This window comes from Pleurodeles waltl, chromosome 12, assembly GCF_031143425.1.
Source record: "Pleurodeles waltl isolate 20211129_DDA chromosome 12, aPleWal1.hap1.20221129, whole genome shotgun sequence".
Classification (NCBI taxonomy): Eukaryota; Metazoa; Chordata; class Amphibia; order Caudata; family Salamandridae; genus Pleurodeles; species Pleurodeles waltl.
Genome location: NC_090451.1, coordinates 111,627,879 through 111,699,967, shown reverse-complemented (window position 1 = coordinate 111,699,967; position 72,089 = coordinate 111,627,879).

Genomic DNA, 72,089 nt, shown 5'->3' with positions numbered 1-72,089 from the left:
AATGTTCTGCCCTTGATTGCCACATAGACCTTGTTGAACACCTTCCTTCCAAAACACATGACAAAGTCCTCAAAGTACCCTACCATATCGATGTTCTGATCTACATATCCTTTTGGGTGAACGTCAGTTTTAAAAAAAAACTACAGATGCTCTCCAGTGTGCATTAAACAGCACATCCGAAATAATGTTTTTTTGGCGTTCCAGAGTTGCACATCATATCAATTGTAAGCATGTGCCCTAAAGTTACTTGGAACATATGGTCCTTAACCTTCTCTGATACCAGCAAACTAACTTCAACATTCAATACCAAGTTACTAAAATAAACAGTTATTTCCCCATCCAAAACCTCAACACAGCTCACATTTGTTGCAGCTACACAGTTTGCTCTCATTGCATTTTCCCAATTTTGCATACTATGTGAAAATGCCCTTGTTTTTAGGGGAAATGTAAACGTACAACCTCTTGTATAGTTTTAAGTATACCTCTTCTGTAAGCTTCCAGCTATTTCATTTGTTAGTTTCAGTGTCATTTAAAAATCCTTCCTTGCTAGTGCTCAGTCATGCCTCTTTGTCCCTCCTTCTGTGTGGGAGAAGGGACAACTACTGTATATTTATGCTTGGCCCTGTTTATCTGGTCTGCAGGGTGCATTTTTTTTACTTTGTTTTCTGCTCCTGTCCAGGGAAGCTTCCCTTTTCATATGCTGAGCATTCTTGCTCTGAGATTAGCTGTAAACAAGGCTTGAATAAGGCTGATGTCTTGGTCACTTTTGGTCTTTGTGGGCTCTCTGCACCCTCTCTCAGCTGCCTCTCAGCTCTCTCAGCTGCCGCATAATTTGCCTTTTCTTCTCGCATGATTTATTGAACCCTGTCGCATAATTTGGCCCTCTCCTGCTGCATAACTCCAGTGGCCCAGCATATGATACAGATATAACACTGCCTAGCAAGTAACAGTAACTAAATTGGTCTACTTGCAGAGAGTGTAGATTAAGCAAAAATGAAAACAAACAAAAAGTAAACGAAACATGTTATGGTGATGCGGATGTATGAAACTCATGACCTTGAACCTACCAGCCCTGCCTGCCACCCAACTGAGCTAACCTGCACCTCCTGGCTGGAACGCTTTTTGTCTGATTCTTTTCGCCAGTTATCTACCTGTTTTGGCTTGAAGCAGGAAGGGTAGTCGCAAGCTGCAGGCACAGTCATTTAAAATAAGACATTTTAGAGGGAGGGCATAGAGAGGTATTTTCACCACTGCGGGATCAAACTATGGGTCATAAATACCAGACCCATGTCACTGGTATCCGTCATACTCCCGGCCCAGTAGTAACACAACAAATGCACAGATGGCGAGAGAATACGAAAGGACGAGATGGCCGAGTGGTTCAGGCGATTGACTACTAATCCATTGCGCTCTGCACGCGTGTGTTTGAATCCTATCTTCTTTGGATCTTTTGCTTTAGTTTACATTAATTATGAATAACAACTTTCCATGTACCTGAAAAAAGACTAAAAGTCATTCTTCTGACTCCTCAAAGCCAACAATCAGGGCTTCTCTAATCTAACCCCCAGCCCCTCTTTAAAGTGGTGCAAACACCTTCTTGCTATATGCTGTGATCCTGCCCTAATCACTCAAACTGTGCCTAAAACAACAACAGTAAAACCCTGTAGTGTCATCTGATGCTCCTGTAAAAAGAACCGATGTCCTTGGACTGAGTTTGCGCGGGACATGATCTTGCAGTTTTAGTTCGAGCTTTGTATAAAAAACTACACACAGCGCGAACCGTGGCCGAAGGTATTGGAGCGTTTTATATGAGCACCAGTTCCATCACCATAGGAAGATTCATTTGAGCAACAGGGAGATTACGTGATTTGAGTCCACGCCGGGACACCAACCTGTTTTCGCTTCCTGTAGAAAAGTCAATCCATTCACCGCACTTTAACTCTCTGCTCCATTCACTGTTGTACCGAGGATCAGCTTTATTACTCCTCATATATTTTACTGATTTTCTACTTGTCCATCGTATTCTTACTGTGCTTTGTGACTATGCACTCATGAGTCCTTCTAACCTGTGGTAATTCCATAAATGGCCTGGAGATGTCGCTATCTACACCCAGTATCCAATCTCCTAAAAGCCCCCGCCCTGGGCGGCAGATGAAGTGCACGCAACATGCAGCTCGAAGAAACAGCAGCAGAGAAACATACAGTTACAGGCTAGCTGAATTTACTGGGTGGTGTCACCATATGATTCATGATGCAAATAGGAGCTGTGACCCTGCATCAAAAGTCTGAGACTTCTTCCTTTGCATTAGAATGTGATCACATGAAATCTTACTGTAAGCAGGGGAGTCTTGGAATACATTTGCATCTGAAGCTGGGTAATCGTAAAAAACTCCGTCCCTGGGTGGGCTCGAACCACCAACCTTTCGGTTAACAGCTGAACGCGCTAACCGATTGCACCACAGAGACGGCGTACTGCATGCTGCCTGGTCATGTTATATGTAGGGCACAGCAGTGTGTAGTGACGTGACCGTATTCAGCCTTGCAGTGGTTATCTAAGCTACACCACAAATGATATGTATATCGCCTACTCTTCAACTTCAGCTCTGGAGCTCTTCACAAGGGGAATATCAAAGTGTTTTTCAGTGGCTGCTGTGGAGCGTTTTGGATTTAACTGACTTATTGTTAAACTAGGTTATTTGCCAGTGACACAGGGTTGGCACCGTTTGGTGGCTTTGTCATTGCAGGTTTCAATTCCAGGGGTAGTTGGACTTCATTGAATTTTATGAAGGTGGCTCAACCTCTCCCAGGTGGCCTCTACTGAATGTCAGATGCTGAGAGCTTAGGCCGAAGCCCGCCTCTTTTATCTCAGAGATATCATGCAGTCTTCGCATAATCATTACAAATGGCCGCAGTGGATGAGCTTGGAGTGAAGGTAGCTTGTTGGTGGTCCCTTGACTAGTCCTTGGGCGAGGAAGACTGATTATACAGGACAAGTTGGAAAGGGACTGATGGAAGGACACTCCTGCCTTCTAATCGTAAATCTAGCAAGTGGTGAGGTCAAGGGGAGGTTTGATGTCCTTAAGCACCGGGGCTCTTCTACATCCCAGGAGAAGTTTATCCGTGCAAGGGTTATTGTTCACCAATCTAGACTAGTGTATAGTTAGTTGGTTTTTATGAGACCAAGGCATCAGAAGTTGTACAGACTGCACAGAAGTGCCAGAGCATAGATGGCAGCACCAGCCTTGGACAGGTTGAGGTCCGCACACCGACTAGTTTCTTAGCCAGTGGATTCAATTCCAGGGGTGTGTGAAGCTCGTTTACATGTCTTTAACACAAATAATGCGAAAATTAGGAAGTATGGAAAATTATGGGCAATAAAAAGCTGCATTTGTAGCAATATATAAGTGCAGGATGCATCCTAGCTTCCTTTTGGATACAAGTATACATCTCACTCTATAAAATAGTGCAAAAAAACTCAAGAGCAGCAAACATCAGTCACTTACATTCTGTTCTTTGAGGTTGTTCCCTTGCTCTAGTGATAGGGTTATTAACCGGACAGGCTGGACATTACACACAGTGGCCTAATGGCATAGTTTCAGACATTACATGCAGTAAGCATAACGTGAAATGGTGGAAATGATGTGAGATCATGCTGCTGTAATAGGAACTTTCCACAAGGCACTTCAAGTCACTGCTAAATATATTGAGGATGGTGACGTTTTGGTGGGTTTGATGCAACCAGGAGACAGACAGTTAATTGGAGGTGTGAAAGTCCAGAACCTGAAGAAATTAAAATCCAAGCCTGTGTCCAGCACATGGATGATGCTGACGTGTCATTTGAGCGAATCCAAGGTTATCCATGGTATCTATTTCTTGGGCATTTATGGTGCAGGATCGATCTTCCCAGATGTGCAGGTGGCTCAGGAAGGATAAACACTTAGAGATGGGCACTAAGCATTGCTACAAGCCCATAAGATTGTCAAGAAGTGATGAGTCCATCTTTTTGGTAGAACAAACAAGAGTGTATGGCCAGTAAATTTGCATTTCTCAACGGTTCTCGTCGTTCTGGCTCTCACAGGAAACTATCTTTCTTTTTCCTGTCTCTGGAACAAAACAAAGCTTTTAATGAATGAAGCTTTTTCTTCTTGTAAACAGAATTTATTGAAAACAAAATGCTGAATAAAATAAGTCTTAGTCATGCATACAGAAATGGGAAGGTTAGCACCAGCAGGTCTATGTTACATAGCATGAAGTACAACAGCCAGTTATGCCACAATTCCACATCAGTTCCCGCTTGCTATTGTGCATACAGTCAATATTGCTATCCCTTCCGTTGGTGTTTATTCTGAAACAACCTCTCCCCTCCCCACAGTGTTAGTAGATATGTACATGTAGTATGGGGTAGAGATCTTAATATGGCTAATCATGATCACTGTGCCCTTCTAATTTAAGAGTCGTAAAACTTGACTTATGTGTAACTACTACTCCCCTCCCCCTTCAAACTTGCCTCTTGTAGGAGTGATATGTAATGTCCGTGTGTATGAGGTTGCGCAAGCCATGTAAGGTTTCCAAGTCTTGTGTCTCAGGGTTCCGCTCTGTTTGTTCCGACTGCAATTCTGCAGCTGTGTGGATGTCAGCCATTAGATGTGTCGATCTGTCCAACTCCCCTCCCGCTAGGGGCTAGCTGTTCCCTTTGCAGCGCTATAGTGATCTGTTCCCAGGCCTCCTTCAACTCGAGGGATCCTCCTTACCTTTTTCAGTTCAGTATGTAGTGTCGATCCTCTCTATTAGCCCATTTCTTGAGTTCCTTTCTCCAGTCCTGGGGGTTGGGGCCTCCCGGGCTTTTTCAATTCCTCGTCAGCTCTCTCTTAGCTATAGTACATGCAAGGTCTTGGAACCTGCTAGTGGCCCTATTTTTGGGGGTGAGGGGAAACCAATGTAGCAACCATCTAGCTAGTGTGCATGCAATCTCAATTTCCGTCTTGTTCGCCACCTTCGCCACCACAGTGTCCCAATAGGACTCCAGTCGGGGGCAGGACCACAGCATGTGGAGAAAGTCCGCTGCCTCTGTACCGCATCGGGGGCAGCTCACTCCCTTACCCCGAAATGGTCCCACAGTCTCTGATGGGTAAGGTAGGCCCTATGGGGCACGTAGAAATTGGATGAGCTGGAATGTAGTGTTCCTAGATATTTTGGGCATTCTCTCTAGGATACGATCCCAGCCTGAATCCCCTATCTGATTCCCCAGATCCAGTTTCCACCTTCGCTTCAGGTCATCTAAGGGGGTCACTACTCCGACTCTAATGGTCTTGCAGAGTATGGTGACTGCTTTGTGTGTGCTCCCTGTAGATAGCAAGTAGGTGCTGAGACTGTGAGGGGGGGGCTCAACCGTCCCCGACCCCGACCCCGACCCCGAGAGCTTCCCAATGGAGCAGGTGAGTGCGCGGTGCAGTAAGAAGTGGCCCTGTAGAAGATCATATTCCTGTCAATAGTCCTCGAATGGTAATAAGCTGCCCTCCTTATACAGGTCCCCCATCCGTGTGGCCCTAGCGTCGATCCATGTAAGCAGCCCGCTCCACTCTCCCGCTCTAGGCAACCAGCGGAGCCAGGACATTGGAACATCAGGGGAGTATGGCACAGCAAGGCCCGCCTTTCGGAGGTGCCTCCAGCACCGACAAATAACAGCAGCCTCAGTGGCTCGGGCCGGTCCCACTCCTGTTGTATTAAAGAAAATTCCTGCCAGTAAAGTTATGGGGGGAACTGCCAGGCCCTCATTGTTCTCCCCCGTGCCACTATCCGCCATCCAGCGCACCAGCCCTTGCAGCTGTGCAGCAAGGTAATAGGCCTCAAAGTCAGGTACGGCCAGCCCCCCTCCATCCGAGGTCTCTTCACGGTAGTCAGCGCAACCCTGCGTCTATCCCCTCCCCATATGAACGTGATGATCGCCGTATCCAGTTCTCTGAACAGTGCGTACAGCACCCAAAGCGGCAGCGCCACGAAATAGTACAACAGCCGGGGCAGCGTCATCATTTTGAGAAGCGCAACCCGCCCAGCCACTGAGAGCGGAAGTAAGCCCCAGAATCTGAAGCTTGACCTCAGAGTCCTGACTGCCCTTCCGATGTTACCGTTCAGAATATCTGAATGAGAGTGGTACACTCGCACACCTAGATACAAAATGCAACAGGGCTCCCACGTCACTCCACCCAGCTCCGTCGGCGGTTCACATCCCGCCGTCAATGGAAACAAGAATGATTTTTGCCAATTGACTCGCAATCCCGACAGCTGACCGAACATTGCCAGCAAGGTCTGTGCCCCCTCCCTCTCCGGGCCAGTGTCCCGTAAGAATAAGAGTACATAGTCTGCGTATAGTGCAATCGCATGGTGCTGGTCGCCTCGGGTCAAGCCCCGATACCAGGTGGCAGCCCTAGCCTCGGCTGCCAAGGGTTCCATTGCCAAGGTAAACAGCAGTGGTGACAGGGGGCAACATTTGCTTTGGGGCTGTATAGAGCAGCATTGTCCATTTGATAAAACCCTCCCAAAAACCCATATGTGCAAGGACCGCATACAGATAATCCCACTCCAAGCTGTTGAATGCCTTCTCTATGTCTATTGCAAGGACTGCTGACCCAGGTTCCAAAGAGGCCGCGGTATCCTTAAGGTAAAGCAGCCGACGTATATTCTGGGCAGTGCTCCTAGTAGGAATGAATCCCGCCTGATCGGGGTGTACTAACTTTGTCATATATGGCAGCAATCTCATCGCTAGCACTCAGCTCAGTATTTTATAGTCTGAGTTAAGCATAGAGAGGGGCCTGTAAGCCCTGCTATCATCAGCTGGTTTGCCCGGCTTGAGCAGCGGCACTATTAGAGCCTCTCCCGTCGAGCCTGGGAGGTGTTCCGCCACGCGTGCCTCATTATACAATTGCATTAGCTTGGGGGCAAGCACCCGTGCATAAGTGGCATAGAACTTGATGGGTAGGCCATCCGTGCCTGAGGGTTTTCCCACGAGCCAGCCCTGAAATGGCAGATCCAATCTCTGACAACTCAATGTCCCCTCCCAGAGCGCTTCACGCTCCATCAGTTAGGGTCTGGGGTGGCCGTGCCAACAGGAGATCCTGTAGCTCAGACCTCGTCCCGCAGGATGAGCTGGTGTAGAGGGTAGTGCAATACTCGCGAAAGTAAGAGTTTATATCGGTTTGGTGGTAAAGCTAATTTCCCAAAGGGGTAGTGATCTCCATGAGAGGAGTTCCTTGTTTATCGGGATTGGCCAACCATGCCAATAGTGCCCCTGATTTATCTCTTTCGGAATGAGACCTCGCCACATATTGTTTATATTCAAAGCACCTTAGCGTCTCAGTGTGATTGGCAACTCTGTCCCTGGCCTTCCGCTCCTCTCCTTGCAGCTCCAGATGGTCTGGAGACAGTTTCTCCAGTGACCTATTTTCCCTCTCGGCTACAACAATGTCCCGCAATAAGGACCCTTGATCCCCATGGAAGTTGCTATGCAGCGGCTGCGCACTACCACTTTGAATGCTTTCCATAGTGTCTGGAGTGAAGGGGCAGTGGGTTTGTGGTCTTCAAAGTAGTGAGCGATGTGCTCCTGAATCTGTTCTTGGAATGCAGGGTCCTCTAGTGAATCCGGTTTGAGTTGCCAAGTGGGTATTCGTGTAATGACTCGTTCCATGATAAGTGCAACAGGATCGGATTGTGATCAGAAATCGTTTTCCCCAAGTACTCCACCCCTGCGACTGCACATGCACTTCCGGGGAACATAGAAAGGTATTGAGCCGCACATGCAGGTCATGGGCTGCAGAATAGTGAGAGTATTCTCTGGCCATTGGATTAAGAGTTCTCCAAGTATCTATCCATTGCCACTCTGTCTGCCACCCTGGGAATTTTTTAGCTAGCGCGTTCACAGGGGAGTCCTGCAGTGGTGGGTGGGACCTATCTATACCAGGGTTGGCCACACAGTTGAAATCTTCCCCAAATTATACCGTGTGTAGCATGTGAGGTGCTAAAGTATTTGATAGTTGACCAAGGAACGCATCTTGCTCTATGTTAGTAGCATACAAATTTATCAGCGCTATATCACGTCCTCCCAAGCAGCTGGAGGCCATGACAAAGCGCCCACCAGGGTCTGTCAGTGTACTAGTAACCTGGAATGGGGCTCCTGCCCTAACCCATATCAAGGCACCTCTTGCGTATGCTGAGTAAGTTGTGTAAAGTAATTGGTCCCTCCATCTCCTCTGCAGGGCTGCGCCCTCCACCGCCGTCAGGTGAGTCTCCTGTAACATTGCTACATGTACCCCTCTTCTGCACAGATAGGAATATACCTTGTACCATATGGTCCTATTGTGCATTCCCCTTATATTCCAAGAAATCACTTTGTACCCCTGCGGATCACCCATTAGAAATATCCACCAGCCGCTCCTCTCCGCACAGCTGCCATCTGATTAGATGACCCAGACCGTCACATCCTGCGGACACAGTTCTTTTACAGAAAAGGCATTTAACAGTACCCTCTTTAAACAAACAGAACTCCTTTAACTCCCCTTCCCCAGGACAGAAGACAGAACGATTCCCCATCCAAACCTTTACAAACTTAAGTCAATTCTAGGTGAGCGGGCAAAAAGAGACGCTCAAGCCAGATAAGGTGCAGAGCTCACGGCCGGGGGTTAACTTCCATATCTTGCTGCGGGCCTCATAACTTGCGTATCCTAGATGCCTTGAGTCCGGTAAAAGTTCCGATACTGGGGCAGCCCAACAGATGATGCTCTCTGAAGTCCCCGGCGTCACCACCGGCAGTTCCAGGCTCGTAGTCACCGAACTTGCAGACTCTGCCTCTGAGTCGGAGCCCTCCATCTCCCTCGTCGTGCCCGCCGAGCGTGGGCTGCTGTTTCTCTGACTGAGGGAGGCCACCACCGCTACGGCTCGTTGCCTCTCTGCATGTGCCTCCTCTGATGTGGGCGCTGCGGTCTTCCGCCTAGATCCCTTCGTGCCCCGGCGTCTGCTGCGGGGTCTGGGGTCTCGGGGCATCCCCATCACCGCTGGACCTCCCCGTGCCTCCAGCCAGTTTCTCACCTCCTGAGGTGTGCAAAAGAATCGTGCTCCCCGACCATCTGCCACTCTCAGTGTGGAAGGGAATAGCATAGCGTATGGGATTTTTAATTGCCATAGGTGTTTCTTGATTTCTAAGTACGTTGTTCTCTGTCCCTGCACCTCCCGTGAGAAATCCGGGAAGATACGAATCAAAGTATTTTCTATCCTTATTTCTCCAGCCTTTCTGGCCTGCGCCAGAATCTGGTCCCGATCTCTGTAATGCAGTAGGCGGGCTATCACCGGTCGTGGCATGGCTACCGGAGAGGGGGCCCGCGTGGAAACCCTAGGTGCCCTTTCGAGGGCAAAGGAGCGCGAGAGGCCCTCCGGTGCAACGCTCACCGCGATCCATCACTCCAGGTATTCAGGTAGGTTGTGCTGCTCAATTTGGTCGGGGAGACCTATTATTTGATATTGTTCCTTCTGGATCTGTTTTCAGCATCTTCAGCGTGGGCCATTAAGATCCCTGTTTGCTTCGCTAATTTAGTGATCCATTCCTCGGCTGCTGTCAGCCCAGGGTTAAGGGCTTCCAGCGTTCGCTCCATCGTCGTCACCCGCTCCGCAAGGTGACATTGATCCTCTCGGAGCAGCTCCAAGTCTACCGCTAGCGAGTCAATCTTTGTTTCAAGGCTTTCCCTGGAGAACCTAATTGCTTGCATTATGTCTCCCAGCGAGGGTCCTTCAGACAAGTCCTCATCCTCCCCTGTTCGTGGGGCCATGGTAGGGAGGGACGCGGGGCAGCCCCGCTGCGCACCGGCATCACCCATCAAGTCCTTTTTCTTCCACGGTTTGCCCAGCCTGTGGGAAAGGGGGTCCACAGCCCCGGCTCAGCACTGCCGACTGCCCCAGCCGATATCCGCCAGGTATAGCTGCTCAGCTCACCTCCTTATGCTGTTGTCCGGCATCGCAGTCTGAAGCTCAGAGCCCAGTCAGGTGTCCTCCAGCTGTTATCTCTCCCGGCTCCGCGCGGCCCAAGGCAGCAGGAGGGAGCCCAGAGCAATCCAAACCACTGGGCCCCCTCTCTGTTGGCAATGGAGAAGAGGTATGTCTTGCAGGGATGCACGCCCGTCCAGGCAACGCAGTGCGCTCCTCCCGCACCCCGATGTCCCTCTCGCCTCGAGCATTAATGAATGAAGCTCTATAGTAGGTTTTCCAGGTGTGCTGAGCCCAAATCATCTCCATACACTAATAGCTGACTGGTTAAATGGCCAGTACCATTACTATTGCATGCTATTGCCTAGATCCAAGCACAGGATGCAGCACCGTAGCTAATACTGCTAACACTCAGAGGCAACAATGATGTCAGATAATAACAAAGAAGAATACAAAATGATGACTGGTATGGTTGAATTGATGTCAGCCTCTAGTATTTGCTTCGAGTCTCTTCAGTTCCAGTTTCTCGCTCATGGTGTCCCTCCAAAGCTAGAACCAGCCATTCGTAAACCAGTTTTGGTCCAGCTCCATTACGAATAATCCAGACCAAAGGACCAAGGCCCTCATTTTCACCCTGGCGGTTGGTGACCACCAGGGTTAAACTGTCAGAAGTACCGCCAACAGGCTGGCGGTGCTTCCAACATTATTTTGAACGTGTCTTACCGCCGGGACCGGCGGTTTTCCGCCATGGTTGTCTCAGCGGTTTTAATCCACCAGGGCAGCGCTGCACAGCATATACAAGTGCTCCCATTAATATCCTTGAAGACCTAGATCACACTGTTTTTAAATAAAGAATAATTGTGTGTTTTAGTAAACACAGTAAAACCACCTGCATTGCTCTAGATGACACCTGGGGTGGAAAAAACACACCACGGAGAGAGTGGCGGTCCACGCCCTGTGATTGGGGAGAAAGACATTGTCAATTTTCATTTGTATTTTATAGAATTCCTTCTCTTCTTAGAAACACATTTTCCTCAGTTACAGCAAACCACATCATGCAGAGTATCTGACAACCACTGTGGTACAAAACAGCATCCTGCAGCTTCACAGCGCTGTAAACGGGCTTACAGTTTACTACAAACAACCTTCATGATAAAAATGTTATCAAATTCTGACAAAGGAGAGCTGCCCTCTCAGAACTATCACCAGATGGCTAACTGCAAATACCTGCAGCAGGCGCACAGACCCTCTAAGCTTTCTTGCTTTCTTTCTCGATGGCAATAAAGGCTGTTCCAACTACAGAATAAACATTTGGATTCTCTGTGGATTGTGAAGCAATTGGAACCGGCGTGGTTGGCTCGACTGCCACCGTGAGTACCGGTACTCAGGAGGGGAAAAACATGCTAGCACCCAGTACTCGGCCGCAACACAGGAGCCGGCTCCAAATGGAGCCGGCGGTGTTGCGGCCGTGCGACAGGTGCAGTTGCACCCATCGCGCTTTTCACTGTCATGCATAGCAGACAGTGAAAAGCTGCACAGGCCCTGTCAGGGGGCCCCTGCACTGCCCATGCCAAGGACCCCGCGACTCCCCGTTATGCCAGCCTTTTCCTGGCGGTGAATAGGCTGGCAGTAGGGGGACTCGTAATCCCCTGGGCAGCGCTGCAAGCAGCGATGCCCTGGCGGATTACAACCGCTGGGGCCATTGTAGTGGGAAACCGCCTGCCCCGGCGGTGCGATTGCGGCGCTTCTGCCGTGGTCGTTATGCCCTGGGAAGCACCACCAGCCTGTTGGCGGTGCTTCCTCCAGAACAGCCCTGGCGGTCTTGGACCGCCAGGGTTGGAATGAGGGCCATCATTTTTATATCTATTTTGTTTGTGATATTATTATGCACAACTTGCAAGCAGTTCTTGTCAGTGTGAACTAGTGAGTTACAAAGTGCACAGTGGTTAAGTGCCTCCTTACCACACCTTCAGTCAGCCTTAGTTTTTTTTATCCATATGCATCTTACGAACTGACATGTTTTTAGAACATTCATACACTTTTAACCCCTCCCATGCTCGGGACGAGCTGGTCTCGTCCAGGCACATGGTTGCCGTATGCCTGGGACGAGACCAGCTCGTCCTGCACCGGGCTCACGGGGAAGCGCTAGCGCTACCCCCATGGGCCCCCACCCACATCCCTCCGTCAGGGATGAAAGGGGAATCGCTTCCCCTTTCACAACTGACCCCCCACCCCTCCAATGACGTCTGATGACCTCATCAGAGGTCAGCGCAATCCCGGAAGATAAATGCTTTTGCATTTCTCTTCCGACCCAGAGGTGGGGCAGGAGAGACAAGAAAGGAAAGGCCTTTCCTTTCTTGTCTCTTACAGCATTTCTGCTGCCCGATCGCGATGCAGTCGGGTAGCAGAAATGCCCACTAGACACCAGGGATTTTTTTTTTGTAAATTTCAGTAAGTGGAGCGGCTATTTCTGCCCCCCCCCCCCCCTGGCTATAATTAGGCCGATCTGCCCCCAAGGGTGGCAGAAGACCACTAGACACAAGGGAAATTTTTTTTTTTTCATTTTTATTTTTCTATGTTTGGGGAGCGACCACTTAGGCAAGGGTTGCTCCGGGGGCCAAATTATGTTTAGGCCATTTCTGCTCCCCCCGATCCGAAACCACTAGGCACCAGGGATTTTTTTTTTTATTCATACTTGCGCATAAGGGGAGCGGCCCCTTGGGCAAGGACCGCTGTCCAGGGGGCCAGATTATTTTCATGACATTTCTGCCCCCAAACCACTAGACATCAAGGATAATTTTTTTTTGTTTATTTAAATTTTTTTATGTGTGGGGAGCGACCCTTTAGGCAAGGGTCGCTCCCAGGGGGCCAAATTATTTTTAGGCAATTTCTGCTCCCCCTGGGTGCAGAAACCAAAAGACACCAGGGCTAATTGATTTTTATTCATACTTGCGAATAAGGGGAGTGGACCCTTGGGCAAGGGCCGCTCCCCAGGGGGCCAAATTATTTTTAGGCCATTTCTGCCCCCAGGTGGTACAGAAAACCACTAGACACCAGGGATCAATTATTTTTGTTTATTTTTATTTTTTTATATGTGGGGAGTGACCCCTTAGGCATGGGTCGCTCCCGGGGGGGGGGGGGGAATTATTTTTAGGCCATTTCTACCCCCCCTGGGGGCCTCGTATAATTAGTCCGATCTGCCCCCAGTGGGGGCAGAAACCATAAGACACCAGGGATATATATATTTTTTTATTTACTTTATGTTTTTATGTATGGGGAGCGACCCCTTAGACAAGGGCCATTTCTGCCCCCAGGTGGTGCAGAAAACCACTAGACACCAGGGATCAATTATTTTTGTTTATTTTTATTTTTTTATATGTGGGGAGTGACCCCTTAGGCATGGGTCGCTCCCGGGGGGGGGGGGGGATTATTTTTAGGCCATTTCTACCCCTCCTGGGGGCCTCGTATAATTAGTCCGATCTGCCCCCAGTGGGGGCAGAAACCATAAGACACCAGGGATATATATATTTTTTTATTTACTTTATGTTTTTATGTATGGGGAGCGACCCCTTAGACAAGGGCCATTTCTGCCCCCAGGTGGTGCAGAAAACCACTAGACACCAGGGATCAATTATTTTTGTTTATTTTTATTTTTTTATATGTGAGGAGTGACCCCTTAGGCATGGGTCGCTCCCGGAGGGGGGGGGGGGGGAATTATTTTTAGGCCATTTCTACCCCCCCTGGGGGCCTCGTATAATTAGTCCGATCTGCCCCCAGTGGGGGCAGAAACCATAAGACACCAGGGATATATATATTTTTTTATTTACTTTATGTTTTTATGTATGGGGAGCGACCCCTTAGACAAGGTCGGCCCATTTGTGTTAAGCCAATCTGCCTCCCAGGGGGGGCAGAAACCTCTAGACACCATTAATTGGTGTGTGTGTATTTTGTTTGGAGGGGCAGCCCCTTGGGCAAGGGTCACTCCCCATGGGGGCATATTACTGTTGGCCATAACTGCACCCCTTGGGTGCAGATTGGCCTACTTTTGAAAGGCCCATATGCCGCCAAGGGGCGCAGAAAGCCCACTAGAGACCAGGGAAGATTTTTTTTTTCAAAATAAGAGGTTGGGGGTATGGCCATACCCCCACCCCAAATAAACGGGGCCAAAATTTTTCTGCCCACCAGTGGGCAGATTGGGCAATTACCCCGATCCACACCATGGGGGGACAGAAAGTGTACTAGATGCCAGGGAATAAAAATAATAAAAGAAAATAGTGGGGTGGTGGCTACCAACCGGTATGGGCCTGGTTATGCCCCCACCCGAACTGAAGGGGCTAACCGTCTTTCAGCTCTCTCCGCACACTAAAACATCTTATCCCATGGCAAGCAAGAGGACATTTGATTATTTTTGTTTTTGTTTTACACTTGGGCCATGGGAGCTTAGTAACTCTCAAAATTGTCCCACTTGGAATGGTGAGGGTTCCACTTTTTTTTAACTTTGGGAGGCTGCCATATAGAAAAATCTGCACAACCTAGACACATCTCAAAACTAAACATCTGGTTGATTCTAGGGTGGTGTGCTTCACATGCACCCCGCACCATTTCCTTGCCCACAATGCCCTGCAAACCTGCAACCTTGCTGGAAAGCATACATTTTTCCCACATTTTTGTGATGGAATCTTCCGGAATCTGCAGGAATTCACAAAATTCCTACCACCCAGGATTGTCGCCTTTATACCGATAAAAATTCTGCTGCACTTGCCAGCCTAAAAATGTTTTTTTTCAGACTGCCCTTTTGGACCCACTTTGGTTCCCCCTCAATTTTGACATGTTTTTGGCTCTTCCCTGTCACAAGCACTTGGCCCACCTACACAAGTGAGGTATCATTTGTACCGAGAGACTGAGGGGAACGTTGGGTGGTAGGAAAGTTGTCCCAATGTGGTGATCCCACACAGAAATGTGGGAAAAATGTGATTTTTTAGCTAAATTTGAGGTTTGCTGAGGTTTCTGGGTAAGAAAACATTGGGCAATCCACACAAGTGACACCTCCCTGGACTCCCTTGGGTATCTAGTTTTCAGAAATGTCTGGTTTTGGTAGGTTTCCCTAGATGGCTGCTGAACCCAGGACCAAAAACGCAGGTGTACCCCTGCAAAAAGAGGTAGTTTTGTATTTGATAATTTTGATGTGTCCAGACAGTGTTTTGGGGCATTTTCTGTTGGGAGCACAAGGCCTACCCACACAAATAAGGTACAATTTTTATCGGGAGACTTGGGGGAATGCTGGGTGGAAGGAAATTTGTGGCTCCTCTCAGATTCCAGAACTTTCTGTCACCGAAATGTGAGGAAAAAGTGTTTTTTTAGACCAAATTGTGAGGTTTGCAGAGGATTTTGGGTAACAGAACCTGATGAGAGCCCCACAAGTCACCCCATCTTGGATTCCCCTAGGTGTCTAGTTTTAAAAATGCATAGGTTTGGAAGATTTCCCTAGGTGCCAGCTGAGCTAGAGGCCAAAATCCACAGGGAGGCACTTTGCAAACATCACCTCTGTTTCTTTGGGAAAATGTGATGTGTCCACATTGTGTTTTGGGGCATTTCCTTTCGCGTGCACTAGGCCTACCCACAGAAGTGAGGTATCATTTTTATCGGGAGACTTGAGGGAACGCTGGGTGGAAGGAAATTTGTGTCTCCTCCCAGATTCCAGAACTTTCTGTCACCGAAATGTGAGGAAAAAGCATTTTTTAGCCACATTTTGAGGTTTGCAAAGGATTCTGGGTAACAGAACCTGGTGAGGGCCCCACAAGTCACCCCATCTTAGATTCCCCTAGGTGTCTAGTTTTCTAAAATGCATAGGTTTGGTAGGTTTCCCTAGGTGCCGGCTGAGCTAGAGGCCAAAATCCACAGGTAGGCACTTAGCAAAAAAAACACCACTGTTTTCTTTGGGAAAATGTGATGTGTCCACATTGTGTTCTGGGACATTTCCTGTCGCGGGTGTTGGAAAATGGGTCACTGGTAAGGGCAGGTAGGTACCTACACTTAGCAATAGGCCACTAACCTCCACTAAGGTCCAGTTAGGTCTAAGTAAATTAAACCCAGCTCAACCCTTGGTAGCTTGGCAACGAGCGTCAAGGCTTAACTTAGGAGACAGAGTGTAAAGCATTCAAATATCACAAAACAGTAATTACATAAAACACAGGAAACAGTTTAAAAATCCAAAACCAATTGATAAAAATAGATTATATTTTTATCTTTAAAATGACACCAAAACGAATAAAAACGGAACCGGAGATATGAATTTTTAAAGAATTATTATTTTTTAGCGCCTAGAAACAAAAAGCGCCAATCGGGTCATCTGGTTGCACCTCGACCGGGGCAAAGTCAAAGTTTCAGGCCGACCGCGATGGAGCCCTGTTCGGCTACAGGCCGCGGGAGGCCTCGGTTAAAATGTTATCTTCACACTTTTCAAGATTTTCTTCAGCGGGACGAACCTGCCAGTCCAATCCGACCTCCTGGAGCCCTTCTCCGGATACGCGATGCTGGAATCCTCGTGGAGATTTTTACCTTCGGACTTAGTCGTTTTTTCGAGGTGAAAATCCTTCGACCTGGGGTAAACCTGGATCTTGATCCGACGTCCATGGAGCCCTTCTCGGATACGATGGCTGGGAGGTCCCGGTCAACTTTTTACCTTCAGACTTAGTCTCTTTTTCGGAGATTTTTCTTTACCGGGACGAACCATCAAATCAGGCCGGGTCGCGGTTGAGGCAAGCCGGCTAGAGTTGCCGCGGCGGGTCGGTCCCTCTATGGAGCTTTTTTACAAACATTCTCTAAACTTCTCCAAACTTCTGGGGCTTCTCCCAGATGTCTTTTAAAGGTTCTTTTGGGGTCCACAGCTCACCCCAAGGGTCCAGAAGTTCTGAGATGGTCCTTGGGGGGTGCAGACTACAACTCCCAGAATGCACCTGGCGCAAACTCCTTTTTGGCCGCTGGGCAGTGGTCAGCTGGTCGCTTTCTTCAGGAGTTGGTGCAGGGGACTCTGGATAGCAATTTTTCACCTGTAGCAAACAGGGAGTCCCTCCTTGAACCAGTTGAAGCCAGGCAAAGTCCTTCTTGCGGTGAAGCCCAAGTGTGCAGCTGGTGCAGTCCTTCTGAGTGCAGGTTCCAGGTGCGTGCCAGGGGTCCAGCAGGGCAGTCCTTCTTCTACTTTGGTTCTTCCTTGTTGGAATCTGATGGGGATCTGAGGTGTGGGTGCAGGTCTGCCAGTTTTATCCTTGCTCCTGGGTGAAAAGCAGAGGGGTCCTGGTTCTCCAATCAGGTGCAGGGTCATTCCCCCTGTGATGACCACTTCCTGGGAAGTGTGGCAAAAATCAATCCCAGGAGGCAACATTCTCTAAAAATCCATCATGGCTGAATCTGATTTTTGGAGGTTACATCTGGCTGAGCCCACCCACTGGTGTGGCTAAAAATCATAAACACACCCCTCTCCTGCCCTCTCCTAATCTAATCAAGGGGGCACCTAGTTGTCTGGGGTTGCAGGATGTGTGGGTGTTGCTGGTTGCTCCAAATGTCCTTCTCTGCCTTTGAAGACCAGTTTGGCAGCCCTCCCCCTTCCTGCCTCACCATCTGCTGAGGGGAGATTCCTTCCCCCAGGCACATTCCTTTGTGTGAAGCCAGGCCACTTCACACCTCATCAAGGCAGCTTGGCCAATCAGAGCACAGCAGCAAAAACAATGCAGGGCTGAAATTGGCAACTTTTCAGGTAAAGTTTAAAACTCTTTACATGAACAAGTTATATTAACTGGAAGTTGTGGGATTTATTACAACAATTAATTTGATACCAAATTATTGGTATGTATCATTTAAGGAGACTTTAAAAATTAAAATAAAGTCTACCCATTCTAGCCTATGAAGGCCATTTACTACAATGAGGGAAAAACGAATTTGGCTGTTTTTACCTCACCAGGGCTTATAAAACTATTTTTATAAAGTCCCTGCTTATAGTTACATGGCACCCAGCCCTAGGGGCACATAGGGCACATCTTAGGGGTGACTTATATGTAAACATAAGGCAGTTTGAGACTTTGGAACTACTTTTAGTTCCAAAGTCGAATTTGCATATAACTTTAATTTAAAAGCAGCCAGCAAGGCAGGCCTGCCTTTAAAATGACACTGGGCACCTCAGCAGTGCACCTATGGGTGCACTACCTATGCTGTGGTCCTTAAACCTACATGCCCTACCATATACTAGGGACTTATAGGTAGGTTAACTTAGCCAATTATAATTAGCCTAATTTGCATATCCATTTTACACAGAGCACTGGCCCTGGGACTGGTAAGCAGTACCCAGGGCACAGCCAAGAGTCAGTAACCACCAGTACCTGTCCAAAAAGTGTGGGGGTGACCAGGGCAAAAAGGAGGACTTTCCTACAGCGGGCATGAGGCCTACCCACACAATTTTTTCCGGGAGACTTGGGGGAACGCTGAGTGGAAGTAAATGTGTGGTTCCTCTCAGATTCCAGAATTTTCTGTCACCGAAATGTGAGGAAAAAGTGTTTTTTTAGCCAAATTGTGAGGTTTGCAAAGGATTCTGGGTAACAGAACCTGGTGAGAGCCCCACAAGTCACTCCATCTTGGATTCCCCTAGGTGTCTAGTTTTCAAAAATTCCACGGGTTGGTAGGTTTCCCTATGTGCCGGCTAAGCTAGAGGCCAAAATGCACAGGTAGGCACTTTGCAAAAATCAACTCTGTTTTCTTTGGGAAAATGTGATGTGTCTACGTTGTGTTTTGGGGGATTTCCTGTCACGGGCACTAGGCCTACCCACACAAGTGAGGTATAATTTTTATTGGGAGATTTGAGGGAACGCTAGGTGGAACAAAATTTGTGGCTCCTCTAAGATTCAGAACTTTCTGTCACCGAAATGTGAGGAAAAAGTGTTTTTTTAGCCAGATTTTGAGGTTTGCAAAGGATTCTGTGTAACAGAACCTGGTGAGAGCCCCACAAGTCACACATCTTGGATTCCCCTAGGTGTCTAGTTTTAAAAAATGCTCAAGTTTGGTAGGTATCCCTAGGTGCTGGCTGAGCTAGAGGCCAAAATCCACAGGTAGGCACTTTGCAAAAAACACCTGTGTTTTCTTTGGGGAAAATGTGATGTGTCCACGTTGTGTTTTGGGGCATGTCCTGTCGCAGCCACTAGGCCTACCTACACAAGCGAGGTTCCATTTTTATCAGGAGACTTGGGGCAACAAAGAAAAGCAAAATTCAGGAGTCTCATGAAATTCTGCGAACCTACCTCAGTCTGCAGTTTCAATCTCCAGACCTCACTGGAAGATACCGGGGAGGCTTCCAAGCGGGATCCATCTGATTTCTACTCAAGTAGAGTAGAATAATTACTGACACCAGACTCTCTGAATCCAGTGCTTAATTTGCACTTGTTGTTTCCGGTGCTGAGCACCGACACTTGATATTGAGAGCGCCGCTTAGCTTTCTGCCTCAAGCATTTACTGCAAGCAAAAGACACATATGGGAAAGACCGAGGAAGACAAAAACGAAAAAATGTCACAATGGGAGAAAGCTGCAAGAGTTCGCTGAAGGGGCAGGGAGTGACTTTAAATGGATTGAAGAGGCCCAAAATGGCTTCAGGATTACGATGCCTCAGTAATCCGTGCTTGCACATTTAAATACAGCAGCCACGTGCTTCAGAGGAGGGCTTTGGGAACCGGCACATTGTTATTTACAAATTAAGCACTGTCTGAATCCAGCCTTTCTCTTCTCACTACACCCAGGAAGAACTGATTATCAACCTCAGTGGGCTGATGTCTCGGACAAAAGACTGAACTAAAAGATTTAAGGTCAGTCCCCGGACTCTATGCATGTAATCACACCCCCTCGCTGTGACTGCCGCCGAACAGCAACACACATCGCTGGTCACATCCTAGATGTCATTTTTGCTAAGCCTGAACTCGTTACTATTCATAGCATCACACCAACTACCTGGTCAGACCACCATATGATAACTTTCCGACATACAACTCAACAAATCAACACACCCCACAACTACTTACATACATACACCTATCGACCATGGAGCAAACTCAATTTGGATCACTTAGAAACACAACTAACAGCAAACACAGATCTAGATACAATTAACTCTGTACCAAAACTTTATGAGTGGCTACAGGAAGCTTTTGATTTCCTAATACCACTCAGAAAAACTAAACACGACAAAAGAAAACCAACACCTTGGAGAAACACAGAACTTAGAAAGATAAAGCAACAAATCAGAAAGTTGCAGCGGATCTGGCTCAAAACAAACAACAGTCAAGACAAACTGCAGCTACACAAACTTAACAGGATATACAAATCATCAATCAAAAAAGCTAAAAAAAGATACTACTCAGACAGAATTCAAAATGCTCAATCTACAACCAAGGAATTTTATAAAATTCTCAATGAATTTCGAAAACCTACATGCATGGAAGGAAGTCATCCCACCACTCAAGATTTCACAAACAAATTGGGAACTCACTACACAACCAAGGCACACACATTGGACTCCTATTTAAAACAGAAGAAAACCATCAGCACCAACCCCTTTACTAAAATACCCTTTAAGAATAAACCATCCCAACCTCTACAGTCCTTCAAACAAATATCCCAGGATGAATTTATGGATTTGGTCAAAGCAAGCAGAACTTCTGGTTGCCCTTCTGACCCTTGCCCACCACAAATCTTCAAGAACATCCTGCTATCTACTTCTGCCGCCACACCTGTAAGAAGAATCATCAACAACTCTTTAACTTCAGGAACTTTTCATGCAGACCTGAAAAAGGCATACATACGACCATTATTAAAGAAAACAAACCTAGACCCGCAAGACCCCAACAACTACAGACCAATCACAAATGGACCTTTCCTGGGCAAATTGATAGAAAGAGCAGCATTCGCCCAGATGTCACAATTCATTGAAGACAATTCTATACTTTCAGACTTCCAAACTGGATTCCGTCCAGGAAGAAGCACTGAATCAGCACTCATGGCAATCTGGGACGATCTTAAAAACAGAGTCGACCGAAATGGAGTTGCTGCACTACTTCTCTTGGACCTCTCAGCTGCCTTTGATACGGTTGACCATGACACCCTAACTCAAAGACTCCACAAAGCCGGCATACAAGGGATTGCTCTCGACTGGATTACTTCCTATCTCCAAAAAAGAGCGAATATCATCCACTCGCCCCCCTTCTCGTCCGAACCCTACCTCACAAAAGCAGGGGTCCCCCAAGGGTCAATCATCTCACCTTTGCTTTTCAACATCTACATGATATCATTACCAGAACTGATCAATGATTTCCATCTCGCATGCTACAACTATGCAGATGACACACAAATACTACTTAAATTAGAATGCCCAAAAAATATTGAAAACTCCCAAATCTTCAGTTGCCTCCGAGCCGTTGATCAGTGGATGACCTGGAGCCATCTCAAACTAAATACCTCCAAAACAGAAATACTCATATGTGGTGACTGGAAAAATTATGACCCTCTGTGCGTCTGGCCTGATGATCTCGGACCGCCTCCTCAATTATCCAAGGAAGTTAAAAACCTAGGAATCACCATGGATTCCAAGTTAACTATGAATGCCCAAGTAGACAAATTAGCACGCACAAGCTTCATCACCTTAAAGACTTTACGACGCATCTTCCCCCACCTCGGATTTCCACACAAGGTGCAAGCTACTATCTCGCTTGTACTATCCAAACTGGATTATGCCAATAGCCTCTACCATGGATCATCTCTATCTGTTATGAAAAAACTGCAACGTATCCAGAATTCCGCAGCCAGGCTACTACTACATATAAAGCCGCAAGCCAACATCTCCCCTGCCTTGAGAGCACTACACTGGTTACCCGTTGCCAGAAGATGCACTTTCAAGCTGCTTTGTATCACCCACAAAGCGATACATGGAACAGGACCACTTTTTATCAGAAAGAAAATTACCAAATACATCCAACAAAGAACCCTCTGCTCAAGACTGGCACCCCGCCTTAGAACACCACAATACAAGAAAAAGACTATAGGTGGTACATCCTTCTCCGTCCAAGCAGCCAAACTATGGAATTCATTACCCCCAACTATAAGAGCCACAGATAACTTTCTTGTCTTCAGAAAACTACTCAAGAGTTGTCTCTTTCCTTCATAACCACCTTTTTCAAACAACTATGAACTGCATATGCCTATGTGGATAAATATTCTTTTCAGATTATATGTATATTTCTATTTATTTATAGTTTCTTTGGAAAATATGTATTGCTACTGTCATAACAATAAAATACACACACACTCTTTAAACCTGTCTGACTAAGTATTTTTTTTACCATGATTCTAATTATGTATTGTATGTGCATATGTGTGTGTATTTATATATATTTATATGTGTATGTATGTGTATATGTTGTTTCTGTGCTTGGCATGTTCGTGGATCATTGCATGGCTCCTGGTTTTGGGTTGTTATACTAGATATCTATGAATTCCTGCTCTCATCTTATCACACTTATCTACTCATCACTCTTATGTCATGTCTCTATCAAACTATCCTCCATTCCCACTCTGACTCATCCCAAATCCCTTCTACCACTTTCATCTCCTAAATATCTCTGCCTAAGCTCTTCCCTCCACCTCTACATCTAACTCACCAAACCTCACTCTACCTCTGTGACCTCCCACACAACCCTACTAAATTCTCCTGCATTCATCTCACCCTGCTACTATGCTCTCCCTAACCCTTCCACATACTCTTCCCCCTCCGCCCCCCTTTATTCATCCCAAGCCTTTGGGTTGAGTAAATGAAGGATATACTCCCAATTAACACTTCTGGATTTCTTTCCTCCTCCACTCCTCCATTATTCCACTCAATCTAACTAACAAACTCTCATATCCGCGGCTCCAATTAACTCATAATAATACTAAAACTGTACTCATTATTAAACGATACTAATCCATCACTAATTCTTGTTGGGTTCCGGAGTAGCGTGCTACTCATCGAAAAACGCTTTGACGCCTCATCAGGGGTAGTAAGCGCTATATAAATACGGTTACAATACAATGCAATACAACGTACAAGTGTGTCAAAGCAATGCTGTGCAGCATGTCTGGTGAAGTTAGAAAGCTTTCAACGCATCGAAAAAGAAACAAAAAACAGACCTATCAGATAACACTTTATTTCAGCAGCAAGACAGCCATAACAGCATAATACATATATAACAAATTCATAAAAAGAACATATTTGCAGACCATGGCCATACACAAACATTAACATCTCCATGAGCAAAAAACAACACGATAAAAACAGACACATTAAAAACATTGAAGTAGACATATCATTTTCTAGGCATGGACTGCGCACACCCACAAAGTGAGAAAACTGTTTTTAATTTGTTTTAAGTTTCTGATCCAAGTTTTTTTTACATTTTTTATGTATTTTGGTTTCTTGTAGGGACTCATAATCTTACCTCATACAGTCTAATAACATTATTCTGTTCACCATCAGTACAATCTTCAGAATATAAAGTTCAAATGTGAAGTGTAAACAGGAGAAAGTATAAATAGGCACAAATAGATTTCAAATTAGAGATCAATCAATCTAAGCATTGTTAATATTTCATAAACAGAGCTAGCATACAACTAGAAAGTGTCAAGTGCAAGCATTCCTTCTCTAAAATGCCCAGGGTACAAGTCCAAAGTGCTGCGTGCTAAGTGCAAAAATCAGTTCCATCATTATTAATATTTTATAAAGAGAACTAATATACAATTTCAAAGTGTCAAGTGCAAACTTTCCTTCTCTAAAGCAACCATTGTGTAGGTCCAAAGTGCAGACCACCAAGTGCAAAAATAACTTACATATACATCTCAAAGTGCTCATTTTTACTAACCCATGCTGGGGGCAGCAGAAGCCAATCCTTTCCCAGCTCCTTTACACTTATTAACATTGTTCTTTAAGTTTGTATAAATAGGGAAGAGTATTTTGAAATTCTTGAAAAGCTTCTAACTTTCCCAACTTGTTTTGCTTGGAGCTGCTCCTTTAAATACACATTATTAATCTTTTCTAGCCACGTTTGCAACCTAGGTGGTTCTGCAGATTTCGACAGTGTCATAATAGTCGACCTTGCCATCCACTTTGCAATATACTCCCACCACCGGGCTGAAACTGGGCAAATACCAAGTGCTTTGAGCCGCCCAGCAAAGCAGCACAAATCCACTGAATAAGATTTCCCCGAAGAAACTCAGAGCCCTCTCAACACATCTTCCCAAAAGGTTTGAACACTACTACATTCCCAAAGGATAGGAATCCAGGTGCCCGATTCAGGGCATCTGCGACAGTGATCAGATGTATTCATGTTTCGTTTATGTAACAAAGCTGGGCATATACATGCATTTAATGAATATTAGGGCCACGTAAAACCTTGGAGATAGGGGTAGAAGTTTCCAGCTCCTGGGCCTGAGTTAAATCCTCTCATGACCATGTGGTTTGCATTATTCAGAACTGGGCCTGCGAGTTGGCGCCCTGTAAAAATTCGTTCATTTTACCCATTGGGTCTATTTTGTATAAACCTATACTTGATAAAAATCAGAGCCCCACCTACCTCCCGAGTTTTTCCAGTTTGCAATGTTTGGCGTTTCTTTAAAATGGACGTAATCTGATAATATACCACTTATTCTGCCTCCAGACTATTGGAGAAAGAAGGTGAATGTTTTCCCATGGAATCAGCACCACATTCACCATCCAATCCCCAACTTTCTGAAGATTCTATTTCTCCAATATCGCAGCTACCCCCAGCAACTCCACAGAGCAAAGATGGATCAGTAACTCAAATAAAAAAGTACAAAAGATCTGTTTTAAGTGCTTGGGGTGAAGCAACAGGGGAGCAAGCATCTTGGGATTTCTGGGGGGTGCAGAGGTAAGGGGCCGGGTGGAAGCAACACACAGAGGGGCAGGGGAGCGAGTGGAGGAAAGAAACATGGAGGGCTCAGATCAGGGGAAGAATGATGAAAGCAAGCAAAGAAGAGCACCGAGGGGGAGCAAATGGGTGAAAGAGAGCCACGTTGAGTTGGTGAGAAAAAACACACCGATGAGAAAGCAACACAGGAGAATTGTTGAGAACCACAAAAGAGGGTAAATCTAGAGCACACAGAAGGTGGAGGGTAAGAAGTCCAGGGCCGAGGCAGATGGAAAACACACACACACACATGGAGTGCTTAAACAACATGAAAAAGTAGCACCAGAAAAGTGAGCAGTGGAAGAACACAAGTTATAGATCCATGCCCCAGAAGAAGGGCAAACAAAAGAAGAGGAAGGAAAGCCCACACAAATTAACAAATAAAAAGGGAGCAATGACAGTCACGATAAAACTAACCAATGGTAAGCAATTGTTGGGATTTAAGCCCACTGTAAAACAATACATCTAGCAACAGACAGTGCAACTAGACTCATTCCATTTACATTGCCTCAGGACACTGAAAGGAAGGAGGTATACTGATCATGCTTCACATTAAAAAAAAGACTACAGCAAAGAGTTTGCTTTACCCCCCTGAAGTAAGTAGGAGTTCCTCAGAATGCACGTCATTTGGTCATAATGTTGTTTACCTACACATTCATTCAAATTGTAGCCTCGTGGCAGAGTGCATATAGCAATGGTCACACATGCCCCAATTGCAATTATCATCATGTGTGAAGGAACTACATGCCTTGAAAGAAATGACAAAAATATGCAAGAAGTGACGGACAAAATGCATGAATTAATATCAGCCACTGCCAATTTCTCGGTACCTCATCCCCAATCCATTGTTATTTTCCAAACCATGCCAATTCAGTTTATTCCTAGCTGTATGCAAATCAGTCTTCAATCAATCAACCAATCAATCAATCAGTGCTTGTAGAGCGCACATATTCACCTGTTAGGGTCTGAAGGCGCTAGGGGGAAAGGGGAAAAGTGTAGCATTTACCGGTGAGTTGGCTCTTAAAAAAGCCATGCTTTCAGTTCCTTCATGAAGCTGAGGAGGGATGTGGTTTGTCTGATGTAGAGAGAAAGGGTGTTCCAGGCAGGGGCTGCGAGGTAGGAAAAGGAGCGTCCTCCTGTTCTGGTATTCGTGATGTGGGGTACTTCTGCAAGAGAGAGGTGGGCTGAGCGTAGGGTCCTGTGGGGTACGATGAGGTTGAGTCGCTGGTTCAGGTAGGCTGGTCTGGTGTTGTGGAGGGCTTTGTGTGCATGGGTGAGGATCTTGAAGGTGATTCTTTTCTCTATGGGAAGCCAGTGCAGTGTACGCAAGTGTTGCAAGATGTGGCAGTGTCGCGGTAGATCGAGGACCAGTCTGGTTGCGGCGTTCTGGATGTTTTGTAGTTTGTGGGTGAGTTTCTTGTTGATTCCGGTGTGGAGTGTGTTGTTATAGTCCAGTCTGCTGGTGATGATGGCGAGTGTGATGGTCTTTCTATGTTCGAGGGGGATCCACTTGAAGGACTTGCATAGGAGGCGGAGGGTGCTGAAGCAGGTGGCGGTGACTGAGTTGATTTGACGCTTCATGCTGAGGTTGGAGTCCAGGATGATTCCAAGGTTGCTGGCTTGGCTGGTGGTGGTGGGTGGGTTTCTGAGGGTAGGTGGCCCCTAGGAGTCATTCCACATGTTGGCTTGAGGGCCCATGATGAGTACTTCTGTCTTGTTTCTGTTGAGTTGAAGGCAGCTGTTTCTCGTCCAGTTGGCGACTGGTTCCATGCCTCTGTGGAAGTTGTGTCTGACTTTGTTGGGTTTGTTGGAGAGGGAGAGGATGAGTTGGGTGTCTTCGGCGTAGGAGATGATGTTGATTCCGTAGCTTCTGACGGGGGTGGCTAGTGGGGCCATGTAGATGTTAAACAACATGGGGCTGAGGAAGGATCCCTGGGGCACTCTGCAAGTGGTGGATGTGGGGTCTGCAAGGAAGGGGGTGAGTCTCACTCGTTGAGTTCTGCCGGAGAGGAAGGATTGCATCCAGTGGAGGGCCTTGTCTCTGATGCTGGCTTCGTGAAGTCTTCTTATCAGGGTGTGATGGGACACTGTGTCGAAGGCCGATGAGAGGTCTAGTAGGATGAGTGCTGCCTTCTCTCCCTTGTCCAGCAGGGAGCACATGTTGTCTGTTGCGGCCAGGAGGGCTGTTTCGGTGCTATGGTTTTTCCTGGATCCGGATTGGGAGCTGTTGAGGATGTTGTGGTCTTCTATAAACGTGGTGAGTTGGCTGTTGACTGCTTTTTCGATGACTTTCACAGGAAATGGGAGTAGGGAGATGGGCCTGAGGTTTTTGAGGTTGGTGGGGTCTGCTGAGGGTTTCTTGAGGAGGGGGTTGATCTCAACGTGTTTCCTGTTATCGGGGAAGGTGGTGGCAGCTAGTGAGCGGTTAATGGTGAGGTTGAGCTTGGGGGTGATGGTGTCTGTGGCTCTGTTGCAAATGTGGTGGGGGCATGGGTCCATGGGGGCCCCAAGTGTATGGACTTCATTGTTCTCAGTGTATCTTCGGTGGTGAGCGGGCTCCATGTGGTGATTGTTGATTTGTAGGTGTTGGGTTTTAGTAGAGGGGGTTCTGCACACAGGTTGTCCTTGCTGAAACTGTCATAGATGGTCTTGATTTTGTGGTGCAAGTAGGTGATGAGTTTGTCACAGAGGTCCTGAGAGGGTGGGATGTCCGTTGTTTCACTGTTGGGTTGGGCGAACACCTTGATGATGCTGAAGAGTTCCCCTCTGTTGTGTGCATGTGAGGAGATTCTGTCTTGTATAGATTTCTTTCTGGTGTTTCTGATGAGTTGGTGCGGTGCGGTGGTGGTGGCTCTGAAGTTGCTATGGGCTTCTGTGGATTTGGTGTTTCTCCAGATTTTCTTGAGGCGGCGACAAGTGCGTCTAGATTCTCAGAGGTCTTTAGTGAACAGCGAGGTTTCTTTGCATGGGTGCTGTTGTTTTTTTTGATAGGGGCTATGGTGTTGGCGCAGTCAGTGATCCATTTGTGGAAGGTGTGTGCTGTGGTGTTTGGGTCATCGTTGTGTTACGATAGTGGGGGAGGCGATGGCAAGGGCGGCAGTGAGCTGAACATCGGTTATTCTTGTCCAGTTTCTATGCGATGGTTGCTGTTTGGGTCGGATGACGGTGGGTGTGTTAAAGGTGAAATAGATGCATCAATGGTCTGTCCATGGGAGTTCTGTGGTGTGACTGAAGGTGACAGAGGTTCCTGGTGTGAAGATGTGATTGAGGGTGTGCCCTGCTGAGTGTGTTGGCTCCGTCACAATCTGTCGGAGTCATATGTTGTAGAGGTTGTCTAAGAGGGATGCGGTGTTGGGGTTTTGAAGGTTTTCGATGTGGAACTTGAGGTCTCGCAGCAGGGTGTAGTTGGTGGCTGTGATTGCATGTGTGGAGATGCAGTCTGTGATGGAGTCGGCGAAGAGAGTACGTGGTCCGGAAGGGCGGTAGATGAGGGTTCCCCTGATGGTGGATGTCGGGCTGGTATGTAGCTTGAAGTGGAGGTGTTCCATCAGGCTTGTGGATTCTTCGTAGTCTTCGGAGTGTGTGTTCAGGCGGAGGTTGGACCAGTGGATGATGGGATTCCCCCCAGGGCAGCTGTTTTTTTTTTTCCGGGTGATCTTGTATCCCTGGGCGATGGCAATAGCGATGTCTGGGCCAGAGGTGGTGTTGGTCCAGGTTTCTGTGAGGAACGCGATGTCCGGGGTGGTGCTGTCAAGGAGGTCCCAGATTTCGGGTAGCGTGTTTATGGAGGAAACAGACATTGAGGAAAATGCACTTCAGAGTTTTCAGGGTTGGAGTGTTGTTGCGGGTGGATTGTGCTGGGTCCAAGGTCTTGGAGGTGGTGTATGTTTGGTGGCAGCGGAGGCAGCTGAAGGGACTGTGGGTTTTAGCTGGTGATGCTTGCTTGCAGTTGTTGTTGCATCCTGTCTTGAGTGCGATGAGTGCTGCTGATGTGTAGAGGCAGTGGGTGGCAGGACCAGGGGTCCTGGCACTGGTCTCGTTCCGGTTGCGGACGGGTGCAGACAGCGGCCGCCATTAAGTAGGGAGGGGAGAAGGAGAGGACAGCTGGGAGGCGGGATAGGGAAATGGCGCGAAAAAGGGGGTCGGGCAACAGGGGCAGCAGCGGCGCAGAGAAAGAATGAGAGAGAGGAGGGGGCTGGGGCCGCCGGGGCAGCAGCGGCGGGGAGAGTGAGAGGGGAGAGAGAGAGAGAGATGCGAGAAAGAGAGGAGTGAGGAGAACACGAGGAAAAGATAAAGGAAAGCCCAGAAAGCGAAAGGCACAAAAAAACCACACAAAAGAAAAAACGAGGAGAAAAGAGAAAAGAGGAAGAGGGCAGCCCAGCAGAGATGTCCCTCCAGACACCAGGGTTGAGGTGCAGGCAGAAGCCTGCGGGTGGAGGGTGGCCTCAAACTACTGACAGAGGTCAGAGTTCAGGGACAGAAGGGCTTCACTTGCCAGTGAAGCTACGTGGTGGCAGAGCAGTTCACTGACCAGGTCAGTGAGGTTGCTCTGCCTCTGCTTCAATGGAAACAGTCCAGCCCAAAATGCCAACCCAGGTCTCCCCTGAACCGTAACACAAGCAACCCACGGCCAGTTTCACCCTTAACATGGTCTCATTACCCGGGTATAGCTTTGGTCCAGTAACATAGTGTGCACAGCAGTCGTGTCTTGGGATATCCGTCCCACTTAACGTGACATAATAAAGTATACAACAATTGATGTTTGCAATGCTTGAATTAATCTCAGCCACTGGTAATTACTCAGGGTCACGCCCCAATCCTTCATTATTTTCTACACCATGCCACCTCAGAATGGACCCAGCTATATGGAAATCAGTCTTGACCCTGTTCAAAAAGAAACAGTCCAGCTCAAACTGCTAAGCCAGGTCCACTCTGAACTGGAATACAAGCAACCCAGGACCGGTTTTGCCCTTATTATAGGCTCATCAGCCAGGTATAGCTCAGTTGCAGTGACATTTTGTGCACAGGACCCACATGTGGGCATACCCATCCCACATAGGGTGACACAGTAAAGTATACAAAAAGTGGTGGATGGAATGCTTGAATTATGCTCAGCCGCTGGTAATTACTTGGGGCCACATCCCAATCCACACCTTTGCATAGTATGCCACCTCAGTTTGGACCGAGCTATATGCAAATATGTTTTGCCCCTACTCTAATGGGAACAGTCCAGCCTTAACTGCACATCTAAGTCCTTCCTGAACAAAAACACAAGCAACGCAGGGTCATTTTTACCTTTGTAATCTGCTCATCAGCTGGGTAAAGCAGTCTGGGCATACCAGACCCAATTAGGGTGACATACTAAAGTATACAAAAAGTGATGGATGGATTGCCTGAATTAATCTCAGCCACTGGTAATTTCTCAGGTTGAATCCAAATCCATCGTTATTTGCACACCATGCCATCTCAGTTTTGACCCAACTATATGGAAATAAATCTTGACCATGCTCCAATAGGAACAGTCCAGCCTGAATTGAAAAGCCAGATCCTCCCTGAACTGGAACACAAGTTACCCAGGACAGATTTCGCCCTTGTTATATGCTCATCAGCAGGGTAAATCTTGTTTCCAGTGACAGTGCGCACGAGACCCATGTCTGGTCTTACCCGTCCTTCTTCGCGACATACTAGAGTTTACAGAAGGTGATGGATGATATGCTTAAGTTATTTTAAGCCACTGATAATTACAGAAGACCATATCCCCTTCCATTGTTATTTTGCACACTGTAGGAAGTTGGCTCTGCATATACTATCTCAAAGTAAGAGATAGTGTGCACAGAGGCCAAGGGTTCCCCTTAGAGCATGGGTACTCACAAACATTTTCTCAGGGGCCAAAAGGTTTTGTCTGAGATGTGACAGAGGGTCGCATTGATAATAGCAGGGTAGCAGCTTTTGTTGGGGGGGGGGCAGGTGTAGTGGAAGCGAAGCACATACATCCAGTGGCTGAACTGCATAATGTGAAACCAGAAAACCTGGGATTAATCCCGGCTTCCCCAATTGTTTAATTTCACTTTCCCTCTTTATTCGTCATTATCAAATGTAAAAGGACATTGAAATACAAGACTCCTGGATGTGCATTGTACAAACCCTTCTCCTGTGTTTAATTTAATAAACGGTAATGTTTTTCATGAATTATAGGATCCCAGCCCAAAATGTGCACTGAACATCTGACTTACAATATTTTCAGGGTGTGCGGGAAGGAAAAGGAATGTTTGTAAATTCATGTTTGAAAACTATTACTTTAATAACATACACTTCTCAGTGCACTGATATAATGTGATGTACTGAGGGGAAACGGTTCTTCATCTTAATGAACTATACACTCTGAATTTTGAAAATAACTTATCAGATTTTTACACTTCTGCTGCAAGATGTCTTGAAAAATAAAGGTGCTTTTTGAAGGTAGGCGGGGCAGGTTAACCTAGTTATTCCCTTTCGTGAACTTAAATTAAGCTTTAAATAAAGGATTGCCTATTTATTTAACTCCTTATTCAGTGTTAGTGATGAATGGAGATAACAGCATCCCAGTGCTGCTCTGGACCTGGGGGCCACATTTAAAGGTCAAGAGGGCCACATGTGGCCCCCGGGCCGTACTTTGAGTATCACTGCCTTAGAGGTAAGATAGTGGCAAAATTAGATAATTCTAATGCTCTATTTTGTGGTAGTGTGGTCGAGCAGTAGGCTTATCAAAGGGTATTGTTAAGTTGTACACACACAGGCAATCAATGAGGAACACACATTCAAAGACTTAACTCCAGGCCAATAGTTTTTATATAGAAAAATATCTTTTCTTAATTTATTTTTAGAACCACAAGTTCAAGATTTGAAGTAAATACATAAAATGCAAGGTACTCCACACAGGTAAGTAAGGAACTTTGAATTAGAGCAATAACATATACGGTTTTTGTCAAAATGGAAACAAGCTATTTTAATAGAGGACACTGTGCAAAAATCAACAGTTCCTGGGGGAGGTAAGTAATGGTTAGATTGTGAGGTAAGTAAGACACCTACAAGTCTCAGTTCCAGGGCATTGGCAGCCCACCATTGGGGGTTCAAGGCAACCCCAAAGTTACCACACCAATAACTCAGGGCCGGTCAGGTGCAGAGGTCAAAGAGGTGCCCAAAACACGTAGGAGAACAGGGGTGCTCTGGTTCCAGTCTGCCAGCAGGTAAGTACCCGGGTCCTCTGGGGACAGACCAGGGGGGTTTTGTAGAGCACTGGGGGGGACACAAAACACACCCTCAGCGGCACAGGGGCGGCCGGGTGCAGTGTGCACAGCAGGCGTCGGGTTTGTATTGGTTTCAATAGAAGGACCGGGGGGGTCACTCTAGCGGTGCAGGCAGGCACAGGGGGAGCTTCTCAGGCCAGCTACCACCTGGGCTATGTAGAGGGTCGCCTGGTGGTCACTCTTGCGCTGAGGTTTGGTTCCTTCCGGTCCTGGGGACTGCGGGTGCAGTGCTTGGTCCAGGCGTCAAGTCCCTTGTTACAGGCAGTCGCGGTCAGGGGGAGCCTCTGGATTCTCTCTGCAGGCACTGCTGGGGGGGTCCAGGGGGGTCGTCTCTGGCTACTTACGGGGTCGCAGTCGCAGGGGACTCCTCCCTGGATCTCGAGCTAGGGGAGTCGGGTGCAGAGTGTGAAGTCTCACGCTTCTGGCGGGAAGAGTGAAGTCTTTAAAGTTGAAGAAAAGTTGCAAGTTTGTTGCAGGTTGTTGAGCAGAGCCGCTGCTCTCAGGAGTTTCTTGGTCCTGGGGGTCAGGGCAGTCCTCTGAGGCTTCAGAAGTCGCTGGTCCCTGTTGGATGCATTGCTGGTTGCATGTTTTCGAGTCAGGAGATAAGCCGGTAGGGCTGGGGCCAAAGCAGTTGTCATCATCTGTCGTCTCTGCAGGCTTGTAGGTCAGCAGTCTTTCTTCTTTAGTTCAGGTTGCAGGAATCTGATTTCCTGGGTTTTTGGGTGCCCCTAAATACTAAATTCAGGGGTGTGTGTTGGTCCGGGAGGGCAGTAGCCAACGGTTCCTCCTCCCTGAGGGAAGAGGGACACATCCATATTCCTATTGGGGGAATCCTCCAAAATCAAGATGGAGGATTTCTAAAGGCAGGGGTTACCTCAGCTCAGGACACCTTAGGGGCTGTCCTGACTGGTGGGCGACTCCTCCTTGTTTTTCTCATTATCTCCCCTAGACTTGCCGCCAAAAGTGGGGGCTGTGTCCAGGAGGTGGGCATCTCCACTAGCTGGAGTGCCCTAAGGTATTGTAACACAAAGCCTGAGCCTTTGAGGCTTACTGCTAGGTGTTACAGTTCCTGCAGGGTGAAGCACCTCCACCCAGAGCAGGCTCTGTTTCTGGCCTGGGAGGGCACAAAGTCCCTCACCCCATGGAGTCAGAAACTTGTCTCTTAGCAGCAGGCTGGCACAGACCAGTCAGTCCTGCACTGAAGGATTGGGTAAAATACAGGGGGCATCAATAAGATGCCCTCTGTGTGCATTTTTTAATAAATCCAACACTGGCATCAGTGTTGGTTTATTATTCTGAGAAGTTTGATACCAAACTTCCCAGTATTCAGTGTAGCCATTATGGAGCTGTGGAGTTTGTTTTGACAAACTCCCAGACCATATACTTAATATGGCCACACTGTACTTACAATGTCTAAGAATAGACCTAGACACTGTAGGGGCATATTGCTCATGCAGCTATGCCCTCACCTGTGGTCTAGTTCACCATGCCTAAGGGCTGTAAGGCCTGCTAGAGGGGTAACTTACCTATGCCACAGGCAGCATTTTGTGTGCATGGCATCCTGAGGGGAATGCCATGTCGACTTTGCCTTTTTCTCCCAGCAACACACACAATCTACAATGACAGTGTGCATGTGTTAGGTGAGGGGTCCCTTAGGGTGGCACAACGTGTGCTGCAGCCCTTAGGGACCATCCTTGGTCACAGGGCCCTTGGTACCACTGGTACCATTTACAAGGGACTTATCTGTGTGCCAGGGATGTGTCAATTGTGGATAAATGGGACATTTTTAAGTGAAGAACACTGGTGCTGGGGCCTGGTTAGCAGGGCCCCATTACACTTCTCAGTCAAGTCAGCATCAATATCAGGCAAAAAGTGGGGGGTAACTGCACCAGGGAGCCATTTTCCTACACACACCATGCCATTTCAGTTTGAACCCAACTATATGCAAATCCATTGTGACCCTACTCCAATGGCAACAGAACAGCCCGACCGGTAATCCAGGAACCAGAACACAAACAACCCAGGACTGGTTTTCCCTTGTTAAGGGCTAATCAGCTGAGCAAATCTTGGTTCCAGTGACATACTGTGCATGGGACCCTTGTCTGGGCATACCCGTCCCACTTAGGGTGACAATCTAAAGTATGCAAAAAGACAAGGATGGAAGGCTTGAATGAATCTCAGTCATTGGTAAGTACTTGGGCTGTTTCCCAATCCATCATTGTTTTGCACACCATGCAACGGGAACAGTCCATCCTAAACTTTTGAAATGGCATGCAATTTTAGGATGCAAAACTGCAGGAAGAAACCGCATTATTTGCATTGAGATAGTGCTTTACCAGATAAATTTGATAAGCACTAGGATAAGTTGAACAATCTATCCCCTGAAAGGCTGCAGCTGGGCCATATGAACAAGAAGAGCTGATCAGATCAAGGGTTAAGAGTGTAAAATAATGGCTGTGCACATATATAGGCAACTATTGAGAGGTTTAGGCTACACACAAAGGAAGCAGTGACTTCACGATCAGAGTAACATGAGGGTGTGTACGGTTTAAACAATGCAAACATTAAAAAGGATATTCATAAAATGCTGGATCTGATGTCTTCTGATGTTCACTCTTAACATTTGAGCCACAGTATTAAATATGTAAGAGATGTGGAATGCATTTGTTGATGTCTCTGGTTGTGGTATGGAACAAGAAGGGAGTAACTTTCCAGACAGTGGAAGTGCATTGCCAAGATTTCTGAAATCCCATGGCTGGAGGGTGGAGACTCAGACAATGGAGTGAGGAGAATGTAGACATGGGTACATTTTACATTTCCATTATCTTTGCTAGCAAGGGGCACTGATTAGTTCTTCCCAGCATTGCTATTTGCTAGATGGAAGGAAGGAACTGTACTTTCTATTGCTCAAGATGAGGGAGGTTTTAGGCCAGGCCTGCCCTCTGTCTGTCTTCAATGATGCCTTCTGTACATAATTGCTTCTTTAGAAAGATTAATGATAATCAGCTGCGGAGATCTCACACTTTATTGTGCCCATAGTATTGATATTCCTGCCTAGAGTCAGTCCCAGTGCTACCTCTTATGAGAAGCATCACTTTGATAAACTTGGGTGCCTGAAAATTTGCAATTCTTCAGCTTGCAGCCCTTCAAATGTAACATCAACTGCATATGTGTCTTATTTGTGCTGTTCTCTAGGGTTGACACAGTGAATCAAGTCTTTATGAAGCAGAGTTCACAAGCCCATACTGCACCCATATAAATATATGTATTAAACGAGTGAAACAGACCTCTTTCAAAAATTTAAAATTTTGAATAATCGGATTTTGTTGTTTAAAATGGGTTCCCACAGTGCTATGACCATACAGGCAAGCCTAGACCAGGCTGAGTTTCAGAATGGAAAGAAAAGGGAAACACAAGGTTAAACTAGTACTGGCAGAGCCAACACGTCACACCTATGTTAGAGCTATTGGCTTTGCAAATGTCTTTGAGCCATACTGGTCATAAACATGACTGCTATTCATCTTGGCTGAAAGTTAGTTGTGTGCCACAGAATAAAGTGGCAGAAAGGAGAGTGGCATAGAGTATCATAGAGCAGAGTACCGTAGAGTATGGTGATAGAGGAGGGTGGAGTGGCATAGAGTGGAGTGGTGTTACTGTAGAGTGGCATACAGAGGAGTGACATCGAGTAGAGTGGCATAGAGTGGGGTAGACTGAAGTGGTGTAGTGTGGAGCAGCATAAGGTGGAATGGCGTAGAGTAGAGTAGAGTAGAGTAATGTAGAATAGAGCAGCTTTGAGTAGAGGCATAGAGAAAACTGGCAAATAGTAGAGTGCCATAGAGTAAAGTGGATTAGAATAAAGTGGTGTAGAGTGGAGTGGCATAAAGTGCCATTGTGTGGAGTGGAGAGTTGTAAAGTGGACAAGTGTTGATAGAAGTGGCCAAAAATGGAGTGGCAGAGAGTGGAGTGGTGTAAAGTAGCATAGACAACAGTGGTGTGTCGTACAATGGGGTGCAGTGGTGTAAAGTGTGGCATTGTGTGGAATGAGGTGGAGTAGAGTGTAACAGAGTAGAGTGGCACAGAATAGAGTAGAGTTACATAGAGCGGTATACTGTGGATCAGAGTGGTGTAGAGTGGAGTAGAGTGGCGTAGGGAGGGGTGAAGTTGCATGGAGAATAGTAGCATAGAGTGGGGTGGCAAAGAGTGAAGTGGAGTGGAGTAGAGAGGCAGGGAGCAGTGTGGATTGGAGTGGGGTGATGTAGAGTGACATGGAATGGAGTAGAGTGTAGTAGTGTAAAGTGGTGTAGAGTGGCATAGAGTAGACTGGAGTGCACCTGAGTGGTGCAGACTGCCTTAGAGTCACATTGTGTGGAATGAAGTGGCATAAACTGGACTAGCATACAATGGAGTGGTAACGAATGGAATGGCAAAGAGGGGTGTAGATTGAAGTGCAAAGAGTAGAGTGACGTAAAGTGCCATAGATAACAGCGGCATACAATGAAGTGGTGTGCAGTGGCATTTCGTTGAATAGCATTGTCAGGAATGGAGTGGCATAGAGTAGAGTTGGGTAGATAAGAGTGAGGTGGCTTAGAATGGCATAGAGTGGAGTAGAGTGGTGTGGAGTGGCTTGAGTGGCATAGAGTGGGGTAGAGTGAAGTGGGATGGAATGGCATGGAGTGTCATATAGCAGAGTGGCATGGAATGGGGTGGCAAAGAATGAGGTGGAGTGGAGTACAGCTGCATGAAGTAGAGTGTTATGGAGCTGAGAAGCATACCGTTGAATGGCATGGAGTGACATTGTCGCGTGGGCTCTCATTATCCTAAATGAGACTACTGGATTTCTAGGTAGCAGGATCGTTCACGGTGTGGGGGACTGAGTCTGACCCACTTGGAAGGACCTCTGTCACCCTAAATCCGGTTTTGCTCCGGCTAACTAGCAGTGCCTCATTTCTCCCAGGGGGAAGAGATGATTGGGCAGCTGAGCGCATGACATCTTTGGAACTTCTCAGGGAAGTCGTGGTCACTCAGATCCAAACCAGCTCTCTCATTTACAATATGATCTCATATACAAATGACAAAGGCAGTTTAAGTTGTATATAATGTTTTAATAAAACGACTGCATTTTAGATATTAAGGCGTGAGCCGCAATAACCAGAACCATACAACACAGTAGGATTGAAATAGTCACGAGGAGAGTGAAACATAAGAATAACGCTATCATGGTGTTAACAATTTCTACTCTCTCTCAGCTAGTTCTATTTCGAGCACAGCATGTTAAGCTTCTAACTTGCATTTCAGATTCCCTGGGAAGACATCAACCCTCATACCTGAGCAAAGGCCTGTGATCTGGTTCAGCATCTGCAACGAGGCAGTCAGTGTCTAGTTGTGGTTCCCTGGTCGGAATGTCCCTCTTGCATGTATTGGGACAAGGAAGTGTTTTTATAACTAACATGTCAGCATGATCACAAAATGTCCCTACGCAGGAATGCCAAAGACTAAACTCCTACCACGTCTATCAGCAATGTACCAGACTGTATCCTTGACTGAAGCACAGAGTGAACAGGAATGTGTTATTGCGAACTCCAGTGCTGAAGTAGGCTAAACAGTGTGATATAAAATATAAAACAAGACCGTAGAACTGGCTATTTGAAAAATAACAGTACGAAGCTGAATAACAAGCATGTAGAGCAAAGTGCACAGAGGCTCTGTGCTGCGAGCAAAAGAATAAAAGACATCCAGGGCAAAGTGCACAAGGGCCTAACGTCTGAAGCTAACGTGCAAAGGATACCTAAAACTGACCACACTACAACATGGTGTAGAGAGCAGCAAAGTAGAGTGGCATAGAGTACAGAGGCCTACAAGAGAGTAGTGTAGAGTAGAGTGGCATAGCATAGAGTGGCGTACAGTAGAGTGGCATAGAGTAGAGTGCATGTAGTACCATAGAGAGAGATTGTGTGAGGTGGAGTGGAGTACGGTGGAGTGGCATGGAGTGGAGTAGTGTAGAATGCAGTGGCATAGAGTAAAGTGGAGTGGCATTGAGTAAGCTAGAATGGAGTGGCATAGAGTGGAGTGGCATAGAGTGGAGAAGCATAGAGTGGGGTAGAATGCCATAGAGTGGAGTGGCATGGAGTAGAGTGGAGTGCCATAGAGTAGAGTGACACAGAGTATTATGAAATGGTGTAGAGAAGAGTGGTGTAGAGTGAAGTGGAGTGAATTGGTGTAGAGTAGTGTAGAATGGAGTTGTATAGAGTGCTGCAGAGTGGCATTCTGTGGGGTGGAGTGGAGTGGCATGGAGTGACATACAGTAGAGTGGAGTAGAGGTGATTGGGGTAGAGTAGAGTGGCTTAAAGTGGAGTAGAGTGGCATGGAGTAGAGTAGAGTAGTGTAGAGTGGAGAGGTGTGGAATGGAGTAGAGTAGCGTGGAGTGGAGTAGAGTGGCATAGAGTTGAGCGGTGTAGAGTGGGTAGAGTGGATTGGCATAAAATAAAGTGTCGTACAATACAGTGGAGTAGGGTTACATGGAGTAGAGAGGCATAGAGTGGAGAGGCGTAGAGTAGAGTGGAGCAGCATAGAGAAGGGTTCAGTTGAGTACTCTAAGGTGATGTAGAATAGAGTGGCATAGACTGCCATAGAGTGGCATTCTATGGGGTAGGGTGGCATAGAGTAGAATGGAGGGGAGTGCATAGAGCACAGTGGATTGGCGTAGAGTAGAGTGGCATAGCAGAGAGAGTGGAGTGTCATAGAGTGGAGTGGTATAAAGTGGAGTGGAGTGGCATACAGTCGAGTGGCATACATTAGAGTGGCACAGAGTGAAGTGACAGAGTGGAATGGTGTAGAGTAGAGTGGAGTGGCATAGAGTAGAGTGGAGTGGTATAGAGTTGCATAGTGTAGAGAGGAGTGGCACTGAGGGGAGCAGAGTATAATCATGTGGAAGAGTACAGTTATGAGTATAAGTAACTAACGTGTCAATAGAGGCAGCATTTAAGGTGAACTTAACATAAATAAGTCGCTGTATGCTTGTCATAAAAGTTGGAAAGCACATTGCACATCCAGGAATAATACTAAAACACTTATAAAATATAAAAAGTAGTGTATTTTAGAGAGACGAGGAATAATACATGTACTTGGTCCATGCTCCAGGGTAGAATTAACAGAAGAAAAGAAGATAATCCTATGCGAGCTAAGCAATCGAAATATTGCAAATGTGAGTGACATTGAAAACAATTAAGTGTAAACTATGGGCTCGTGGTAAGCCCACTGAATTGTAAACAATATGTTTCATAGCACAGCACATTCACTTTGTAGACAAGACATAAAAACGTGTTGCTTAGAGAATTCTGAGATTTATAGCTTGACAGTAATTCACAACCCAACCCTATTTAGCACTATACAGTACTTTACAACATAGTTAAAGTACACTTTTTATATTCCCAAAGGTGGAGGTCAGACATTTAGCAGACACGTGATCTCCCAGTGCTAAATGATTTGGCTAGATGTGAAGTGGGCGAAGTGCCTGGAAAACACTACAAAAGTAGGTCACGGTGCTATAAATCAACGGCACAACTTAGGGTAAGGCTGGTGCTGTAGTGGTAGATCTGAGGCCCTAGGAGACTTGAAGATCCTCCAGAGCCACAGCAGCTCAGAAGTCCACTTAGGCCTTACCAGGGACCCGTTTGGTGACTTGAAAACCCATTAATGCAACAATAAAGGGGTGAAGTAAATGTCATCAACATTGCAGAAACTGGTGTTCTTTGCAGTTTTTTTTATAAATAACAGCGCCTGGAAGCCCTTCTGACTGTGAAGGTTTGTTTAACAAATAGTGTTGTAACAACATAAAAGAGGGGGGAACAGTAAGACAGTTGCACAGATAGAAGGACAGATAGAAGGTTAAACAGATCGTCATAAATAAGCCACATGCACTGATGCATCTGTACAGGTTTGTAGACAGAAAGGCAGGTATGTAGCTGTTAGTAAATCATGGATGAGATATAATCAGCGTCACAGAAACCGCTGTAAATCACAAGCGCCTGCTTTAGAAAGAACCACGCCACAAAGACCTTGGTAGTCAGAATGTAGGCTTTAAAGTGTTAACATAAACAGAGATGGGCAGAAATAGGCAGTAAGGCAGATACCCAGATTGAAATAGAAAGGTAAATAGAAAGCACATGTAGTAATAGACGTGGACTGATAAGTATATCGAGAAGCAGCTGTTGGTATGAAAATGGGATCACATATGATCAACTTTGCCTAAACTGTCAGTATGTGAAATAGTTGCCTTATACAAACAAGCATTGGCAAAGCCAATAGGTTTTTCCTTTCTGTTTTTTTCTTTTGCATTCTATTTTACTATCTAACTGGATTATTGGTGCAGGGTGATCAGTCCATCCACGTTTGCATAATTTATGTCTGCCCCACAATCCAGCAGCTTGAAGACCTCCTCACTGTCCCCATTGGAGCATGCAGCCAGGAAGAACTTGACCCTGGGCTTCTTGCGCCTACCCATGGGTAGCTCCTGGTCTGCCCCAGAGCTGATTCAGCACTTGAGCTGCTCTTTGCGCATTTGCTTTGCGTCTGCCATCTTCAGCCCCTAGCTGCAGGGGGAGGCTCTGCGCTCACCCTGCAGCCACAGGGAAGGGAGTCAACGATCCAGCCGCACAGGACCAGGTCCTGCACTGACACCCCGTGCACAGAATACCGTACAGGCCGTACAGCGGTCGGCGGCTTGCGTGCTCCCAACACACACACACACACTGGGCGCGCACCTTGCTCATCAATCCATAGTCACATGACTTTAGTGAGGTAGCTGCTCTGGCCGGAATTTGAGAGCAAATGCCAGACTGGTCAGAGGAGCGCCCACTAACAGCCAGCGTCTTGTTGGAGTCAAAAAAAGTGTTATAGTACCAGGAAATGTTTCTCTTCACTTTTACCTGACCCTAAATGGTGTCTGCTTACGACACAGCCTAATGAATGAACATTTGGGTACAACAGCTCCCATATTCTATATAGGCAGAGTCCGTACGGCACGAGGAAATAATAAAGAAACAACATGCAATACTTAAGACCTTGTTGTCAGTGCTTGTACTATACAGATTCCTAACTATAAAAAGCAGCTGCTTCAATTCTATTAATGGTCGAGATAGAGGTTATGTATTTGTTTCTTTGCTTTTATCAGGAATAGTTACCATGTAGAGTCCTTTAACTAGAATAAACTACATTTTCCCGATGTCGTGAAGAAAGACGGTGAAAGAGCGTAGTCTAAATAATATATACTAAAATTAAATGCTTATATCAGTGTGTAACGATGCTACATAGAAAACAATAAAAATAGCGGTTTTGTTTAAACGTGCACCTCAATAGTGACCACAGTAAATGGCCAGCAATGTATACGCAAACTCATAATGATGAGTAAAATGTTCATGTTATGATTAATTGCACGTCCATCTGCCCATTGGTTGTTGACTCCCTATATTGCAGGTAGCCTACAGCTGCGCCCAGAACGAAGCCCGGATAAAGGGCGGACAGTTTGTGACAAGGTTCTGGTTTATACAGGCTGCTGACCTTTGTGACCTGTATACCTGTACACTGTGAGAGTTCATTAAGTGTTTTTTTTTTTTTTGGGACTGTATGTAGGTTGTGTATATCACATTCTGTTTTCAAGCAGTCCTTATTATCTTATTATTTGTATTTGTTTATTATTTGTGTGTAATTGGGAAAAGCCTTATTTGATTTTAAAGTGATAATTTGTGACTGTCAAGCAGGTCAAAGCAAAAAGCCCCCTCTATACCCCAGACATTGGATAATTATTTAGTGAAGATTGTTAGTAAAATTAATTGCGAGAGGAGACAATCCCTTGGGTTTAGCAGCCCCCCCCATTATCTAGTGTGCAACTTTCACCTGCTCCATTGGCTCTGGATGACAGTAGTAGTGTCTGCACTAATTGCACTAATTCCGGTGTTCCTGATAGGGATATGATTATGCAGAATACTTCTACCTTAGCCGATCTAGAGGTTTCTACTGATCCCATAGTGCAACATCCACCCACCCCACTACCTAGAGTTGTTAGAGCATGTAGAAAGACCCAGACTAAACGTGGGGGTGCTCGGCCCGCAAAAAAAAGATTAGTTAGCCCCCTCAAGAATCCAGATAAGGATGAGGATAATACGGCAAATATCGACGATGGTAAATTAGATGCAGAAAAAACAAAAAACTTAGTAAGTATTATTGACTTAAAGATTAAGGGTATTGTCAAACCTCTTATGGTAAGAATTGATCAGCTAACCGCGGAGGTTAATAGATTAGGCGATCTCCTCAAAAAAACACTGGTGGAAGCAGATAGTGGGTCAGCCCCAATAACAATAAGCAATTATGATACTCAGGTTGCTCCTCCCGGTGATGTTACAGGTTTAGATATTAGTAGGAGTGTTGTACAGAACTACCCGACAGCACAGTCCTTAGCCTGTAATGATAGCCAGGTTGTTTTAATACCTGATAGAAAAGAGGATTGGACTGAGGTAAGGCGAAGGCGCGCCATTAATCTCCCTCCTGACTGCGCACCATATGTGGTAGTTTTAGCTAATGTTCCCCCTGTTGCAAAGGGGAATCATCAGGAAACCCACGAGTCTTTAAAAAATAAAACCGTTTCCTGGATGCACAGGCATTGTGGATTCCCAATTGAACTCTCAGATCAAGTTCTGACCACCAGAAGGGTAAACTGGATAGGGAGCTCTAAGAAAAGTTTTAGTGGTGACTGTGTCATTATAAACTTTAAACACCCTCAACATGCTGCCACTGTATTATTAAGAGCTGCCTCATTACCAATTACTGATAACAATGTGTGTGCCCGTTCGCTTGCTTTCTTTTACAGCCATCATAATAATAATAATAATAATAATAATGCCCCTTATGGGAGTAGAGGAAGTAGATTATGCCCTGCTACACACAGGCTATACCCTGATATTTCAATGCAAAACCGGTTTCAACCCCTAAGTTCTCTGGATGCAAATGATTGACTTAATGAGGGAGGACAGTTCTTACCCCAGGTGATTATTATTCCCTGTGTGGATATCGGTATAGACAATACCATGGCCCAAGAGATGCCCAACAACACAGAAATTGAATTGGCGGTGGATATAAGGGCACCGCCCGATTGTGGGGACATAAGCAATTCAAACCAGAATGCGAATTGGGGACGAAACAATGGTATGGTGCCTGATAGTAATTGTGTTAGGGGTAAGGATACTATTACTATTGTCTGTTGGAATGTGGCAGGGCTGAAATCGAAGGAGAGGGATCCGGGATGGTTAACGTTTGTTAATGCCCATGACATCTTATGTCTTCAAGAAACATGGTGTAAGGGTGAAGTTAACTATGAGGGATTCGTTTCTTACAATTTACCGGCGTTGGGAGGTGGTATAGGTAGAGCGAAAGGCGGTCTCCTTATACTTGTAACGATCTGTCGCCCTATTGTGGTTAAAAAGTATATACCTGTAGGGGACCTTGTGCAGATCCTCTGGCTTGTGGACGACAAAGACCATAATGTTTTATTGATTAACTATTATAATAACATTTTTGATGTTACCCGGGTCAAAGTAGTAACAGACTTAGCCGGCGCTGTCGAAAATCTATGTCTGGAACAGAATGTTGTATTTGACTTCATCTGGGTAGGGGACTTCAATACTACTTTGTGCGATTTGTCTACACAAAGGGTTTGTGGGGTTACTAACAGTGCCGGCTGGGATGTCCCGCATTTTGGACATAACAGTTATGGGGAAGCACTGCATAAGTTCATGGGCTGCTATGACCTGGAAATAGTGGAGTGCTGTAAAGATGTTAATGGTTTACCCATTCCTACTTTTAAAAATTGGCACACCAGCTCGGTCATTGACCATGTGATCACATCTTCTAATATTAGTTCTTACTGTGATCCACCAAGAATTGAAGTAACTACCCTAAGTGACCACAACCGTATTATTCTGGACACTACCCTTTGGGCCGGTAGTTCGGTGGATGTGGGAATTATTATTTCTAATGTAGAACCACATAGGACTAACGGTGTAAGGCTAAGATGGATTGGTGAAAGAGCCGATGATTTAACTAGCTCCATAATTAATGAGAGCATGCTGGACATTGCTTCTATTTTTAAAAATAGTTCTGACTCTGAGAGGGTTTTATATTGTTTTAACCAAATTAATAAAGCTATTGATGCCAAGTTTACCAGTCGCAATAGTAGGCAAAGTAGGAACGGACCGAGATGGTATAATCACCTTTGCACTTCCGCACTAACTGGCCTCAAGCAGGCTTTAGCAGCGAGGCCCAGGGACAAAAAATTGGTAAATAAATTAAGAATGGAATATAAATGTGCGCTCAAACAGAGGAAGGGTGAACTGCAGCAACAGGCTTGGGATTCCCTCAACCAAGCTGCTGAATTATCAAATTGTACATTATTCTGGGCCACGGTCAACTCGCCTTTTCTAAGGGATGAAAAAACACCACAGTTGACTTCTAATGTTTCTAGCGAGGGTTGGATTGCACATTTCTCCAGCATTTTTGACTCTGATAAAGTCAATGATCCTAGTCCCAATAAGTGGCCTACTCTGCCTTTGGATATATCCGTTAGTGAGGTCAAATATGGTATACGGGTTAGCAAAGGAGGGAAAGCTCAGGGCCCGGATGGGGTACCTATTGACGTTTATAAAGCTGCTGCAGATGTCTGGGGCCCCCTTTTAACCATTGTTTTTAACGTTGCCGTGTGTGCCGAGGCCCCTATAACTTGGGGTGAATCAATCATTGTGCCAATTCATAAAAAGGGAAATAGATCTGACGCTAAGAATTACCGCCCGATCTCTCTCCTTGACTCCTCAGTCAAGGTTATGAGTAGAGTGATGTTAGTAAGATTAGAGGAATGGGCTGAGCAGGATAGCATACTGGCTGATAGCCAGTATGGTTTTAGGAAGGGACGAGGTACGCTCGACCAGTGCATCAACCTTGATCTACTGATCGGGAAGTATACTGAAGGGAAACCCGGTTCCCTGTATCTTTGTTTTGCTGACCTGAGCAGCGCATTCGATATGGTAGATCATTCCATTTTATGGCCAACTTTGTTAAATTTAGGAGCCCCAGAAGGCATAATCTTTTTCCTCGCTAGGTTATACGAGAAATTGAAAACCAACGTACGTTTTGGAACCAGAGGAGAATGTACTCCAAAAATCTGTGTTACACGAGGAATTAGACAGGGTTGTGTTTTGGCACCTCTTTTATTTATTTTATTTATTAATGGAATTGATGATATTTTAAAAAAGGTTAATGCTGATGCTCCTCAGATCAACGGTGTTCCGGTGCCGGTGTTCCTATATGCCGACGACGCTGTTTTACTCTCTCGAACACCTGTCGATTACAACGACTAATGGATAGTTTTTCCTCCTTTATTAAAGATAGAAAACTAGTAATTAATAAGGGAAAAACGCATACCATGACCTGCGGAGCTAAAGCCAAAACGTTAAATGCCTTTTTTATAGACGGCGAAAAGGTGCAACAGGTGGATACATTTTGTTACCTAGGTATTACCTTCTCTAACGACAGGAAATGGAACAATGAATTTAATAACATCCGGAATAAAATGGCAAAAAATGCTTATGGTATTAATAGATTTGCTGCAAAAGTTGGGGATCGTCGAACCAGGGATATGCTCAAGATTTACCAAGCTAGATGTGTGACTATTGCTCTGTATGGGGCAGGAGTATGGGGTTATAGCTGTACCTACAACTTACAGTTGGAGGAAAATATGTTTTTTAAAAAGCTCCTGTTTTTGCCCATCTCTGCCTCAACTGAATTAAGCCATCGCGAATTAGCCATTAATTATTTAACTGATCTGATATCACTTAGACCATTGATGATCTGGCGGTCTTTTTGGCTTGGCGATGAGAAGCTACTTAACAGAACTATTGTTGAGGATTGCTTACGTTTGGATAAATATCGAGATATTCCCTGGGTTAAATATGTTGTTGTCTGTTTTTCAGACATTTTTAATCTGAATATTTTAAATAATCCTAGTGCAGCAACCACGATCTCCAAATCAGAAATGAAAAGTATATTTCTAACTTATGCAGAAAGGAAACGAGCAACCATAGCCGGATCATTGTCCTCCGTCATTTTTTATAATAGATACTACCTAATGGAGGGTTTTCCATCTTACCTAACTATGGTGACTAGGAATTCACATAAATTTGTGCTAACCAGACTAAGATTTGGGATGGCACATTGTTTAGTAGCCCATCCAAACATTAAGAAATACCCGATTGGGCCATGTAGGTGCGATAATGTATCTACACAGAGCACTGTGCACCTTCTGCTGTTCTGTAAACTGTATACATGTTTTCGTATAGTATTTTTGAAACCTCTGTTTGTTAAATACGGAACACGTACAGTTAAACATGCCATGGCTTTAATTTTTAATCTGCAATCGGCAGATATTTGTTTTTATACTGCCACTTTTTTAAATCAGTGCATCAATTCCAGGAAAAGTATGAGTTTTTAATGTATTTTATTATTCATTTTATATATTTATGAATGACAATATGTATTACTCAATGAGCCATTAACTATAATTAATAACTGTAAGTTTTAATTGTAATGTCTTTGTAAATATGTACTGTTGTCTTTTTTTTTTTTTTTTTCCTTCTTTGTTTATGCTTTCATGGTCATTTATATGTGCCGAATAAAGCTTTATGAATTGAATTGAATCGATTAATTAAGTTTGTATTAACATTTATGTTACTGCATTAATATTGAAAATCTTTATAGGCCTTAAGTTAGCGTAAGCTGTAGGTTTTAGTTGCCCAGCTCTCATATTAAATGCATTTTTCTGTTTTTCCAGTATGCTGACTCGCAAAGGGCCATGACCCTGCAAATGTTCTTTTTCTTCAACTTGAAGACGAATGTATCTATGTCGATTCCGTTCCCAAGCGCATATTCGATGTCTTGGTTTAAGAGTTATGTACAAATTGAAACAAATGTAGATAAATGTAATGTACAAGGTCATTTAGATCGATGGACAATGGATCTGCTGACCCAAAAGACGTGCCAAAGAGTGAAGTAATACCGGACGTGCCACCTCCGAAGGCGTCAATTATGGAGACCAATCAAAGTGTTATGGATTAATGTGGGGTGACAATTGGGATAACCTAATGTTAAATTTGATAGGTTAAAGATAGTGGGGTATAGTAAATGTCCAATAGAATTTTGGGGGCATGTACTATGAAAAAGGGATAAAAACCCATGTCACAGAAGGGTCATTAGAACTAGGTAGGGAATTCTATTTATTTTATCCAGAAACTCTGTCACTCTGTTTGGTGACTTTGAGACTTATTAAAACCATCCTCACCCATAGTCTGCCCATTTTATACTTCTCTTCCTTACGAGGGAAGGGTCCCCTATGCCCTTTAGTTGAGCTTAGACTGATGGCGTTTTGACTGATGTCCTGAAGACGAAGACTGATCCTGTGTGCTGACCTAATCCTTGGAGGGTAATTATGACAATGCAATTTGTAATTTGTCTGTTTGCTTTTCCTTTCTAGGTATCTACTGCTTAATTTTGATAGAGACCATAGTCAGATGTTTTCCAAATTGGTGTTTAAATTGTTTTGCATGAAGCCCAACATGCTAATGCTAATCAGTGGTTAGGACAGGGGTTCACTTAAACTGACGCAAATAGACAAACAACTGACATTATGCTATGTTGAATTGACGTGTGTCCAGCACTTTGCTATCTAGATCTATGTTTATGCCGTGTTATGTTTTAATATTTGTGATTTTCGCGTTAATGAAATCCTATTACAGTTGCCACATCGTGACTATGCTATTATGTTTCTTGGTATTGAGATTAACCCTTTTGCTCGTAGATTGTAACAAATAGGGAATACAATTCATAAAATTCTATTAAAGGTGTGGTTATTCATGGCTGAAAGGTCATGGTTGTGTCGTCAATTTTGATTAATGTCTATGACTAAAGTGAAGTGCATTGTTGGGATAAATATTGATGACATTATTGATATATTGATTTATATATTGATCAGTTATCTCGTCCTACGGTGTCTCTCAACTGGGTCACAAGATTCATTGGCCTAAAACGAGTCCTAATTTGTAATAAATTAACATAAAAGGACGCGTTAGCAGTTCTGGTAGCAGAGCGACGGTTCTGGCCCTTTGGGGCCCTAGGACGGAGAATCATTGTTTAAATTGTTTTTCTGTGATAGTGCAAATTGGAGGTATGATGGGTTTCTAAATTCACCATGACTTTCCTGGGATCTCAGAGCCTGCCTAAGTGAGTTGGGAATGTTCTCAGCGTCATAATGTGTGTGGTATAGGGTTTTTGCGCTTGCTCAGCTTATGCCTTTTGCAGGTGATTGTGAAATCTGTGTGTATCTAGATCAGGTAAATGTTGTCTTAGTAGGAGTAGGCGTACTCCGTAGTATGAGAGTAGGGAAGTCGGCATACTTCATGTGAGTGTGGCGCTTTGTTCTCAAAATTATCCACGTGTTTGGTTGTTTATGTACGGACCCGTCATGGTCTAAGACTCCGGAGTATATTGACAAGTGTAGGAGACACTTGAGTTTATGTTGTATCCTGTGCGGTTTAATAGGTCAATCGGGCGTGGTTGACAAATCAAGTTTGAGTCGAAATGTATGTATGAAACCTTCGATGGAGATTTGGCAAGTTCTAAAGTGCACTAGGACGAACCATTGACAAGTCGAGAGTAGAGTTTGCGGGTCGAATTCTGCTTGCGTATGCGGGAGCTGAGAATGAGAGAGTAGTGGCTGAGACTTCAAGTGAAATCTCTGTAAAGTTCTTAAGTAAATGTGTTACCCTTCCTGTAGTAAACCGGCAGATTTGTGTTGTCATTAAAGGTGCTCGCAATAATTTTGCATTAGTTTGTGTGAATTCAGTGAGAGGCGGACGAGCCGCAAGACTTTGTCAGCTGCAGTGTGTGAGTGTGACGTCAGTGGTGCCGCGCTGAGATAGGTCAGTTGTCGAGAGGGATCGCGCACAGATTGGCTGCAGTCCGTGAGAGGCAATAGGTTGAGAAAGGTGGGTGAAGAGTGTCCTGGGAACAAAGTCACTTTCTGATTAAATACAAATAAGAGAAAATTGCAAAATGAATTTTGTCAAAGCATTCAAAAGCGCTCTGAAAGGAGACGCGTATATTATGGCAACTGATGGGGAGCCTACACCGCCCGAGGGTACTCCAGCCTACATGGTTATGGAGGAGAAAGGTGTTGCGCCTTGTTTATGGATGAAACAGTGGCGCAAATTAACAGAGAAAGAGGGATGTTTAACGTTCCCGGAACATGGGACGTTCAATCCGAAGGTGCTAGAGAACTTAAGGTGGATGTTAAGTACACAAAAACCACCTCCGAGGCCAGCTCAATATGAGGCTTTAGCGATTTGGGACTTGATGGCTCTTAAACATAGACAAGAATGGTTTCAGAGGGGACTGAAAAGGGTAGAAAAATCTTATGCAGAGGCTAGGTGGGATAACGAGAACAAAATGTGGAGACGGGGAATTGTAGACGGATTAAAATTGTTCCCAGCGATAGCACAGGGAGAAGAGACACAGGGAAATAAAGCCTCCTGTAAAACAGATAAAGACTCTAATAAATCTAAAGAGAATAAAAGACCTTGGCAAGAAGAGGATGATTCAGACGATGAGGAATTCATGGACAGATTATTACATGATCGCCCGCCACCTTATGCGGTGAGCGACAGAGCTCCAAGCACTAGCATGGATCCTGGGAACCAGACGCTGGAAAAGGGAGTTGCTGATACGGTACAGACTAGTGATAGGACTTCGATAAAGAATGGTTTCAGTGTACCCACTGCACCAGACATGCAGATACAGTTGCAGCCTCCACCGCAGACACAGGGAATCTACCCAGACGTTCCAGTACTTGAGACTACTACAAATCTGATAGTGCCGCCAGACCCGATATATACGAAATCAAGGTTAGTGCAGATTGAGTCAACTCCGAAATTGCTGTCCCAGCCGCAACCACAATTGATACCAGGGTACAACCCAGTGGCTGGTCCTCCATTAATGCCTGTCCCTGGGTACTTTGGAACAGACCTATGGAGTTACTGCTCCACGGAGTTTGGGACCAGGTCAGGCACCTGCTGCCATATTGTTACCAATTACTGTCGGTCCACCAGTGCCATTGTATGCACAAGAAAAATCTGGCGTATGTGATCAGGGAGTAATGACCCAAGATGTGATAAGAGGAGGGTCTATAGGAAGTCCCCAGATAATGGCCCCAGAAGAACAAGCCGTTGAAAAGCCGAGGTCCTTAATAGACCTTAGCCCAGTAGAAGCACCCATGGAAGCAATGCGTCAGGCATTGTTGGGGGTTTTAACTACACAGACGATGAGTACGAACGCCTCACAGTCACCAGTGATACATGCAGGGAACATTTCACTGCAGGGTTTTACAGTGCAACAGCTGAACGAATGGCTAGAAAAGACTTATACTTCACAAAAGACTGCAGTGACTGCAGTGGAATCGGAAAAGGCAAGGCAAGATGACTATCTAAATCTTGTAAGACTGGGTGTGGAAGCTGCCGAATTAGTGGAAGGTACGATGGGGGTAAACAGATTGGAGTCATACACTGAAGCAGAACTGAGATTTCTATGCCCCAAGATTACTAAAGAAGTAGGCAAGGTGCACCAGAGATTAGCAAACCTGGCAGACAAATACAATATTGACATTGAGAACACTAAACATTTGAAAAGAAGCTACAGATTAGATTTTGATTCGAAGAATTTTGAGCACATGAGGTCTGCTGGAATGAAGGCGCATTTAAAAGAATTATTGCAAAGTGAGCAAATTTGGGGTGCATTAGAAAAATGGGAAGGCAGATGGGCAAAGAAAAGAGATAAGGAAAAGGGTGACAGTCTGGGGTCAAGTCAAGCCAAAGCCTCACCCGATACAGAATCAGTAAAAATACTACCCATGAGAGAAACAGCTGGTGGTATTTTAGTTCATGTACCGTGGTCCAGAGGAGACATCCTATCCTCTACTAATGATTATCCCAGATTGAGGCAGAAACCGATCGAGTGGTATCAGCAAACAGATAGGTTTGTGAAACTCGCAAAGTGTCTCTGGGAAGACTTGAATACCTTGTTTGAGATCATTGTTCCGACTGATTTGTGGCTTGAGTGTAAGAGAGGGGTAGATTGGCCGACGAAGGAACCGGCAAGGGATAAGGTGACCGGAGCACCCTCTGAAGAGGTGATGAAATATTATCACAAGGTGATTGAGTTTTTGAAACAAAAGGTGTCGCCGAAGGTGACTGATTGGCAGAAGATTGACCGGACCTCACAAGAGGTTAAGGAATCAATACATGCTTACTATGAGAAGTTGCTAAAGGCATTCAAACACTACAGTGGGACTGAGACCATTGAGCCGAAGGACATGAACCATCTTGTGTTCAGATTCATTGAAGGATTGAGACCAGAAGTTAGCCAGATGATTAAGAATCATTTGATTTGTTGGCAAGCGAAGCCGATTGATGAAGTGTTGCAGTATGCGAAATACTGTAGTGATGAGATTGAGCTGAAGCAGAAAAAGCTGAAAGAGAAAGTGATGGTGATGCAGATAAGGGCTGCACAGGCAGGAATACAGAGAAATGGAGACCAACAGATGATACAGCAGCAACCGCAGATGAATGCTATGTTTCAGGTGCAGCCAAGAGGTCGAGGCCAAGGGTTTGTGAATCGCGGTCCAGACTTGAATACCCTTGTGGTTCAAAATGACATACAAGTGGCGAAAAAGATGTCACCATGTCACACGTGTGGGGGCGTGGGGCACTGGAAACGGGAGTGCCCGAATGTGGTGCAGGATGCTGTTGTTCAGTAAAGCAGTAATGTCGGTACATTGCAAAATGTAAGAGGTCAAAAAATGAGACATCAAAACCCGAATTTTCAATATAACCTGGTACAGATGCAAGGGGTACAGCCCATGCAGCAGATGCAAATGCCGCGTTTTCAGCCAGCGCAAATGCAACAAGTACAACAGCAGGTTCCCATGGTGCCTGGACAGCAAATGCAATTACCAATGGCTCCGATGGGACAGCAACAGGTCATGCTTCCTCAACAGGTCACAGGTCAGGTAATGAGTCAAAATAATACAGTACAGCAATTCTCATTACGAGGTGAAAATGGCATGAATGGAGAGTGGTCAGATGACAGCTCAGATAGCGAAGAGTGCAGGCTTGCAGCATCCTTAGAGGTGGATCAAGGGGGTCCCTACATCGAAGGGAAAGTGATGGGTTTCAAAGTCTCGTTTTTGGTTGACAGTGGAGCTACATGCTCTACAGTCAGGAGTGCAGAGGTTCCGAAGTTACCACTTTCGGGATGTACCATAAGGGTGGTCGGAGTAGCAAACCAGGATCTGACAAACCCGATTACAGATCCAGTACAGGTTGAAATCGGCAACTTCCAGGGGCTACATAGGTTTGTAGTCTGTGATTCAAGTCCAGTATCCTTACTGGGAAGGGACTTACTGTGCAAGACAAAATGTTTGATTACCTGTTCCAATGATGGAATCGAAGTACAGACAAATAGTGAGGATGAAGGAGACGAAGGTCAGTTTTCAGAGGAAGAGACAGGGACAACAAATGAGGATTATCCTTTAATTACCTTGTTTCCAATGCTTACAATGATTGATCTACCTGTCGAGTTACAGGGAACAGTGACAGAGAGAGTGTGGGATCTAACAGGAAAAGAAGTGGGACTAATAAAAGGCGTGGAACCAGTTAAAGTACAAGTGAAGCCAAATGCAGTGTTTCCTCAGGTGCCACAATATCATATGGCACAAGATGTTCTTATCGAAGTGTCACAGATAATTGCAGATTTTCTGAGACAGGGAGTCTTGAAGGAAGTTTTGAGCAGTCCATGTAATTCTCCAATAATGGGTTTGAAAAATCCCTATGGGAAAGTCCGAACTGTGCAGGATTTGAGAAAAATAAATGAGATTGTGGTAAAATGTTGCCCCATAGTGCCCAATCCAGCAGTGATCATGTTTCAGGTTCCATGTGATGCTGAGTGGTTCACCGTTATAGACCTGTCAAAAGCCTTCTTTTCGACACCTCTTCATGAGGACAGCCAATTTTTGTTCAGTTTCAAATTCCTGGATAAGGTGTACAGTTGGTGCAGAAATCCTCAAGGGTTTTCTGAATCACCGTCCATCTTAAACCAGATATTGGAAAAGGATTTGGAATCCTTAGTACTGCCTTTTAACTCGGCTCTAGTGCAGTACATCGATGATTTACTGATTGCACCCAAAACAAGGGATAACTGTAAATATGATACCATTGCCTTACTGAATCATTTGGGAAAGAACGGACAGAAGGTGTCACCCAAGAAGCTGAAATACTGTCAGAAAGAGGTGAAACACCTAGGGCATCTAATTGAAAGAGGGTCTAGGAGAATATCGAAAGAAAGAATAACAGCCATTTTTCAAATGAACCCTCCACCGACTAAAAGTGGTGTCAGGATGTTTCTGGGAATGGTGGGCTACTGTCGCCAGTGGATACCCAACTTCTCGATCATCTCAAAACCTTTAATAAGACTGACAGGCAAAGAGATCAAGGATGAGCCATATACCATAGCTTTGTCCAAAGAAGAGCTTGAGTCATTCATGGAATTGAGAGAGTGCATGTGCAGGGCACCAGCGTTAGGTATGCCTGTTTATACGAAGCCTTTTCTACTGTTTTGTCATGAACGTGATGCTTGTTCTTTGTCTTTCTTGACACAGGTCCATGGAGGTGCAAATCTCCCTGTAGCATATTTTTCAGCTACCTTGGACCCTGTCGCAGCAGCCTTACCGGGTTGTTTGCGCGCAGTTGCAGCAGTTGGTCAGAGCCTTACGCAGTGTGAAGGCATAGTCATGGAATACCCCCTAACAGTAATGGTTCCGCATTCAGTTGAAATTTTGTTGACTCGAACCAAAACTCAGCACATGACAAATGCTCATCTCACTAAATATGAGACAATCATACTGGGGTCACCAAATGTTTCGCTGAAACGATGTACTGTATTGAACCCAGCAACTTTACTCCCTGCTGAGAATACTGAAATTAATAATGAGGAAGAATTTGAACATGATTGTCTTGAGGTAACGGAATTATGTACCAAACCACGACCAGATATTCAAGACACACAGCTGAAAGAAAATTATTGTATCATGTTTGTCGATGGGTCCTGTTTAAGAGATTCCGTCGGAACACTGATGGCTGGTTACACTGTATGTACCATAGCTGGTATCATTGAAGCTTCCTGACTCGAGAAAGTGTTTTCCGCACAAGTGGCAGAATAAATTGCCCTTACTAAGGCATGCAACGCAGCTGTGAATCTGAGAGTCACTATCTATACTGATAGCATATATGGATTCGGAATTGTACATGATTTTGGCCAACTGTGGTCGCAGAGAGGTTTCATGACCTCTTCTGTTTCTCCTGCGAAAATTTTTGAAAAAATAAAGGATTTGTTACATGCAATTCAGTTACATCTTGAAATTACCGTGTTGAAATGCAATGCTCACATTAAGTCACAAGATTTTGTGTCCATGGGAAACGGTTATGCAGATCAAGTCGCAAGGTTCTGCGCATTGAACTGTATATCGTTCAAGGAACAGTGGGAATTGTTACCGCAAACTGAAAATGACACATGCTTGAACCTTGCATTAAGGGTGGTTGATACCCTAGGTGAGTTAAAAACATTACAGGGTCGTGCTAGTAGAGAGGAAAAACGCTCCTGGCAAAGAATGCAATGTGTACAGAGGGCTGATGATTTGTGGGTCTCAGAAGAGGGCAAATTAGTCTTGCCAAACAGCCTTCTGTCTCAGTTTGCCAGACTATACCATGGACAGGCTCACCTTGGGAGAGATGCAATGATCAGGTCATTTAAAATCGATTGGTTCAACCCAAAGTTCAGACATGCCGCAGAGGTTACCTGTCACAGGTGCATCATCTGTCAACAGATGAATGCTGGAAAAGGGACTGTGGTAACTTTGAGCCACATTGGAAGAGCTGGTGGTCCGTTCAGCAAAATGCAAATGGACTTCATTGAGATGCCGGTTTGTGGAGGACTGAAGTACGTGTTAGTGATTGTGTGTGTTTTCAGTCACTGGATTGAAGCCTACCCCACTCGTAGAAATGACAGTCTCACAGTTGCAAAGCTGCTACTTAGGGAACTAATACCAAGGTTCGGGTTTCCGGTCTCTATAGAGTCAGATAGGGGAAAACACTTTGACAATGAGGTGATTAAACTCCTGTGTGCCGCACTAGACATCGAACAAAAGCTGCATTGTAGCTACCGCCCTGAAGCATCAGGACTAGTAGAGCAAATGAATGGTACTCTGAAATCAAGAATGGCAAAGATGTGCGCAGCTACAAATATGAAATGGCTAGATGCATTGCCCTTAGCGCTGATGTCAATTAGGAACACCCCTGAAAAGAAAACAGGACTGTCCCCCGATGAGATCCTCATGGGCAGAGCTATGAGGTTGCCAGCAGTACCTGCGAATGCTCTTGTATATATCAAAGATGATATGGTGTTGGACTACTGCAAAGGTTTGGCTGATGTGATTTGCTTTTTCTCTCACCAGGTAGAGGCTAACACATTGCATCCGATTAGAGATCCAGGTCACACCCTACAAGCCGGTGACTGGGTGGTTGTCAAGAAGCATGTGAGAAAGTTGTGTTTGGAGCCACGCTGGAAAGGGCCGTATCAAGTAATCTTGACAACAACCACTGCCGTGAAATGTGCAGGCGTTCCAAATTGGATACATGTCAGTCACACAAAGAAGGTAACGCGTCCAACTGACGAGGAACTTGAAGTTTCCGGCACAACAGTTCCAGGAAGAGAAGTCTCAGGGCCAGAAAACAGCCAAGAAGGAACTGAGACTGCAGGAGAGCCCACTGAGAACAGCCTCGTCCCTCAAACAGTGAATGGATTCGAGAGAGGTGACAGAGTGCCTATCTCAGTAGAGACGGCATGAGAACTAAGTCAAGGAGAGGTTCTCCCAGAAGTAGACGGATACGGGTTAGAACTTGAACCCGTTACAGATCAAGAAGAAGAAGAAGAAGAAGGAGAAATAATAGAAAGAGATCAGGGTGTGCCAGCATCCCCTGAGCCAATTGCAGGTCCATCAAGTAAAAGCACCATATCACAAGAGGAGGGTGCTGTCCAACGTCCTGAAAAGACATATCGGAAGAAGACGCATAAGGGTGATAACTGGCCAGAGAAACCACTTTTAAGGATAAGAAGCATACCAGATGAAACAATAATAGAGGAAACTGATACATCCTGAGTTGAAGACCTAAGTGAAGGAGAACAGCAAGAGACTTATAAATTATCGAATGTGACATTACAATCGGATTCGACTTTGAGAAACCCGATTACGACAAGCTGCTAGCTTGATTTGACAAAAGGGGGGTCCTGGAGCGAGTGAAAACGCTGTAAATGCACGCAGAGAGCAAGAGAAAAAGAGTTCTATATCATCCTCAAGTTGATTGTTATTCTGCTATCCGATTCTATACAGACATGTCTTGTAATAGAGGTAGTAACAAGGGAAGTAAGGTGTGTGGTTGGTTAAGCCTTATAATAGGTATTGTGTGTGCAATAATAATTGTGGGAGTGATTGTGGGAATGCTGTGGTTGGAGAAAAAGACTATTAACGCTACTTAAAAACCTGAAACTACAACACTAACACTGTGGGAAAGGTTTGAGCAGGATGCAAGACACTTGCCTGAGGGAACTGATTCAAAGGGGGAACTTTCTACTAATGTCTTCTATCGCTTGCTGAATGAGTATGTGGAGACCATGGATGCAAAAGACTGTTATGTGTGTACCAAGATTCCTTCATCTGTGCAAGAAGGGGTTACCTACCATAGCCTTCCTCTAACTTACAGGATTAGCTGTAGTTTGTTACTAACCAGATTCTATAATCAAGAGCATGTGTAGTACTTTTATTCAAATCTAGTTAGAGGATTCTTTGAGCCAACGCTTACATTTGGAACTGCTTATGCACATCGCAACAATCTGACTTGCTTACTTGTCGCCTGTAGAGAAAATCTTTTTAGATCACACTGATGATAGACGCAAAGCATTGAAAGAAAGATTAGAAAAAGGGCTAGAGAAACGCACATATGCAAATGATTATGCTTACACCGCAATCAAAACACAAGGCAAACTAGCTATAGATGCATTACATGTAGGTAGGCTTTGTATATATAGGCCAAAATCTGAGCAGGACAATTTGTTTGTGGGAACGAGTGAATGCAGACACGTGTTTTTGTTTCAGAGTAAGTGGACATTTATGTTGAATGGACAGGATCCAGCGATCCCTGGGATCTATTACATCTGTGGACTTAATGCTTATTACCGTCTCCCTAGGGGATGGTATGGGACATGTTATTTGGGAATAGTTTTCCCAAAGATTTATCAGATTGATGACTTAAAACAGATACCTAAAATGTCTGAATTACAACATGCTAGACAAAAACGAGAATCAGTGGCTGCTGTCATTGGTAATATATTTGGAGCTATAATCCTTTCAGTAGGGGTTATCTTGAATTCTATGAAGATTCAAAAGTTGTCTACTATTGTGGATAACATGCTGACAAATTTTACAGGGGCTATACTCCTGATGGATACTGAACTTGCTGCAGAAAGAGCTATGACTCTTCAAAATCGGCTTGCTTTAGAGCAAAGAGTGGAGGGGTCTGCAAGATGCTCAACGAGCACCATTGTTGCTCGTTCATTCCAGACAATAGTAAGAAGATTAGAGGTATGCTTAATAACCTAACTAGAGATAGTGCAGATTTGAAGGATTTGAAGGAACCTGGAGTTTGGGAGAAATTTGGAAAAGGAATTGCCAAAGTAGGTAGCTGGTTTACCAACATTTGGAATGGGGTACTTGTAAAAATACTAATGGGTCTATTAATTGTTCTGGCCTGTCTATTAGGAATATGGGGGCATGTAAAATCAATGATAAAATTAAGAGAAATTGGACCAAAAGAACCAGAAGAAATTAAGAAAGTGAAAGAGAGAAAATGTTCAATGAAATTTGGGAGAGTTCACATAAGGGACCAGGGGCCAGATGCAGGAAAATTGCAAATTGCGACTTGCAATTTGCGAGTCCTTCCGACTCGCAAATTGCAAGTCGCAATTTGCAATGCAGAACGGTGTCTCAGACACTGTCTGCGAGTCACTATGGGGTCGCAATGACCCACCTCATTAATATTAATGAGGTGGGTCGCAAATTGCGGCCCCATAGCGAGTCTAGGCACTCGCAAACATGGAGGCCTGCTGTAGTCAGCACACCTCCATGTTCGTGACTGCTTTTAAATAAAGCAGTTTTTTTTTTTTTATTGTAGCCCGTTTTCCTTAAAGGAAAACGAGCTGCACTTAAAAAAAAACCGAAACCTTTTGTTTCGGTATTTTTTCAGGGCAGGTAGTGGTCCCTTGGACCACTACCTGCCCTGAAAAAATATTTGTGGGTCCATTCACAAAGTGGAAGGGGTCCCATGGGGACCCCTTCCAATTTGCGAGTGGGTTACCATCCACTTCAAGTGGATGGTAACTGCGACTCATATGCGGTCGCAAATGGAATTGCATTCCACTGCGACTCGCAAATAGGAAGGGAACACCCCTTCCTATTTGCGATTCGGAAATGCATTTTGCGAGTCGATCCTGACTCGCAAAATGCATTTCTGCATAGCAAAGAGGCCTTTGCACCTCGCAAACGGCGATTTTCGCAGTTTGTGACGCGCAAATCCTTTGCTACATCTGGCCCAAGATGTTGAAATGCGCATTATGCGTAAAGTGAAAAATTAAAATTAAAAAGGGTTAAAAAGGGAAAGGTTTGTGTGATGACGAGCGTCATCAGAGGAGGGACTGAGAGAGCGTAGTCTAAATAATATGTACTAAAATGAAATGCTTATATCAATGTGTAACAATGCTACATAGAAAACAATAAAAATAGCGGTTTTGTTTAAACGTGCACCTGAATTGTGACCACGGTAAATGGCCAGCAATGTATACGCAAACTAATAATGATGAGTAAAATGTTCATGTTATGATTAATTAAGTTTGTATTTACATTTATGTTACTGCATTAATATTGAAAATCTTTATAGGCCTTAAGTTAGCGTAAGCTGTAGGTTTTAGTTGCCCAGCTCTCATATTAAATGCATTTTTCTGTTTTTCCAGTATGCTGACTCTCAAAGGGCCATGACCCTGCAAATGTTCTTTTTCTTCAACTTGAAAGACAAATGTATCTATGTCGATTCCGTTCCCAAGCGCATATTCGGTGCCTTGGCTTAAGAGTTATGTACAAATTGAAACAAATGTAGATTCATGTAATGTACAAGGTCATTTAGACCGATGGTCAATGGATCTGCTGACCCAAAAGACGTGCCAAAGAGTAAAGTAATACCGGACGTGCCACCTCCGAAGACGTCAATTATGGAGACCAATCAAAGTGTTATGAATTAATGTGGGGTGACAATTGGGATTACCTAATGTTAAATTTGATAGGTTAAAGATAGTGGGGTATAGTAAATGTCCAATAGAATTTTGGGGGAATGTACTATGAAAAAGGGATAAAAACCCATGTCACGGAACGATCATTAGAACTAGGTAGGGAATGCTATTGATTTTATCCAGAAACTCTGTAGCTCTGTTTGGTGACTTTGAGATTTATTAAAACCATCCTCACCCATAGTCTGCCCATTTTATACTTCTCCTCCTTACGAGGGAAGTGTCCCCTATGCCCTTTAGTTGAGCTTAGACTGATGACGTTTTGACTGATGTCCTGAAGACGAAGACTGATCCTGTGTGCTGACCTAATCCTTGGAGGGTAATTATGACAATGCAATTTGTAATTTGTCTGTTTTCTTTTCCTTTCTAGGTATCAACTGCTTCATTTTGATAGAGACCATAGTCAGATGTTTTCCAAATTGGTGTTTAAATTGTTTTGCATGAAGCCCAGAATGCTAATGCTAATCAGTGGTTAGGACAGGGGTTCACTTAAACTGACACAAATAGACAAACGACTGACATTATGCTATGTTGAATTGACGTGTGTCCAGCACTTTGCTATCTAGATCTATGTTTACGCTGTGTTATGTTTTAATATTTGTGATTTTCGCGTTAATGAAATCCTATCACAGTTGCCACATCGTGACTATGCTATTATGCGTCTTGGTATTGAGATGAACCCTTTTGCTCGTAGATTGTAACCAATAGGGAATACAATTCATAAAATTCTATTAAAGGTGTGGTTATTCATGGCTGAAAGGTCATGGTTGCGTCGTCAATTTTGATTAATGTCTATGACTAAAGTGAAGTGTATTGTTGTGATAAATATTGATGACATTATTGATATATTGATTGATATATTTATCAGTTATCTCGTCCTATGGTGTCTCTCAACTGGGTCACAAGATTCATTGGCCTAAAACGAGTCCTAATTTGTAATAAATTAACATAAAAGGACGCGTTAACAACGACGTGCAGTGAAAGAGAAGTCCCTTCAGCGCCGTAACCAGAGAGGAAAGACACTGGCCAGTGTCCAATGGGAAGTGACCAGAAGGAGTAGTTGGTCCAGAGGCAACCCTACAGTGAAAAAGATGAAGAAGACAACAGGAAGTGAAGCAGGACGACATGCAGATGACATGCTGGCCAATCAGAAGGACATAAATCAGAGCAATGTTGGACTAAGCCAATGGTAAGTTCAGGTAAGTAAGGGTCTGGTTCTAATCCCCTTTTAAGCTTTTTATTATTATTAACAATAGATTTCGAAAGCACACGAAACCTAAAAATGCAAAGCGCAAAGTAGTAGCATAACAAAAGTTGAGGGGGGCCCCCTGCAAAGTACATGGAAGGGGTCCCCTTGGAACTCACTCATGAGCTCTTAGGCCATGGTACTGTCCTGAGGGCACCCTCTTGGTGCTTAGACCACCCCCCTGTGGGGTCTGCAGGGGCCTTTGTTATTCCACTGGCACTAAGTTGTCCTTCTCACTGTCCATATGAGCGTTATAATGTTAAAAAAGCATATAGCCAGGCATCAACACTCCATTAGACAGGTTCACAGTCACACACAGATAGGTGAGAAGATAGATAAGCAGGCACACAGGCAAAAAGATGGATGGACCAGATGAATGGATCAATGGATGGACAGACCTCTCTGTTAAACACAAGTCCAATGTAGGGAAGGGCGCACTCCTGTAACTTGCTGTAGCTAAATTACAGCAACATTATGCGAGGTTGTGCAGAATTATAAATTACACAAGGCCAAGTTCTTAGTCCAAAATACACTTTCACATCTGAAAGGATCCGGAGATGCACTTTGGACGAAGAAAATAGCTCTCAATGCAACAGAAAAGGAACAGCTGCTCGCGCTCTTGGGTAGATATTTTTCCCCACATTACTCCAAATTCCACAAAGGAGCGTAATTGTGTAATTCCCATTTTGGCCAGGCCTAGACAGAAGTAATGAACTTGGTTTAAACTGTCCCTCTAGTGCCCGGTAATCCGTCAGGTGCGGGGAGATGAAACGAACGCTGATTGGGTGAGTGCGCCACTCAGTGTCCTTCTCTGTCGCCTCTTTCTTTCAGACCCCTGGGAGCTCAGTCTTACTTTCTATACACATCTTTATTTTTAGACGTGTTTTCTTTGCGGCAGGAAGTGATACTGAAGCTGATATTTCACTAGAAGGATTTCTTTCAACACTGAAACTACAGGCGTCAGGACAGACGCTTCGGTGCTGCAGTTACAGGTGACACAGACATCCATCCTTCTTGGTGACCGGGTCCCGTGAAACCAAACTGTAGCTCATACTTTTCACATCAGGACCGCCACAAACCTAAAAGCGCAGAAAGGCGAAATAAATAATAATATTGATAACACGTTCTTCAAAGACATTTAACTCATCCAAATTTTAAATAATATCAATAAAAATATTACACAACTGTCGTGACATTGCCAACCGCAATGCCGTGACTCGGATTCGAACAGAGGTTGCTGCAGCTACAACGCAGAATACTAACCACGATACGATCACGGCAAGCTACTTGGGCACAGAAAATCACGTGAGGTGTGGCTTTGATGAGCCTCAAATGCCTGACATTCTGCTCTTTGTGTGATACATTAATTGTTTAAAACCACCTTCTTTTCTAGTTGGCTCGTGGTCTTTTTTTGTGTATCAGCAAAATGCAAAATTTTCACACATGCTTTAGACTCCTTTCAACCAAGACAGACACAGCTTTGCAAGACCCGCCCTTCCTGTCGGGGAAGTGAACACTGAGTCCCAACCCTGTTAAAGCCTAATCCACGCCTCGCCGAGATCTTCTAGACCAGAGATCTCCAAACTTGTTAATGCCGCGCCCCCCCAGTTGAAAAATAAAAATCATTGGGCCCCCCCTCAGAATTTTTCACAATTATTTTATAAACATGGCAATGTTTAAATATGTCTAAACCTATTTAAACATTGCAGTTAAGAACTGTTAGCTTTTTAAAACTACAGTAACATGCTTCTGCTTAAAACAAAGGCCTGTTATCTGTATAATATTTATTTTGGCCAGAGTCTGGGGCCCCCCTGGGATCACTTGAGGCCCCCCAGTTTGAAGACCTCTGTTCTAGACTGAGGAGGGGATAGGAAGAGGCTCCCACACATTGGTATCTTTTTCATTTCTGGGTGTCTCTTCAAGACACATTCATCTGCTGATGCTGGCATTATTCTGGGCAGGACTTGGCAGGTATTTTATCCCCCGGAGTATTTACTTCCCTAGTGGGCCGGAGCTCTGGGAGTCCAGTTTTGAAAATCCCAGAGTACTCTTCGTTCCCATAACACTTTGCCCAGTTCCCCAGGTTAAGGTCGTGGAAGGATTCAAGACAGGCTAAGGGAGGGAGAAAGTAAAGAGAAAGTGACCAGAGAGGAGAGAAGGAGAGGGAAAAGATGGAAGAAAAAAAGATAGCAGGAGAATTAAATTTTTTCTAGCTATCGCGTCAAGAATTTTAGATTCTATTAAGGACACGGAGGCGAGGATTATGCTTTCTCTTAACTTTACTGACAAACACAGCAGCCAATAAAAAACAAAATTTTTTCAAAACTACAAATCCCATGAGCCTTAGCCCACCAATCATGGCACGATACTGTCCATATATATATCATGAACTCTATAGTCCTTCCTCTTTCTTTGCAAAAAAAACAGTTCAAACATGCGTAAACTTGCAGAACTTGAAAACAAAATTCTTTCCACAACTCTGTAACAAACTCCAGGCGTTGGAAGATAACCACATTAACGATGCTTCGTCGAAATCCTTCATGATGTCGTGCTGGCTGTTCCTGAGTGAGAACAAAAACAATCAACTAATATCGAATATATCATGGGAGGGTATTTACTTCACGTTTTAAATTAAAACAATTTTTTAATCAATTACCATATTCATGACATAAAATGACAATGAAGCCTTTATCACATTAATGATATCAATGTACCAACTGGGTGGGATAATCCTCGCCTCCGTGTCCTTAATAGAATCTAAAATTCTTGACGCGATAGCTAGAAATTTTTTAATTCTATGTCAGGACCGGAGGCTTCGGATTAAGCTAGTTCAAAGTCTATTTACTACTTCCGACACTACATCCACAATGGGTTTGTGATAGAAAACCTTAAAAGTGGAATCGTTTGACCAATCAGCTGCAGCCATAATGTCTTCAAGTCTGGCTCCTGTCGCAAAGGCTTTGGAGGCCATAGCTCCTCTAACCGAATGAGCCCCAAAAACACTTATGTCAATGCCGGATTCGGCTAATAACCATTTGACCCAACGGGCTAAGGTTGCTGCAGAGACGGGATTAAATGGTTTTTGTAAGGAAATCAACAATTGACCCGAAACATTCTGCCTGAATTCTCGAGTGACATCCTCATAACTCTTCAGACATTGAACAACACATAGTTTCTTGTTATGCGGAAAAGATGGATATGAAATAGATTTGGATGAAGTTTTTGTACGTCTAGAAATGGAAAAAGATACTCCATTAGGAGTGAATACTCTACCTGATAAATCCAGAGCTTTAACGTCTGAGACCCTTCTGCAGGAGAGTAAGCATAGCAGCATAGTCAACTTTGCGGATAGTTGTTTGCGAGATAGACCGTCATTATCCGGCCAGTTTCTAAGAAAACGTAAAATAATGTTAACATCCCACAAGGAGGAATACTTTGGTTGTGGAGGTTTTACCATACGGATGCCTCTAAGCAATTTGCAAATCAAGGGGTGCTCTCCTACCGGTTTCCCTTGAATATGGGGGTGACCTGCTGAAAGAGCTGAACGACAATTGTTAATTGTCCTATAAGCTAAACCCTGAGAGGCCAATTCTGACAAAAAGTTGGCTATGACATGAATTTCTGACCCCAAGGGATCCACATTCCTTGTGTCGCACCAACGTATCCACTTCTTCCAGGCCTGTTCGTATCTCTTCTGAGTGGAGGGGGCCCAAGATTGGGATAAGAAAAAACAATGCTGAGTCCGAAACTCCAGGCACTTGCCATCGTCTCCTGAAAGTCTCCAGGCCATCAGAGTTAACAGACCTTGAAGGACCAGAGGATGGAAATTGTTCGATGGATCTGAAAGGAGGTCCACCGACCACGGTATCTTCACCGGAAAGTCGCATGACTGGTTCATTGCGGAAGGGAACCATGGTTGAGCACTCCACCATGGTGTCACCAGAATGATTTCCGAGCGTTGGCGACGCACTTGTGCCAGGACGCGAGGAATCATTACGAAAGGAGGGAAGCCATAGAGAAGTTCCCTCGGCCATAACTGCATGAATGCGTCCGTCCCCTTCGCTTGAGGATCCGGCCTCCAACTGAAGAAGCAAGGGACCTGGCTGTTCAAACAGGATGCAAATAAATCTATCTGACATGTCCCCCAACGAAGTTGGAGAGCTTGGAAAATGTTCCGTTTGAGCCTTCAGTCGCTGCCATCCCGAAGGAAACGAGAGTTCCAGTCTGCTGTCGTATTGGTAATGCCCGGAATGTATTCCGCTATTACCGAGATTTTCTGATTGAGGCAAAAGTGCCAGAATTCTTTCGCTATCTCTGCCAGGAGGCGAGATCTGGTCCCTCCTAGGCGATTGATGTATCTGACTGCGGAGACATTGTCCATCCGCAGAAGAATGCAGCAATGAACCCTGCGGGGAGCCAAGGATTTGATGGCGAATGATCCTGCCAGGAGTTCCAGGCAGTTGATGTGGTAAGATAATTCCCCCGGGGACCAACGGCCTCCTGTCTCCACTGGGCCGCAACGTGCCCCCCAGCCCCAACGGCTGGCATCCGATTCGATCACTACATCCGGGTTGGAAGGAAAGATTGCTCTGCCATTCCATGCATCCATGTGGTCTAGCCACCATGTTATCTCCGTCCTAGCGTCCTCCGAGAGGGGAACTAGCTCTGAATATTGAAGACCTTTTTGGAGATGAAGAATCTTCAATCTCTGAAGGGCTCTGTAGTGTAGAGGCCCCGGGAAAATTGCCTGAATAGATGAGGCTAAAAGGCCGACAAGTCGGGCTAGAGTCCTCAACGATATAGTCGGAGAGGCAAGCGCTCTCCTCAATTCTTTCTTGATCAGATTCCGTTTGGTGATCGGGAGAATTAGTAATGATGCTAGAGAATCTATCTGAAACCCTAGAAAATCCATACTCTGTGAAGGAATCAGGTTGGACTTCTCTGAATTATGGATAAACCCGAGATCCTGGAGTAATTTTATAGTCCAATTGAGGTGAGTCAGCACCAGGCTTCTGTCCTGTGCCATGATGAGAATATCGTCCAGGTAAATAATGAGGCGCACTCCTCGTTCTCTTAGATATTGCACCACTGGACGAAGGAGTTTGGTGAAACACCAGGGCGCTGAGGAGAGGCCGAAAGGGAGCACCTTGAATTCGAACCACTGGGAGTCCCATTGGAATTGTAGGAATCGTCTTTGAGGTGCAAAAATCGGGACTGAGAGGTAGGCGTCTTTGAGATCTAGCCGTACCATCCAGTCCTTGTCCCTTAAAAGATCCCTGAGAAGGTGGATGCCCTCCATCTTGAAATGGCGATACACCATCCAGGAATTGAAATGTTTTAGGTTTAGGACCAATCTGGATCCGCCGCCCTTCTTTTGAACTAAGAAGATAGTGCTGGCGAAACCCCGAGGGTGAGGTGAGGATTCCACCACTGCCCCTTTTTGAATGAGAGAGATAATCTCCTCTTTTATGAATTTGTGATCTGCGCGGGAAAAAAGGAGAGGCATAGGAGGACTCTTTTGTTTTGGGGGGGCGTAAAATTCTAGCTGAAAGCCCTGAACTGACTGAAGAACCCAAGGGTCTTGAGTAATGGACTCCCAAACCGGGAGAAACAGTTGAATCCTGCCCCCCAATGTTACTTCTGAGGGAAGAATAATTCTCACCTGAATTTGTGCTGTCCTGAATGGAGTTACCTCCACGATATCCTCTTGAGTTTCTACCTCGCCCCCTGTAGCAATTGGGGTAGAAGTTGCCTTGGTTTGGGTAGGTTCCTCTGTTGCCTTGGGAGGCATATCTCGGGGCCTGATATCTTCGGCCTGGCGCTCGACCCCTGAAGCGTCCGGCCCGCATAAAAAGAGCATTATTGAACACCTTTTTGATGTTAGATTGGGCTTTATCAAGGGCTGTGAATGTAGCTACGTATTTGTTCAAATTGGAAATAAATTTATCTCCGAAGAGCATTCCGTTAGCAGCAGGACCGGCTTCGTTAATGGACAACTCAGCGAGCTTAGGGTCTAAACGAATGAGGAAAGATCGTCTGCGCTCCATTGACATGGCGCAGTTTGCGTTTCCCAGGAGGCAGATTGCTCTCTGGGTCCATTGAAGTATTGCTTCCGTATCCAAGGGGGTTTCGGTTTCCTTGGATTCTACAGCTAAATCCAGTATTTTTGTTAGCGGACCGGAAATGTCTAATAATTTGTCCTGGTAACCTTTCCAGGCACGGTCTAGACCCTTTTTTGGGTCCTTGGCGAATTTCCGGAGAAAAGTCGCCATGTTAGGATCCAGTTCTGGTGTGTCCGCTACTTTGCCTAGGAGGGAGGGGCGGGGACACTCTGATCTAAGAGTATTGCGTACCTCTTTCTCAAAGCTTCTGCGCAGCCTGTCTTGGACGTAGTTCGCCACCTCTTGTTGAGGAACCCACTCAGTAGAGCGAGGGTGAATGATATCCTCTGGAGAGAATAAGAGGTTCTTGCCTTGCGGGGTGTCATCTTTGGGTGTATTATGCTTCGCCTTGCGCTGCTTTTTGCGCGGTTGAGGATCAGTCTGAGATTCATCTGAATCCGATTTTAAGGAAGAGGGGTCGTGGTAACTGGATTGGGAAGATGGTTGCACAGGATTGGAAGGCGAAGTTTGAGGGGGGTGAAATCCTCCATACGCATGGTCACGCAACACGGAGGTTGCCATTTGTGATAGAATTTCTGCAGAAGAGGTGCCACCTGAGCGCTGTAGTTTAAGACCCAACATGTCACCGGAATCACCGGTTTGCAGGCGAGGTTGTTGGCTACTCTCACCTAGAAATTTTCTTCTAGCGAAGTTAGACAGAGGTTGGGTAAATGGCTTGAGGGCCTGGATTAGCGCCCAATTCACGGAGTCTTGCACATGGAAACCCAGTGCTTCCACCAGTCTTTCCTCCAAAATATGTTCTGAGGTTGCCTCTTGCAGTTCGTCATACTGCTCTTCCTCATTGGCGTAGTACGCCATCTTAAAATATGCGTGTAAGTCCTTGATAGGAGGAGTTGACGGGGGGCAAAACCCTGAGCAGGTGTGTAAATTATTTGGTAAAAGTTTTAAAGTGGAGGGAGCCACCTGCCAAAATTCAATCTTATAGTATCTGCAATTTTTTTAAAAATATGTCTATATGCCCCCTGAGCCAAGCTCTATGAGTATTGTTTCAGCCCCTACGGGCGCTCTTAGGCCGATTGCACAGGAGAAATTGCCGCTCGCGTACTCGCGCCGCAAAGAAGCCGGTCGGAAGCCTCCGATCGGCTCAATGCACGAGCGCGCACATGGGCAATGAAAGAGGACTACGTCCTCTGAACGAGCTAGCGCTCGTTCTTACGGCCTGCTCCTGCTCCACACCGGTGGGGTTGAAATGATGAGGGGCACTAAGGGGGCGGAGCCAAGGCTCCGGAGAACGGACAAAATCAAAAACTTCCGACGGCGCTAGATATATTATTAACCCTTACAATTCGCCATGACATTAAAGCGGAGCGAAGCTCCGATCGCTGAAAACAAAATACAGAGCACGATATCTAAGCGCGCTGCTTTACTACAATATACAATAAAATCACAACAAAATATTAGAGCGTTTCGTGCGTGATTTAACTGGCTGCTGGAGCAGCAAAGAAAGAGGAAGGACTATAGAGTTCATGATATATATATGGACAGTATCGTGCCATGATTGGTGGGCTAAGGCTCATGGGATTTGTAGTTTTGAAAATTTTTTGTTTTTTATTGGCTGCTGTGTTTGTCAGTAAAGTTAAGAGAAAGCATAATCCGAAGCCTCCGGTCCTGACATAGAATCTGAAGGGAGCGGGCTGCTTCAGAATGTTGCCGGAGTTCCCCGTCTTGCCATGGTTCTTGTTAACTATGTCGGTGTGTATTTTTCCAAGGAGCGTTTGTGAGACCATCAGCAGTGAAATGTTGTTTTCAGTGTATGAAAGATTATCTCTGCCCTCTGACTCACTGGCCTGTTTAATCCTTGTTTGCCTATAACAAACAAGCATTGGCAAAGGCAAGAAGTCTTGCCCTTTGAACCTGTTTGCTTTGCCAAAATTGCTGAGTCTGCGCAGCATCTACGAAAAGTGTTTTTTAGCAGTGCTGTGCATATCGACCCAAAGTAAATAAAAGGAAAAAAGGTGCAATGAGGTGGCTCCTGGGAAAGTAATTTCATAAATATGTGCACATTTTTCATGGTGTTTCTGTGTGCATGCGTCATTTCTTAGGTGCATGCATACATCACCATGTTTGTGGACGTCAATGAAATGACACAGGTGCCATGTGTTTAATTCACTAATGCAGGATGGCTCGGTAAATCCAAAGAATACATTTCATTAGAAAAATAGCTTTTTTTAAATGAAGAATGGTCAGCAGCACTTTGCTTACTGGCCGACCGAAAAATTTAAAATATAAAAATCAAAAAGACTGTGAAGATAGGGATGGATTTGGAGAAACATGTGGGGAAAGCAACGGTTAGTGGGGGTGCAGGGGTATAAAATAAAAAGAAAGCCAGTTTATGTGGAGGAGAGGAAAAGCAGAACACGAGGGAGTCGGCAGCATGGGGTGGAGGCAGAAGAACATGAGGGAGACAACAACATACTGCAAAGACAGGACGTTTGGTAAGCAGAGAAGCACATGAAAAGGGAGACCAACAATGAGCAAGGAAGGCATATGTTTGGTGATGGGAGAGGCACATATGGGAGAGAGCAACACAGAGAGCAAGGATTATTGACAGGAGAAGAAGCACACAAGAGAGTGAGGAGCAAAAGCAGGAGAGAGCAATATGAAGCACTGGAGTGGGTATTTATCAATGAGAGAAGCATGAAAGGAAAAAAGCTGGAAAACATGACATGCTTCTCGAAGAAGAAAAAAGTAGTTCCTTAAAAGTGAGCACTGGAAGGATACAAGTCAGCCAATCAAAGAATTACAAAGAGGGCATGCTCCAGGGGAGGAAAAAACACAAAAAGAGGAAAGCAAGCCATCAAATAGGAAGCAAGCAAATGAGAGTAACAATAAAGTCAATTGTAAGCAATGGGGGCTGTAAACCCACTGTACATTTTTGGTAAGCCCGTTGAAGGTGCTTCACAACCAGACAGCTTGTGCTGTCTGGTAGGCGAGATGTAAAAAGACAAAAAGCATTAACTGTAGGCAAGGTTTGTGTAGGATTTTAGTGTTATCAAACCCTCCAATTCAATAAATCAGAGGTTTTCCCAACACTAAGACCCTCATTATGAAAATGGCGGTCTGGGCCGCCATGCCGGTGGTGGCGGTGAATACCGTCACCGGCATGGCGGTCCAGACCGCCATATAATAAACATGGCAGAACCGTTACTTTTATAACTCTGCCACCGCCAGGCTTCATCCACCAGGCAACCTGGCGGTGGCGGAGTAACATATCCGACAAGGCAGCACTGCAAGCTGCGCTGCCCGCCAGATAATGTGTCAGGTTCCACAAGCCTTTCCATGGCAGTTTACCCTGCCAGGGAAAGGCAGGTGGAATGGGTGACTTGCATTTGGCATGGGCAGTGTAGGGGCCCCCATGCACAGTCCGTCGTGCATTTCACTGCCCGATTTACGGGCAGTGAAATGCGCAACGGGTGCTGCTGCACCCGCCACACTGCTTCATTGCCGCCGGCTCCATTTGGAGCTGGCGTCAATGTTCAGGCCCTGCATTCAGCTGGGCCGGCTGGCGAAAACACTGTGTCCGCCTGCAGGCCCAGCTGTTTGATCATTATGTGGGCGGTGGGGGGTTCTGCGTCTTTTGTCGACCGCCAGCGCCAAACTCGGCGGGTTTTCCAACTGAGTTCATAATGAGGGCCTAAATTCCATTTTCTAATGTATTAAACTCATTTAGCGATTTGGAAAAGTGTTTCAGAGTCCCTAAATGGATTTGGAAATGGATACAATTTGGAAGGGGCATGTATAGGGCGTTTCTTCTACGCTTCAATTCGTTATCCTACGTATCATTTGTTTGTGACTAGAGGGGCTTGGCCAATCAGTGGATGAACATGGCTTCCCTTAAGAGAGATTCAGGGGGTCATTATGACCTAGGCGGTAACAGTCGTGCGGCCACCAATGCGGCCACACTTCTGCGGCCCCCATAATGACATTCCCGCTGGGCCGGCGGGCGCAAACCAAGTTTGCGCCCGCTGGCCCAGCGGGGATGAGGCCGCAACATAGCAGCCGGCTCCTAACCAGTGTTGCGGCCGTGTGACGGGTGCAGTTGCACCCGTTGCGCTTTTCACTGTCTGCTATGCAGACAGTGAAAAGCTGGCCGGGGCCCTGTTAGGGGGCCCCTGCACTGCCCATGCCAGTGGCATGGGCAGTGCAGGGGCCCCCAGGGGCCCCAGGACACCCCTTACCGACAGCCTTTTCCTGGCGGTGCAAACTGCCAGAAACAGGCTGGCGGTAGGGGTGTCATAATCCCCAGGGCAGCGCTGCTCGCTGCCCTGGCGGATTATCACCGCCGGGGCTAAAACGGCAGGAAACCGCCGGCCCCGGCGGTGCGTAGCGCCGCGGTCGTAATGCGGGCCTCCCTACCGCCAGCCTGTTGGCGGTAGGGACGCTACATTACCAGTCAGCTCCTGAGCATCTTGCTCGATTCTGATGTTGATGAGGCTCACTGGGTGACTCTGGATCCTGCCCTGAGAGCCCTGGCATGGGAGGACATTGTTAGCTTAGTCTCCTGACTCGAGGGATGTGGGAAGACAGACAGAAGGAGACAAGTAGCTCACACCAGTGCCAGTCCAAGATGGCAGCTGTTGCCTGAGAAAATAGCAGAAAGGTGCCCAAGCTGCAGGAAGTGGTCTGACATTAAACAGGTGGTTGGTACTTGCGACATGCAATAAGATCAGTAGAACTGGGGTGCCCGACAGCTCCCAGTGCCACCTCACTCTATGGTCTTTGGAAAAGTGCCTGCAAGGCCTAGTCTACTGCCTGATAGGGGGGTGAGAAAATGACTCTGGTCCTCACATGCAGCCAGGGGACTGTGAGAGAAGGGGCTCACACTTAGCTGTG